This window comes from Sarcophilus harrisii, chromosome 5 (assembly GCF_902635505.1).
Source record: "Sarcophilus harrisii chromosome 5, mSarHar1.11, whole genome shotgun sequence".
Classification (NCBI taxonomy): Eukaryota; Metazoa; Chordata; class Mammalia; order Dasyuromorphia; family Dasyuridae; genus Sarcophilus; species Sarcophilus harrisii.
In genome coordinates, this window is record NC_045430.1 from 91,728,818 (window position 1) to 91,800,906 (window position 72,089).

A 72,089-nucleotide genomic window follows, 5' to 3' on the forward strand; every position below is an offset into this window, starting at 1 on the left:
CATCATTTCTTAAATAACAATAATATTCCATTGCCTTCATATCCTATAACTTATTCAGCAATTGCTGAACTGATGGGCATCTGTTCAATTTCCAGTTCCTTGTCACTACAAAAAAGACTGCTACAAACATTTTTGCACATGTAAGTCTTTCCCCCTTTTTTATAATCTCTTTTTTCCCTAGATTATATTTCCTTCATTTGTAACTTATTGATTTATTTATTTTTATTAAATCTTTTAATTTTAAAAATATATGCATGGATAATTTTCAATATTCACTCTTGCAAAACCTTGTGTTCCAAATTTTTTCCCTCCCTTCCTCCTCCCTCTCCCCATATGGCAAATAATACAATATATATTAAACATCTGTGATTCTTCCATATATATTTCCATAAATATCATTCACAATCCCTCAGAATTGTCTTAATTTGCATTTCTCTGATTAATAGTAATTTAGAGCACTTTTTCATATGCCCTTTGGGCATAGTCAAATTGCTCTGCAGAATGGTTGGATCAGTTAGTTCACAACTCTACCAACAATGCATTAATGTTCTAGTTTTCCCATATTCTTTCTAATATTTATCATTATTTTTTCCTGTCATGTAAGTCAATCTGAGAAATGCTATTTTCTGTTTTAAAAACGTGCTTACCATGTTTAACTTTTATCGAATTGCTTACTATCTTGGTGGGAGGTGGGGAGGAAGGGAGAAAAATCTGGAACACAAAGTTTTGCAAAGATGAATGTTGAAATGAGATGATTCAAACCAATTCCAATTGTTCAGTAATGAAGAGAACCAGCTACACCCAGAGAGAGAATTATGGGAAATGAGTGTGGACCACAACATAGCATTTCCACTCTTTCTGTTATTGTTTGCCCGCATTTTTGTTTTCCTTCTCAAGTTTTTTTACTTTCTTTCTAGATCCAATTTTTCTTATGCAGCAAGATAACTATATAAATATATATACATATATTGTATTTAACATATACTTTAACATATTTAACATTTATTGGACTATGTGGTTCAGACAGCATTTAATAAAAAAAAAAAAAAAAAAGCTGGAGAGATATCTAGAAGCAAAGCAAAGTTTATTATATGTTCTTCTGAGAATCAGGCATCCCACCCATGGAGCAGACAATCGAAGGGAGCAGGCACCCTAGGGGGCAAGGTCAACACTTTTTTTCCCTAACACAAATACCCCTTCCCACCACTGACCCTCATCCTTATTGGCTGAGGATCTTACATTCTAAATGCAGGAACTACCTAAGAAATTGAACTTGACCAATAAATACATAGCCCATATTGGAATAGGGAGGATAACAAGAAGAGGACTTAAGTATGCCCTTAGGAGGATAGCAGGGAGGGGACTTAAGTATGCCCTTAGGAAGATAGCAGGGAGGGGGCTTAAGTATGCCCTCAAGAGGATAGCAGGGACTGGGCTTAAGTATGCCCTAGACTTAATGCTATAAGACCTTCAGGTCTACTCAAACTTTGAAACAGATGAAGCCTTACTAGATTTTCACAACTGTCTTGAAAGATCTCACCTCATCTCCTTCAGGATTACCTGCCATCTAGGGGAAGGGAAGAGGGGAAGGAGGGGAAAGTTGGAACAGAAGGTTTTGCAAGGGTCAATGTTGAAAAATTACCCATGCATATGTTTTGTAAATAAAAAGCTATAATAATAATAATAATAAAAGTTGAATGTTGAAAACTATCTTTGCATGTTTTTGGAAAAATAAAATACTGTAAAAAAAAAAAGAAAACAAGCAGTTTGATAGCTTTATATATATGAAGACATACAATATATATTTTCATAATATCGATATTGACAAAGAAAATACAGATTAAAATCAAATAAGAAAAAATAAAGTAAATGCTTCAATTGGCATTCAGAATTTTAAAAAAAGTATTAGCAGCATAACTTACAAGGAAATGTAACTTACAAGGTTATACTACACATGTATAACCAGTGTTAAATTGCTTTCTCAATGAACTAGAATGGGAAGGGAGAGAATTAGGAATTCAAAATTTGAAAATTTGTTATTAAAAGTAAGTGGGAGGAAAATAACATTTAATTTTTAAAAGTACTTATTATAAGAGATGCCTCTCTAGTTGGGTAGAAGAGGGGATATTTTGGGTAGAAAAGAAAGATGACATAGACCCAAAGCTATCTGTATCAAAATTGTGTTATGTTGTTTTGTTTTGAAAACAATTTTTTTGGGGGCGGGGAAGAAAAGAGTAAAGGAAAAACACTGTCAAAATTGTTCACTTTATTATTTACTCTTATTAACTGAGTTAACATTTTGTTTCTCTACTTATTAAATATCTTCTTATCTAAAGCTTCTTCTACCTTTCGCTGTTCAGGAAGAATTCCTGAGTTGGATAGAAAGTTGGATAGAAACAGGAAACTATGAGTCTGCTCTCATCTGAAACACATACCAGATTTGTGACCCTGGGCAGGGCATTCATCACTTTGTTCTCAGAATAATTCTCCGAGACTATAAATTGAAGATTAGATATTACTTTCTTATCTAAAGTTCCTCACAGAGGTGGAATTCCCCAACAGATTGAGATCTGACTATTGAACCAGGAAGGTGTGGTTTTGGTTAAAATCTCTGATAATCACTGCGTCAGTAATTTAATCTCTTAATGCTCTGAACAATTTAAGATAAAGGTGTTTGGGAGCTGGACATGTGCCACCTGTATTGTCCACATCACTTCTTCCTAATGTTGTCATGATCCTCTTCAAGAAGGAAAATCAAACAATAATAATAATTAAGGAACTACATAAGTTATTTAAGATGGGCCCAATACAACAAGTTAAGAAGTTTTTTTTTTAATTTAATGAATAAAAATATTGAATTTAACAAACATGAAATAAAACAAGCATTTTTATACACAAAGTATAAATGAAAAATAGGATTGCACATGAAACTATTTATTAAATGTTACTTGATTTCTTTTAAAATATGTAATAAATTCAATTATATAATTTTTAAAATCTTTTTTTCACTTTTATTTTTTTTATTTAAACTTTTTTATTTTGAAAACATATGCACGGATAATTTTTCAACATTGATCCTTACAAAACCTTGTATTCCAAATTTCCCCTCCTCCCCACTCTCTCCCCTAGATGGCAAGAAATCCAATATGTGTTAAACATGTTAAAATACATGTTAAATCCAATATATGTGCATACATATTTACAGGATTATCTTGCTACACAAGAAAAATCAGATCAAAAAGGAAAAAAATGAAAAAGAATAAAATGCAAGTAAACAACAACAAAAAGAGTGAAAATATTATGTTGTGATCCACAATTAATTCCCACAGTCCTCTCTCTGGGTGCAGATGGCTCTCTTCATCATAAGATCAATGGAACTGGGCTCAGTCATCTCAACATATAACTTTTTTTCCTTTTCTTTTTTAATTAAAGCTTTTTTATTTACAAAACATATGCATGGATAATTTTTCAACATTGACCCTTGCAAAACCTTCTGTTCTAAATTTTCCCCCCACCCTCTCCCCTAGATGGAAGGTAGTCCAATATATTAAATATGTTAAAATATATCCACATATAACTTTCAAAGATGCCCTCCTTTTCTTTCTGGTCTTCTAGCCATTCTCTTCTGTACATTTAAAAAAATGTTTTAATCTTTCCTTACCATATTCTTCTATTTCAAACCCTTCCCCCCAAAAAAAGAAGAAATTTTTTTTGAAAAAATAAGAAAAAGAAGAAAGCAAATTCCACATTAGTTATATCTGAAAATATGCTTTATTCTACATCTTATCACCTCTAGGGCAGGGACCATTCCTCAATTTCCTCCCACCCTTTTTTTTAATATATCCCCAAAGCTTAACCCAGTGCCTTTTCCATAATAGGGGCTTAATAAATGCTCACTGACTGACTGTTTGGGAACTGAACATCTGGCTTCATCATTGGTGCTCTGGAATTATGTTTGGTCATTAAATGGATGAGCCTTTCAAAGTATTTTTTTTTTTTTTTTAATTTAATAGCCTTTTATTTACAGGATATATACATGGGTAACTTTACAGCATTAACAATTGCCAAACCTCTTGTTCCAATTTTTCACCTCTTACCCCCCCCCCTCCCCTAGATGGCAGGATGACCAGTAGATGTTAAATATATTAAAATATAACTTAGATACACAATAAGTATACATGACCAAAACATTATTTTGCTGTACAAAAAGAATCAGACTCTGAATTATTGTACAATTAGCTTGTGAAGGAAATCAAAAATGCAGGTGGGCATAAATATAGGGATTGGGAATTTAATGTAATGGTTTTTAGTCATCTCCCAGAGTTATTTTTCTGGGCATAGCTAGTTCAGTTCATTCCTGCTCCATTAGAAATGATTTGGTTGATCTCGTTGCTGAGGATGGCCTGATCCATCAGAACTGGTCATCATCTAGTACTGTTGTTGAAGTATATAATGATCTCCTGGTCCTGCTCATTTCACTCAGCATCAGTTCGTGTAAGTCTCTCCAGGCCTCAAAGTATTTTTCTAAAAATAATTGTTATTATTGTATACATTGTCCAAAATATTTGGAGCAACCTATAGTGACGCCTTGCCAGAGGGTGATTCTTTTCCCTGTAGATTTTTTTTAGCAATGCTCATTTTCCCTTGTGAACGAGATGAGGTGAGATCTTTCAAGACAGTTGTGAAAATTGAGTAAGGCTTCATCTATTTCAGAGTTGGAGTAGGCCTGAAGGACTTTAGGCATCAAGTCAAGGGCATACTTAAGTCCCCTTGTTATCCTCCTATGATATCTGTGTCTTTCTGTTTAGGTCAAATATGGGCAACTATGTACTTAGGGTCAAGTTCAATTTCTTGGGTAGTTTAGAATGTAAGATCCTCAGCCAATAAGGATGAGGGTCAATGGTGGGAGGGGGTATTTGCTTTAGGGATAAAAAGTGTTGACTCTGCCCCCTTCGGCTCTTCCTCCCTTCGATTGTCTGCTCGATGGGTGGGACACCCCGTTCTCGAGAACGTATAATAAACTTTGCTTTGCTTCTAGATATCTCTCCAGCTTTTTTTTTTTATTAAATGCTGTCTGAACCACACACTTGTTATCTTCTCTAATCTGATGTGTAATAAGGTAGAACTTCAGAATTGTTATTTTGAATTCCTTAAATATTATGATTTGGATCATGCTGCTATATGCATCTTTAGAAGGATGGGACATATCCCTATACCAAGATAAGGTCAAAATGGATTTCTTGATTTGGACATAAATATTTGGACATAAATTTGTAGGCAAATTAGAAGAACAAAGGATAGTTTACCTCTCAGATGTATGGAGAAAGAAGGAATTTGTAGCCAAAAAATAACATTATATCAATATAAAGTACATTATTGAATACATAATGGATAATTTTGATTATATAAAGTTGAAAAGTTTTTGTATAAACAAAACCGATGCAGATAGATTTAGAAGAGAAGCTATAAACTGGGGGAAAAATTTTATATTCAAGGGTTCTGATAAAGGCCTTATTTCTAAAATATATAGAGAATTGACTGAAATTTATAAGAATTCAAGCTGTTCTCCAATTGATAAATTGTCAAAGGATATGAATAATTTTCAGATGAAGAAATTAAAACTATTTCTAGTCACATGAAAAGGTGCTCTAGATCACTATTGATCAGAGAAATACAAATTAAGACAACTCTGAGATACCACTATAGACCTCTCACATTGGCTAAGATAATAGGAAAAGATCCTGGTGAATATTGGAGGTGATGTAGGGAAACCAGGACACTAATACATTGTTGGTGGAGTTATAAACTATTCCCACCATTCTGGAGAGCAATAGGGAACTGTGCCCAAAGGGCTATCAAACTGTGCAAACCCTTTCATCCAGCAGTGTCTCTACTGGGGTTTATATCCCAAGGAGATCATAAAAAAGGGAAATGGAATAACATGTGTAAAAATGTTTGTGGCAGGCCTTTTTGTAGTAGCAAGGAGCTGGAAACTGAGTGAATGCCCATCATTTGAAGAATGGCTGAACAAGTTATGGTTTATGAATGTTATGAAATATTCTTCTTCTATAAGAAATAATCAGCAGAATGATTTCAGGGAGGCCTGGAGAGACTTACATGAACTGATGCTGAGTGAAGTGAGCAGAACCATTGTCCATGACAATAATGTTATACAATGATCAGTTCTAAAGGACATGGCTCTTTTCAACAATGAGATGAGTCAGGCTAGTTCCAATAGTTTTGTGAGGAAGAGAACCATCTGCAGCCAGAGAGAAGACTGTGGGAACAACATAGTATTTTCATTCTTGTTGTTGTTGTTTCTTTGCATTTTGTACTAGAGCACCTCTTCTGCTAGGGTTTATAATCTCAGTGAAATAAGATAATTACAGAAAGCAATTTAAAATCAATAAATGAAGGATATACACAAATGCATATAAATTTAATCCATGTTTACATGTCTATATGTGCTGATGGGAACACAGAATAAAGGAATAAAGTAGAATTATTAGGGAAGATCATTTTGAAATTGGATTAAATGGCAAAGCTGTATATTTATGTTTTTAAGCTAAGGGAGGATTTTACTGAATGAAGATCTCTCCCCACTGAAAAGAAGGGGATGCACTAAGTAAGGTGGAAGCCAAATCATCCTTATGCAACTTCAGATGCTTCCCTTGCTTAGACAGTACCCAGGACTAATTCTGCACACATGACATTTCCTTGCAGGGAATTTGAGATATAGTGACTTCAAACCTATCACTTCAAAGACCTCCAGACCATGATGATCCCACATCTGTGAAGCAGGAAATCCTGATGGCATTATCTGCCCAGCAGATGGCTCTCTCAAGCTTATCCTTGTGACTCTAACCAGCCCTTACCTTCACTTGGCCTGGGACTGTTCCATTCCTATAATCCCAAACCATTGACTGGTCCCAAGCACTGATTGCTGGTCAACTAGTGCTGGTAAAACTAGTATTTTAGCCCTGGTTCTCAGGGGTATCCTTATAATTAGGCTGCTTGGGGGGCACTTTTTAAACTATGCATTTTTTTTCCTGAGGCAATTGCGGTTGTGACTTGTCCAGCGATACACAGCTGGGAAGTGTTAAGTGTCTAAGATCAAGATTTGAACTCAGGTCCTCCTGATTTCAGATTGGAGCTAAACTCTGCATTTTTAACTTGTATTTTTTAATTTAAAATTTTTTTTCTTTTCCCCAATTACATGTGTGAAGGGAATTATGATTTTAATATTAATAAATATTAGTAGTTAATGTACTAATTTAGATTTTTTAGAGCTACCATTTTTGGTAGATTCTGACTTGGGAGTCAGTCATACAACGAAGTTTGAAAGGATCAATCAATTCTTGACAATATTCTCCTGTGTTTGTTAAGTGAAGTAAATCAAAGATTATTGTTCCAGTCACAGAACTATGGGTCTGTCCCCCACCAAGTATGAAGTTGGGTTTTGAGACAATCACTTAAGAACAATTACCAAAGGACTACTGTTCAGTTGTGGGCTTATTGTGGGAAACCACTCAGGCCCTGAAAATGAGTATATTATATTCCATCTTTTCTCTCCCATCCCCTTATGATTTGTGTATAGAATCTCTACGTTTACTGCCACAGGTAAGATCTCCTTTCCAGGAAACCTTCCAGTTTGCAAATTGAATTCCTCACACTCTAAAAGGGATTAATTAAACACCTATTTGATGTCTAAAAACCTATTTCTCTAAGTCTGTTTTGTGTGGCTCAAGCCATTCACAGTTTAGAGACCAAGATAGTAAAATTCTGGCAACATGCGTAAAAACATAAATCATGTATTATTATAAGACAGTTGGAAGGCATTCCAGACAGAAGAAATATAAGTATACTAATGAATGAACAAAAGCTCTCAGAGCTCTGAATTATCTATCATTGAAGAACTTGCTTTATGACCTGGCCCAAATCTTTTATTTAATAGATGATATAATTGTATAGCCTATGGCAGTTACACAATATTGATGAGATCATATTCAATGTTAGGTGTAGTTAGCTGAGGAATTGATTAAAAAAAAATTAATCCTTTAGGCAAGCAGGTAGAAGCCTCAGATAATGGAGATCAATTTAGTACCTTGGTCCCACCCTCTAAAGATAATCCCATCAGAAATCCAAGTTATGTCAAGACCCTAAGGCTAAATTTTCCTTATAGAAAAACTTCTGGTCCATGGTTTTGTTGCTACCTCCTTGTGGGTCAGCCATTTTATTTGCAATTTAAAGTCTTAGGGAGTTGTTTAAAGCACTGAGAAGTTAAGAGACTTGACTTTTATGGTCAAAAATGCAATTTGAACTCAGGTCTTCGTTGCTAACTCGTGAAAAACAGATCCTAGAAATAAAGCAGAGGGAATGAAATGTGATCCAGTTGTCAAGAGAAAGTCATTATTAGACTTTTAATTGGGGGTGAAAGTAAAAAGAAGGTAATGTGATTTAATTGGCATTTAAGAAAGATTATCTCTAATCTGGCAACCATTTATACTTCAGCTTAAATGAGGAGAGAGTGAAAACCTATTCTTATTATAGTAATAGAAATTCTTGCTGCTGTACTAATTGCCTTCCTCAAATGACATTTACTTTCTCAAATAATAATTCAGGCATTAGATCCTGATCTAAAATATTGGCAATGGAAATGATGAGGAAGGGTAAGCCTGAGATGTTTTATGAAATAATTGCCAGAAACAGGCAATGAATTAAACAATCCATAGTTTTATCTTGAGCATCCTACTCACTACCCATTTCCTGGCCAATCTGGAGAAAGTTCCACCCTGGGGCATTGATGTCCAGATAACTGCCCTCCCGCCCTGCCCCCCTTTTAGGAATGTCCTAACTCATAGTTTACCTCTCAGACCTGTGGAAGGGGAAGGTTTTTATGACCAAAGCAGAACTAGAGATCATTACTGATCACAAAATAGAAAATTTCGATTATACCAAACTGAAAAGTTTTTGTACAAACAAAACTAATGCAGACAAGATTAGAAGGGAAGCAATAAACTGGGAAAATATTTTTACAGTCAAAGGTTCTGATAAAGGCCTCATTTCCAAAATATATAGAGAATTAACTCTAATTTATAAAAAATCAAGCCATTCTCCAATTGAAAAATGGTCAAAGGATATGAACAGACAATTCTCAGATGAAGAAATTGAAACTATTTCTAGTCATATGAAAAGATGCTCCAAGTCATTATTAATCAGAGAAATGCAAATTAAGACAACTCTAAGATACCACTACACACCTGTCAGATTGGCTAAGATGACAGGAAAAAATAATGATGATTGTTGGAGGGGATGTGGGAAAACTGGGACATTGATGCATTGTTGGTGGAGTTGTGAACGAATCCAACCATTTTGGAGAGTAGTTTGGAACTATGCTCAAAAAGTTATCAAACTGTGCATACCCTTTGATCCAGCAGTGTTACTACTGGGATTATATCCCAAAGAGATTATAAAGAAGGGAAAGGGACCTGTATGTGCACGAATGTTTGTGGCAGCCCTTTTTGTAGTGGCTAGAAACTGGAAACTGAATGGATGTCCATCAGTTGGAGAATGGCTGAATAAATTATGGTATATGAAAATTATGGAATATTACTGTTCTGTAAGAAATGACCAGCAGGATGATTTCAGAAAGGCCTGGAAAGACTTACACGAACTGATGCTAAGTGAAATGAGCAGGACCAGGAGATCATTATATACTTCAACAACAATACTAGATGATGACCAGTCCTGATAGATCAGGCCATCCTCAGCAACGAGATCAACCAAATCATTTCTAATGGAGCAGTAATGAACTGAACTAGCTATACCCAGAAAAAGAACTCTGGGAGATGACTAAAAACCATTACATTGAATTCCCAGTCCCTATATTTATGCACACCTGCATCTTTGATTTCCTTCACAAGCTAATTGTACAATAATTCAGAGTCTGATTCTTTTTGTACAGCAAAATAATGTTTTGGTCATGTATACTTATTGTGTATCTAAGTTATATTTTAATATATTTAACATCTACTGGTCATCCTGCCATTTAGGGGAGGGGGTGGGGGTAAGAGGTGAAAAATTGGAACAAGAGGTTTGGCAATTGTTAATGCTGTAAAGTTACCCATGTATATATCCTGTAAATTAAAGGCTATTAAATAAAAAAAAAAAAAAAAAGGAATGTCCTAGCTCCATTTTATCTGGCCTTCTTCTCTTCACGTTTTACCTTGCTGCCTCGGGAAAACCTAGCCTATCCTCCACTCCTCCAAGTTATGGAACTATGAATCATAAATCAACTCTGTCATTGTTCGTGGATTGGGAGCGTCTTCATAACTTTCTCAGCAAGGAGCTCTCCATAGTATTTGACATCTTTGACCACACATTATCCTGGATATCCTTTCTTCTCTCCTTTTTGTGACTCTACTCTTTTGACTCTGGGTTCTCTCAATCTCATTTACTGAATTTTCACCTGTACTCAAGGCTCTCTTCTCAGCCCATTCTTCTTTTCTCTTTATATTCTTTCACTTGGTAATTTCATCACTATGAATTCAATTATCACCTCAATAGGGATGATTTCCTGATCTATATATCGAACTCCAGTGTCTCTCCAGAGATCCATTTCCATATGAAAAATTGTCCATTGAACATTTAATTTAAAAAATAGCTAGCATTACATAGTGTCTTCCACATGCCAGGCAATGTACCAAGCACTTTGTAAATATTGTCTTATTTGATCCTCATAACATACCTGTGAGATAGTATGCTATAATCCCCATTTTAACAGTGAGTAAACTATAGTGAAGTACTTGCCCGATTCACACAGCTAGTAAATGGATGGGACAGGATTTGAACTGAGGTCTTCTTGACTCTAAACCCAACACTCCCTTACACCACTTAGCTCCCTCATAAAATAAGATGCTCACAATGGAAATAACTGCTGTTCCCCCAAAACATCCATCAGTCTCGAACTTCTTCATTAACTGCACCATGCTATCACAGAACACAAAAGAAACAAATGCTATAATATATAGAACAAGTGGTTGTCCAGCCACTGCTTTAAGACTTTCACAGAAGAAAAACCCACAACATTGGGAAGCAGGCTGTTCTGCTTTTAGAGGACTCTACTAATTTTGTGATTTTCACCAGAAATGCTTAGTTCTGTCTTTTGGGCTCATCTCCTCCACATGAAATCCCTTCAAATACTTGAAGACAGCTCTCATGTCCTCTAGGTCTTTTCTTTTCTAGGCATTTTTCCTTCAGCCAATCCTAATATGTCAAGGAACTCTCTCCAGCTTACTGATATCTTTCCTAAACTCTAGTACCCCAATATAAACATAATACACTAAGTGAAGTCTGAATATAGGGCAGAGAAAAATAGAATTATCATTCCTCTATTTCTAGAATCTGCACTCTTCTTAATGGCACCCAAGATCACATTTGCTTTTTTTTTCCCCCTGAGACAATTGGGGTTAAATGACTTGTCCAGGGTCACACAGTTAGGAAGTGTTAAGTGTCTGAGACCAAATTTTAACTCAGATCCTCCTGACTTTAGGGCAGGTGCTCTATCCACTGCGCTACCAGTTCTCTCCAAATTTATGAGATTAGGTCTAAATTACATGATTCCTATTTCCAGGGGTCTCCAGAGCCAGAAGATCAGGTCTTGGGCCCAGGTTGCAGGAAGTCACGTGGTCTAGAAGTCTCTAAAGGCCTGACACTAGGTCAGTGCCAGGAAGTGACTTGACCCACAGGAAGCAGACAACTTTAGTGATCATTGATCAATGATGGTTACTTTCTTTTATTCATCCAGTGAAAAGACTTGGTTCTTTTGATATTTAACTAGCTTTTCTGTTTCCTGCTGCTCAGGTCTTCCTGTACATGTTGGGAGTTGAGATGTCTCCCAGATGTGCTTGGGCCTCTCCCTGCAGAGATTAAATAAATGCTCTCTCTTTGTACCTGAAGATGTCTCTGATAAGTTAATTTGGGAAATGAGGTCTAGCACCCGTCCCACACACTTTGTTGGCTTCCATTTCCCACTACTAACTCATTGAACTTAGAGGCAATTAGGTCATGCAGTGGCTAGAGTACTGGGCCTGGAGTCAAATACTAAATCCTGCCTCAAATGCTAAATAGCTATATGATCCTGGACAAGTTATTTAAACTTTTACTCAGTTTACTCAACTGTGAAATGAGGATAATATAACACCTACCTTCCAAGGTTGTTGTGAGAATCACATGAGGTAATATTTGTAAAGTGCTTAGCTCAGTACACATAGTAGATGTGGAAATAAATGTTAGCTATTATTACTTTAGTCCACTCAAAGCTCCAGATCTTTATAACTGCTGTTTATTCATGCCTCTTCCACCTGATACTTGCAAAGTTGATGTTTTTTGTTCCCAAGAGTTGGCATTTATCTTTATTGAGTTTCATCTTATTATTTTCCTCCTAGTGATCTAGCCTGTCAAGATCCAATCTGCCATTTAGAGTTACAATTATTTTTCCCAGTTCTGTGTTATCTGAAGATCTGATGAGCACCATTATATATATCTTTATCTAAAATCACACCTAAAAATGTTAAATTGTACAGAGCTAAACACATCTCTATGAAATAGCTTTATTGCAAGCCTGTAGTTACATTGAAATTGAACCATTAACAATGACTCATTGAATCTAATCATCCAATTAATCCATATGGTTATATATTAACATCTAAATCACATTGTCATCTTCTCCATAAGAGTAATACAATATATTTCATCAACATTTTTGATGAAATCTGAGTAAACTATATCCATGGCATTTCCAACTTATACTAGTTTAATAATCTTATTTTTAAAAATAGGGTTTGTTTGATATGTCTTCTTGAGAAAGCTATGTTGGCTCCTTTTATTGACTTTCTCTTTCTAAATACATTCCAACCATCACTTTGATAATTCTTGCTAAAATTTTTTCAGGAATTAAAGTCAAACTTACTGGCCTCTGTTTGCAGTCTCTATCCGCTTTCTGTTTTGAACACTTTTTCTTCTCCAATATTATGGGATATCTCCCTTTTTCTTTTTTACTTTTAAAAATTTATTTTAAAAGAAAAAAGAATTGCCATATGCAGAGCAGAACATGAGAGGATTCAAAATGAGAATAAATTTCCATCTTAAGAAAGCTTTTATAATAAATACTACACATGTTCAATTGTTCCTTTTTCTTTACTTCTGTGTGGTTTTTGGTTTTTTGTTTTTGGCTGTGCACAGTTTACTTTATTCTTCTTTTCCCCTCATATTCCTTCCCACTGGCCCAGGAAGGTGACAATCAGGCATCAAAGTATTTATAAATATGTACATACCTACACACACACACACATACAAACATGCACTCGGATTCATAGACACACATGCACACATATATATTTATACATATCCATAGATATACGACATACATAGATATCTATAACTATGCATATATATACACTACATACATTCATGTATATCTAGATAGTGTGTTTGTCCTCAATTTCTCTGGAGGTGGATTACATCTTTCATAAGTCACTGATAGGTCTTGTGTGATTCTAATGACTATGCATATAGTATACATTATATCATATTGTTAAGGGTAAGTAGAAAATTTGTAATTCAAAATTTGATAAAGAATGTTAAAATCGTTTTTATAAATAATCAGGGGAATTTAAATATTAGATTGTTAAAATATTTGATAATCTGCTCTTCCTGATATCTGGGTGGGGAAGTTGGGGAAGGGGGGGGAGGGGACTGTATTGGACAGGGGAATAGCAGCCTTCTATCTATATCTTTTTTCTGCACTCTTGGCCCCAAAGAAAGTTTACAAATGGACTACACTGAATTCCTGTAGGTCCTTCAGATACAGAGGCAGGCTATACCTCATAATTTTATCAGTTTTTCTCGCATTTAATGGAAAAATGCAAGTGGATTACCTGAGGTTAATTGTTCTCAACGAACCTTCTAGGGTAACAGAGATGTATTAGAAACCCCTGACACCAATGACAGATCAATCACTCTTTAGTGAACTTAATGGGAGACTTGTTTCTAATCCATTGCTGTGATGATGGTGTGATTCAGAAAGAAAGCAGCCCTTAACTCCTGTCCCACTCCCCACCACGCACTAGTGAACACGTCCCATTTCAACTCAGACCAAACAGTACAGAAAATGCCTTAAGAATAAAGATTTCTCTAATTAATAATTCAGATACATGATACGTATCTACTATTTTCTATAACAGGTCAAAGATGAAATTTGATTGTCCTTGGGAGCCAAGGAGGGCGTAGGTCAAGCTTTTGAATTCAAATCTTAGACTTTTCTGCCGAGGGCTAGAATTTGACCTTATCAAAGAAGTCGGCTCAGGTCTTATATAGAGGGAGGAACACTCTCAGGAGAGAGCAAACCAGTTTTGCACCATGGGGAAGAAGCGGGCTGACACAGAGGCTGCTCCCAGCTGTGAGCTAAGTAAGTAGTTACAGAGCAGCCAAGCAGCAAAGACCTCCCTAGAGAAGCCGAAAGGATACTCCTTACTTGAACAGGCAGCAGTGGAGGGGGAGAAATATTCAACCTTTTTTCCTGTTATCTCTTTGGGTTTTCCTTACTACCTCCATCAGACTTTTCTGAAGAAAAGTTTCCTATCTTGAGAAAAGTTGGGGGCAAGCTTCCTGAATTTCAGATGTCTGCAAAAGATTCACCTAACTTTCTTTCTGATTTCTGTGTTTTTCTCTTCTCTAGGAGTAAACTATTTTGGAGGCTTACCTAGCCTTAAAGATAAATTGCTTTTCTGTGTAAGCTTCTAGTCTGTTCCCCACCCTACCGCCATTCCCCGTCCCTCCCCGCGGCTTTCTTGTTCGCGTCCGTCCACCCCAAACTTTGGCGATTAAATCTTTCTCTCCTAGCAGTTGTGTAAGGCATACCAAGTAGCAATGAGTAGGCAAAGGAGCAATTAGGTTTTCCTGGATTAGATATGCTTTCAAGTTTAATTTTTCTTTTAAATTACTCCCATTCCCAACAAATGTTTTAAAAAAATTTTTTTTTAAAGAGATCCTATATGTATTTTATTTAAAATTTTAAAAATTTGTATTTTATTCTTTATTTGCTCTTACTAAAAGATGACCCAGAAACCAGCTGATCCCTGCTTTTTGCGCAGTGCTTTTGGGGTCACTTCTCCGGCAAAGAATTGGTCATCGACGGGGTGTAACCGAGTATGGGAAAGTCACAAGAAAAGGAGAAACTGTAGGGGCGAGGTGAGCTCTACGAAGCGGAGGGAGCCCTGGCTCAGGGGCCCGGTGCGGTAGCAGTTGGTGGCTCGTGTTCCTCTCCGGGATGGAGAAGGATGCTACGAAGTGACAGCACAGGGGACCAGGGGAAGCCGGGAGTTGTGTTTCCTCCCTTGGATGGAGCGTCAAGATGTGACGCCCGGAAGACATCCCTGTCCCCAAACGGCACCGAAGTGAGGGGGCAGCGAGAGCTCGCTCCTGCGGGAGGCTGCCGGTCTCCGGAGCGGATGCTCACCCGGGACACTCCGCGCACCTGCGACGCTCCGGAGCCGGCAGTGGACAGCTACCCCCTTCCCCGCAGCTCCCTGCTCCGGGGAACCGCGCGTTCCCCCTTGGCTCTGCCACGCTGCACAGCTGGGCAATCCGGCCAATGAGCGTGCGCGGCCGCAGCACCGCCGGCCAATCGCATTGGTCCCGCTCGGCAGGAGGGGGGGAGGGTGGTGAGGCGAGGGGAGGAGGCGTGTCCAGGCTCCTAGCGCGCGGGGCGAAATGGAGATGCCCGGAGCGAGAAATTCTATTTGGAAAGGGCATCCCCGTTGGGGCGCTCTGGTGCCCCAAGGCCTCAGCGAGGAGAGACGGCGGGGCTGGTCGCTCTGGGCCTTTGTATGTCGCTTTCCACCAGGCCCGGAGCCTGCGTGGGAGTAGTTTCCTTACAGCCTTACGGGTCGGGGGTGGGGTGGAGGTAAATGAGGGGTCCTCGCCTTTCCCCGTTTCCTCCTCCCTTTCCCCACCCCGCGCACGCCGGGGCCCGCAGCCTAGCGAAGCCGCCGTGGATCTCGGCCCAGGGCAAAGTCTCCCCGCCCCAGAAGCCCCCTGACCCGGCGGGATGCGCCGACCAGAGAAGCCGGCTCTCCTCGAGGTGCGCCGGCGCATTCGGGATTTGTGGAGGCGCGCGGGGCTGGGACTGGGGAGCAAAAACCTCCCCGCGGCCTCGTCAAGTGCCCTAAATAATAATAGTCACGGCAGCCTTCATCTATGTAACGTTTTGGAGACTGCCAAGCAATTTGCAAAAAAACTTTATCCTGGAAGGAGGTGTGGAAGGCAGGGACTATTAATAGCCTCATTTTACAGAGGAGGAAACTGAGGCAGACGGCCGTGCGGAGGCCGCCTTTGGACTAGGGTCCTCCGCGGCGCCACCTGCTCTTGTGAGCTGGGATTCGCACTAGGCACAAAATCCAGGGGGTGGGTTTCTTGGTCATTGACAATAAGTAAACCGAGGCCCGTCTGCAAAATGGGAAGTTGGAGGACGAGAGTTTGTTTTAAAGAAATCTACAAAAGTTACCTGACTTGTAGTAGGGCTATGAAAGGATTTGGTGGGAGAGAAGTTGAACATTTATGGGAGGGACTTCCTGGAAGAGAGGGTTCTTGCTAAAGGGATTTGCAATAGAGACCCTTCAAGGTCATTAGATGCCTTAGGAGAGCGTCGGGTTACTTACTGACCATTGCTGCATCCAGTTAGACCTGCTAGTTTAGGAATTCTGCCCTTTCCTTTAAATCTAGTAAGTTTCTGAGCGAGACCTCGGGTGTGTGATTTTCTGTAGATTTCTGTGGTCACCCACTGGCTGTTTGTGATTTTCTGTAGATTTCTGTGGTCACCCATATTCTCCCCCAGGTTTCTTTCTCCTGGATCTGTTTTGGATAAAGCATTTCTTGCTTCTTTACATTTTTTGCTTCTGGCCTAAAGCATTTCTTAGGCTGTTTGTTTCTTTACCAGATAACTGAGGTAATTTTGAATGTAGGAAGAAGAAATACTGGGATTTTGCAGGCTATTGTCTCCTATGTTTCTAGAACTACTACTGGGGTTTGAGGAGGGGACTTTCTGGAGCAGTCAGACAACATTTCTTTGATTCTGTAGGAGGGGAGACCTTGCATTGCAGCCTTTGATATTGTGCATGCTGATAGGTAGGTCCCAAATGGATCAAAAGTCATAGTAGCTCAGTGGATGGCATCCACATAGTGGAAATACTCCTTTCCAGTTTAAAGAGCTCCTTGCCTCATTATCTGCTTGATTTTCACAGCAACCTATAGGGCAAATAGTATCATTTCTGTTTTCAATAATCAAAGTGACTTGCTCAGGTTCACACGTCTAATAAGATTAATAATCTGAGACTAGATTTTAAATCTGGTCCTCTTGACTTCAGGGCCTGTGTTTCCACTTCTCTACTCCTTAAAATAGTGGAACCTTTCTTTTTATTTTTTACTTCCATGAGGTCTGGGATCTCTTGGTCAGAGAGAGCTTGGTCATTTCAAGTCACTTAGCACAATTCCATTTTGCATTCTAGAAAGTTTGGCTCAACTCAAAGCTCCCATCAAGAGTATGTTGGTGTGCCCAATCATTGATTATTTTTACCTTATATCTTTGCTAATTTGCTGGGTATGAGGATAAAAGCCCAGTGGATTTAATCTGTATTTCTTGTTAGTAGTTTGCAGTAATTTTTTATATGATTTGTTCATATTTTACTGTTCTTTTGGGACTGTTTATTCATATCAGTTGGGAGAATTTTTTTTTTTTTCCTGAGGCAGTTGGGGTGAAGTGACTTGCCCAGGATCACACAGCTAGGTAGTGTTAAATGTCTGAGATCAAATTTGAACTGGGATCCTCCTGACTTCAGGACTGGTACTCTATCCACTGCACCACTTAGCTGCCCGGGAGAACATGTTTTTAAAGGGAATTCAGTGTTTGGGTTTTTGCTTTGTTTTGTTTTTGGAGAGGCAGTTGGGGTTAAATAACTGTTTTGTGGTTGTTACATTTTTGTTTTCCTTTTACATTGTTGTATATATCATTTTCACTTTGCTTTAGATCATGAACATCTTTTCATGCTAATATGTATTTATCATATTCATTATGTCTTAGGATATTCATGTGCCAAAATTTGTTTAATTATTCTCAGTTGGTGGAAATCCATTTTGTTTCCAATTCTTTTTCAGCTTTGTATTAAATGACAGATTTTTGGTTACATTTTAGACTTACTAAATCATTGATTACAAAACTGCCTTTTTGGGAAGTAAAAATTACATAGAATATCACAAACAAGAAACGGTGGAATTTTTCTTAATCTATTCTCAATTTTGCTTAGAATGTTCACAGGCTGTGTGAGGTGCATTAAATGACAAAAGCATCTATGTCCTGAGACTCCTGGGTATGTCCAAGTATGCATGTCTTCTCCACTATAGATAAAGAGAAATGGGTTTCATTCACACCCATGGTCATGCTGTGCAACCATGGATTAGGAGGCCATCAAAGTTCTTGGAATTCAGTCCAAAAGACATCAAAAGACATCTCTATCCCTCTTGGCTTTCTTGGTCTCTTTCTAACTTTTTTTTTTTTAATTCATTTCTGAATATATCCCACTTTCTAATGCCCCTTTCCTACCCAAGGCCTTTAATTGGAATAATCATTTAAAAAGAAAAGAGAGAGGTCAGGGGAAAATGATTCCATGAAGTGATAGGCAGAGCTGACCTGGAAGTCCAAAAACATGGGCTCAGATCCTTCCCAGGCAAGCTGCTTTACCTCCCTGGGCCTCCTCAGTGTCCTCTACAAAATTAGATTTGTGCTAAACACCTTCTGAAGACCTTGCCAGCTCCAAATTTAGGTGTCTTAGCAGCTGGATCTGAATGTGTGTGGTTTGTGCCATAATCTATACAAGACTTAAAATCTCAGCAATGGGGGTTAATTTTACCAGTTTTTCTTTGGGGATAAGCTTGGTCGTTATAATCACACATACCACTTCTGGCAGTCTTTTTAAAAAAATATTCCTTCTAGCTGAAGTTGTTAAAGATACTTCCATTTTTTAAAATAAAATTTTACATTTTTTTCAGTTATCAAAAACTGGCTTCTCTCCCTCCTACCCTTTCCTAGTCCTCATTGAGTAAGAAAGAAAAACAAAATCCACCTTACTTTTAGTCAAGTGAAGAGGAAGAAGGAGAGTCAGTGTTAGTACTGAATCAATCTTTCACCTTTGTCAGAAGGTAGTAGCAGTGTTCCATCAGTAGTTTTCAGGAATCATGATACATCATTATGCCAATCAAAAATTCCCAAGTCTTTCAAAAGTTAATCTGTGGAGTCTATTTTGCTTAAACTTAATTCTTCCCTTAATCCTCAGATTCCTTCTTTCTTTTTCCCTTCCAATCCTACCACAGTTGAATCTGAAGGTCAAGTGTCCTCCCCCTTTCTACTCTTTCTTCCATAGTTGGATAGATGTCTACTTATCTTCACCATTTCCATTCATTTAAGGTCATTATGGTATAATAGAATCATTCCCAGTCCTTCTAATTAGACTTTTCTCTAATTAGACTTTTCTTTATTTTTTTTCTCCTTGATCTATTTTCCAAGCCATTTATTTTTGCTGAGACACTTTACTTTTTTTTTCATTCTTTTTGATTTTTTAAAAAAATATTTTGTCTCATGCAGTCATTATCTTCCATTTGGTTCATGCTATTTTCACTTTTGTACCTTTCATAGCTCTCCTTTTCAGTTTTTTCCCTATCATTTTTCATTTATCAAAACATTTTTTAAAATTCTTCCTGCATCTCTTCCTGGAATTCTAGTCAAATTGTCTTTTTCTCTAAAGCTTTACTTATAGATTCTTACTTCTGGGTTTGTGTCTGGAGCATTTGTACCTCCAAAATGGTGGGATTATTTTTGGGGCAAGTGTGGGGAGGCAATGGAAGGGGAATAAACTTTACGAAGCACCTACTATGTGACGAGCAGTATGCTTTACAAATGATATGTCAATTGATTCTTGACAACTCTGAGGTAGGTGCTATTATTTCCATTTTACAGTTAAAAAAGCTGGCTACAGAAGAGGTCCCACAGCTAATAAATGTGTGAGATCATATTGGGACTTGGGTCCTTCTGACTTCAGGCCCATATACTAGCTACTGCATTACTTATGCCTTTAGGAGGAACTCCTTTTCTTGATCACTTTTCCTGACTCTAGACTTAAGAGAATGGCTTGGCTACCAGGTGTTGATATCCTGGGATTTTGAGTGTTGTGCTATTTCAGGATCTCAGGGATCGCTCGATTTGGGGATCTGCAAGCTTTCAGGACTTGCAGAGTGAGCTGATCCAGGGCAAGTCTGGTGGTCTGAGTCCAACCTGGTCTGATTTCTGCAAATGCCTGATTGGGCTTTGGGTTTGAGCAACAATCCTGTGGGCTTGCCTTTGGAATTTCAGCAGACTGCTGCTGGAGCTAGGAAAGCTCTGCAGAGGTTGGAGTAATAAAGCCATAGGTTTCTCTTTGCTGTGGGACTCTTCTGCAGGCTTCAGGCTGGACTGAGGTCATTTCTGGGAACAAAGCCACACTGCTGCTGCTTTGCTTCTGAATTTGTTTGCTCAGTCTGCTTAAATTCTTGGTTCTGTGAACACTTCCTCCAGGTGCAAGTACAACCATTGCACTCTAGACTCTCAATCTCTGAGCATTAGAATGCCCCACATATTGGACTCCTCGCCCCAGTGGCCACAAACCTGTCTCTTTGTGCCCAGGCAGGACTATTTTCTTGGATTTCCTCATCAAGATTTAGGCTGATGTATTTTCAAAGTCTGGGATTTGGGATGGTGGATAGAAAAGGTAGCTTCTGTAACTTGTTCCTGCTCCTCCTAGCAATTATCTTGCACTTCTATCTGTTTTGCTCCATCTTTCTTTTTTTAGTTATGTGACCTTTTATATTTTAGTTGCGTTAAACTTATGGTAAAAAATGGTATAAGTACTGGTTTAAACCTATTTTTTTTCCCCCAAATTCCTTTCCAATATTCCTAGATGTTTTTTGTTTTGTTTTGTACTCATTCTTCAAGTAATTTTATGTCCTTGGGTTTATTAAACAATAGGCTATTGACTTCATTTTCAAGGAACTTTATTAAGCATATGTAAAAACACTATAAAATTGGAGGAAATGGAATTTCCATAATCCTAACTTCAGATTATTTATTTCCCTTTTGTTTATTGTTTTGGGGCACTCAGAGACTATTTGAGTTAAGCTTAAACAGATGTCTTCTAGTTAGACAGTTTAAGAGCTTTATTTACATAGAGTGTTAAAACAAGAAAACTTTTTGCAATCTTGGGAATAAAGTTTAATGATCCTTCTTTTCCCTACTTTTTCATTTAAAATGAACAAACCAACTTTTAACTTTTGTACACATAAAGGATAAACTAGTCACATTAAACCTAACTTTAAAATCCTGTCTTAAGGCTACAGTTGCCGGGTAATATTTTCTTTTAGGGGTGGGGATTAAAATGGGTAATGAATCCAAAGATCGAAGTTTTAAACGGCAAGAACTCATTATTTGACAAAAATTGTTGGGAAAAATAGAAAGTAGTTTGACAGAAACTAGATATACACTAACATCTTATACTGTTTGTCAAGATAAAAGTCAAAATGAGTGTATGATTTAGATAGACATAAAGGGTAATATAACCAAATTACATGGAGTATATAATTATATGGCGGAATATGGAATATTGTACATGTCAAATTTATGGGTAATGGGAGAAATTATGAGAATTTGGGGAAGAAAAATGGCTAATTTTTATTAAAATTATTACATATTAAATTAAGTCATAAATAATAAATTAATATTACATACTAAAATGTTTTCTACAAACAAAACTAATATGGGCAATATTTGAAGGAAAACAAGAACCAGAGGTAAGTTACTGATACAGGCCTTCCAACTTAATATGTAAGGATGTTGTTGTTCAGTCCTTTCAATTATGTTTGACTCTTCAGGACTCCATTTGGGATTTTCTTTGGCAATGTACTGGGAGTCCTTTGCTATTTCCTTGTCTTGCTCATTTTATAGATAAGGAAATTGAGAAAAAGAGGGTAAAGTGATTTGCTTACAATCACACAGCTAGTAAGAGTTAATAAGCATCTGAGGCCAAATTTGAATTCAGGAAGATGTCTTCCTGACTCCAGGCCTGGCACTCTATCCATTGCACCATTATTTATAAAAGTAAGAGACATTTTCCAATAATCCAATGATTATCTTATCAAGTTTATAAAGAGGTAGTATCCTTGCCAAGAAAACTTTATATGGGTTTGGGAAGAATTGCATGACTTAATCTGACTCAAACAATATATTCATATATATGTCAGTTTTCAGAAAAAGCTGTTTATGGTGATGTGAAAAATGGCCAAATTCACTAAACACTTCCTAGCTGTGTGATCCTAGGCAAGTCACTTGAATTGCCTCAGCAAAATATCTGTCTATCTATCTATCTATTTGATATATCAGTTAGAGAAATGCAAATTGAAAAGTTTTTTGCAAACTTTTAATAATTTCACATTGTTTGCCTTCTCAATGGATAAGGGAAGGAGAGAATTTGGGTGCCAGTTTCTGGCTGTTTAGATATGTTTAGATGCGTATTCACTAATGCAAGATGTGGATCTTGAGTTAACTAAGTCTGTCTTATTGAACAAAAACTATGCAACACTGAATTATTTCCTTGTAACCAAATTTGAAGATTTAGGTAGCATTCCTAACCTGGTACTTTTTTCAGAGCCAAAGGAAATTGTATCCAGTAAAAAGTCTGTAGAAGACATAGTTAGGGGATTAATGATTTTGGTTATATAAATTGTGCTTCAATTTATTTTCTCTTTCTTTATCTCTTTTTGAATATAGGTGCAATCTCAAGGCTGAAGAGGCCAGTCTCTTTGTACTCTCTTTTATTCTGGTTATAGTGTTTTCTCCTTGCTATAGATTTTTAAAGTTGCTATTTGCAAAGCTAATGTTTTTCCAGATACTGTTTTTGCTCTCCAGATTACAGAGAAACAGGAACCTTTGCTCTCTAGAAACTACCTTATTTTTGTTATTCCAGAAAGACAAGTTTTCCAGATAGCATATAAAATGTTAAAAATTGGTTTTGGAGACCTTTCATAAAGATAAATATATTCTGACTGAGGGCCTGAAGTTCCTTCTGAATAGAGTACATGAGCTTTCTGACCTATCTCTTCTGACTGATCGGAAATTTTTTTTTTTAAACTTCTTTCCTGTTCCTTAAACACATATCCTAGTTGGAATATGTGAGATTTCCACATAGTTGAATATAGATAGGTGAACTGTTAACTTCAACAGACCTGAGGTGGACTGGATATTGTTGTTCTTTACAGCTTTTTAGAGTTCAGGTCAACTGACTGAGGAGTGCTATTATTCGATGACTACGCATGGAACAGGAGATGCTTCTTAGGATGTCATTATTTGTAGTTGGTGACATTGGAATGATAGCCCCATGCTGAGTTGACTAGGTCGCAGAAAATTTAAATACTATAAAAAATCTTTTTCTTGTGGCAAATTCAAGAACTCGCCTATCTTCTGGTAATTAGAAAACTGTCCTTTAAAGAGCTACAGAGTATCAAGGGTTGAAGAACAGAAACAGACAGGTCAAAGTAATTTATTTAATTTGAAAAAAGGACCAAAATAGGTTGAGAAAACTTAGCATTTCCTCATAGCCCCATAGGGCTGAAGAGAAGGCAGGAAAGTTGTAATGAGAACAGATGTGAAGACCTTGATTTACATGCTGGAGGAGGCAGCCAAATGGGATGTGTATTTTTTCTCTGGAGAACAGAAGAGGCTGCTGTATAGATATCTTTAGAGGGTTTGGGTTTAGAGAAAAATGGCAGGTATAACTGCTTTGGTATTTAAACTGTTGATGAACTTTTTTAGATCTGTATTTCATATATGATACATACATTCCTAGTTTAATGGTTCTTTTTTGTAGCATTGCAATTGGATGATTCTGATAGGATATACTTGGCCCTTTATATTTACTCTTTACTTCCTCAGATTATGAAGTCTTGATAGCAGATATATTTCTTACACACTGAAACTCATCTCATTTGATTAGATATTGGTTTGATCAGACTCCAAAAAGGTTTTTTTCAAGCTACCTCACGATTGTTCATGATATTTTTCAGAAGTGGACATAGGGGTCACATAGACTTACAAAGCTGGAATGTTAACAAGTGTTGATCCCGTGCTTGTTGATTTATTCTTATGCATTTTCTCTCCCCTTTCTAGAATCCTATACTAAATCCTTGGATGTACCGGCGTCCACCATGACGTTAAGTTCTAAAGAGAAGATGCCTGCTGGTAATTTGAAGCTTTGTGTTATTTATTGATGAAGTTCAAAATAGTTTTGTAAATCATGTCTTTTATCCCCTCCCAGCAATTTTTCTTCTAGATATAATAATGATGTCCACAAGTTTGTTCTTCTAAAAGGAGACAGTAAGTTTTAGACAGTAAGTTAAAATGGATTGCCATCCTGCAGTCCTCTGAAGTAAGAGATGGGGCAAAATGAGGTTACAGGCTTGCCAGGGAGCTGTAATAAATGCTCTGTTTGGGGTTATATCAGATTTTCTTTTCTAGACATGGCCCCCAAGGCACCAGAGTGTAATTGAAAGCCTTGTCTGCTCTCTGGCTAGAACTGTTGCATTCCTTATTGTTCTGGTTGCAAACAGTGAGGAGCCTTTAGGGGTTCTAAGAGATGTTTATGAATATGTAAAGAATGTCTCTTGCTTAGTACCCTCCTTCTAGCTGCTTGAGCTATGCTGAGCTGTAAAAGTTTCAACTCTGAATTCCTAGAGAATAGAATTCTATTCTCTTTTTCTAGATCATCCTAAATATACTGTTTTGAGGCCATCCTCTAAGCTTTTTATAGTCATTCAAAGATGATGATGATGATGATGATGATACCTAATACTTACATAGCAGTCTTAAGATCTGAAAAGTGCTTTTTGTTATTTCACCTTTAAGGTAGGTGTTGAGGAAACTGAGTGAGAAGTGAAATGACTTTCCCATAGCTAGTAATTCCTGAGGAAGCATTCAGACTCAGGTCTCCCTGACTCATGTACTCAGTACTTTGTCCATTCTGCCATGCAGGTTCTCCTGTAAAATGAGAGTTTCTCCTGTCTCCCTTTCCCCCTTCTCCCCCTCAAACAAACAAGCAGAGAAACTTGAGTAGAGGGTCACATGTTTGATCTATCTACTCTAAGCAAACATATGGGCATAGTGGTGACTTTGGAAGCCTGGTTTTCATGAATGTGGAGTGAGCTGGTCTCCTCATCCCCCTAACTCTTCTTCTAGCCTCTGCTCCCTCCCTCTAAGATAATTGCTGAATGCGGAAGGAATACCTAAATAGTAGTTTGCTTTGAATCACTCTATCTTGAGGCCCTGATCAACATGTGAGTGGCCATTGCTGACTGAGGCAGGAATAAAGGGACACAGAACACATGAGAAAGTTCTGTACTCGTTGACTTTCTGTGTGTCAAGAGTTCTTTGGAAGTTTTATTTTCTGGGAAGCACCTGGAACCTGAGACATAATGGTCACGGAGTATCTCCAGCATGAGTCCTGCCACTTTCCTGCTTTGATATTTCTTTTACTGTTGGGACTTTTCTGCTGAATTTGAGAGGAAAACTGCAAATACAGTTTTTCTTCTTTTTGGTTCTGGAGGAGGGCATAAGAAAGTTCTATGAGAACTGTTTTCATTGGTCTGGATGAGTTATGTAGCTTGTCTGCTGCTTTGTCTTTTTATCTTGTATCTCTTTACATATAGAATCTTTGTACTGATAATAGTGATATGTCAGAGTATTAAGGGTTTTATGGTGGGGGGGGGGGGGTAAGATCCTTTGAATTTCTCCCTAAAGTGTTTCCATTTTTCATATGAATTTAGAAGATGGTTCTGGGAACCATGGGAACACTGCCAGCAATCAGACCTTTTCGGAATCTCCCTACACCTATTTTAATGAGAAGATCTTCATTCCTGAGGAAGAGGTTGGTAGACTTCTCTGTCACAGAGAGATGAAGAGAGCTTAGGTGTCCTTGGATTTCTTGTAGTTTCATCTCATTTTCACTCCTGCAAAGTTCTGAACTTTGACAAACAAAAGATTGCACTTTGGCTGTTAGATAGGACCCAGTATGGGGGAGGAGGGAGTGAGGTTGCTACTTTCTATGAGCCTCAAAAAAAAAAAAAAAAAAAGCTCTTTCTTTCCCGTTTCTGGTGGCTTTTGGGCTGTCTGACTTGTACTTGGGGATTGTTGGTCTTATAGGAGTGTTCAGGGTCTTCTGCCTGTTGTGTGACCTCCCCACTCCAAGGGAGCTGCTGCTGCAGTGGAAGGGCCACTTAGGGCCCTTCACCTCTGACACAGTTAAGAAGGTCATTAGTCCTCTTCTGTTATAATAATGGTTGTGTTTTCCATTGGGAGCAAAGCTGAATTTGTCCTCATGTCTTGTTTCTTGTATAGCATTCTTGTTTTAGCTTCCGCAAACTCTGGGCCTTTACAGGGCCGGGCTTCCTCATGAGCATCGCTTATCTGGATCCAGGGAATATAGAATCCGATTTGCAGTCTGGGGCCGTGGGCCAGTTTAAGGTGAGTCTCCAGCCTCTCCCCTTTCTCTGGGGCTCATGGCTTCTCAGGTTTGAAGACCCTTGGCAGTCTTTGACCAGCACTGTGAGGTGCAAGTCTTAGAGAATGGGTCTCCACCACAGGAAGGCCTGGCTTCAGGTACTGATTGACACATGCTGGCTAGCTGGCGGTGACCCTCTGGGCGGTCATCTCTCTAACAGCAGAAGTTTCAGGGAAGGTGTGCCTGTGTGGAAGGGGTAATGTCCTCATCTTGGAGTTCCCTGTGCCAGTGAAATCTCGAGTCAGGCCCTAGTCCTAAGCCTAGCCTGGTCTTTCAGTATTTCAGAGCCTAGCATTTTGGGGGATCCTCAAAAAAACCCTGTACTTTCTTTTTTTAACTTAATAGCCTTTTATTTACAGTTTATATGTATGAGGTAACTTTACAGCATTAACAATTGCCAAACCTCTTGTTCCAATTTTTCACCTCTTATCCCCCACCCCCTCCCCCAGATGGAAGGATAAGCAGTAGATGTTCACTATATTAAAATATAAATTAGATACACAATAAGTATACATGACCAAACCGTTATTTTGCTGTACAAAAAGAATCAGACTCTGAAATATTGTACAATTAGCTTGTGAAGGAAATCAAAAATACAGGTGGGCATAAATATAGGGATTGGGAATTCAATTTAATGGTTTTTAGTCATCTCCCAGAGTTCTTTCCCTGGATGTAGCTGGTTTAGTTCATTATTGCTCCATTGGAGATGATTTGGTTGATCTCATTGCTGAGGATGGCCAGGTCCATCAGAACTGGTCATCATATAGTATTGTTGTTGAAGTATATAATGATCTCCTGGTCCTGCTCATTTCACTCAGCATCAGTTCGTGTAAGTCTCTCCAGGCCTTTCTGAAATCATCCTATTGGTCATTTCTTACAGAACAATAATATTCCATAATATTCATATACCACAATTTATTCAGCCATTCTCCAACTGATGGGCATCCACTCAGTTTCCAAAAACCCTGTACTTTCAAAAGCAAAACACTTCTCATCAAGTCTGTCATTTTAGCTTTGTTCCTGTAAAAAAAAGAAGGGATTGTATTAAAATCGGGGAAATGGAGCTGCATAATATGACAGGGATTTTCTCAGGCCAGGGGTGGGCCAAGGCCAGCTGGAGCCAAGGTCTCCCACTTGTCCAAGTATGAGGATATCAGGTCCTACAATTGGCTAATGAGTGGGGAATTGATTCTTCCTAGTTGCTCTGGGTTCTCCTCCTGGCCACCCTCGTGGGGCTCCTGCTGCAGCGCCTGGCAGCCAGGCTGGGCGTGGTCACGGGCCTGCACCTTGCTGAAGTGTGTCACCGGCAGTATCCCAAGGTCAGTGCCAAGCCACCTTCCTCCCTCCCCTCCTCTAGAATCCTGCAGTGAGCTGCAGGAACATCTCTCAGCCCAACTGCTTTCTGGCAGTCCTTCCTCCCTTTGTCCTTTTCACCTTTGCTGTCTGTTCTTTCATGTGAACAGCTACAAGTTCCTTCCACATTTTCCCTTAAATGGTCCTATAATCTCATTGATCCAGGAGTTGTTTTGGGGGTTTTTTAAAATTTGCTTTTTAAGTTATGGAATGTAAGCATTTCCATAACATAATACAATTTTAAAAAGATGATTGGATGTGAAACTGTAAATCTACTCTGCACAACTTGATGTTCTTTGAAATAGATAACAAAATTATCATGTAAATTTTTTTTTCCTTCCCCCCCCCCCCCCATGGCTACGATTACCTACAAATAGTCTATGTATACACATATATCTATATAGATATATCACATACATAAAAGACATATGAAAAAAGAAAGAACTGATAAGTAGGCATATACTTATCAATTCTTTCTTTTTTCATATGTCTTTTAGAGTTTCTATTATATAGTTCATATTTTTTGGTCTTTATTTTTGAGGTGCCAGTGACTTGTCCCAGGTCACACAGCTTGTAAGTGTTAAGGGACTGAGACCAGGTTTGAATTCAGATCGTCCCTACTCCAGGCCTGGTGCTCTATTCCACTGTACCATCTAGCTGCCCCATTAATTTAGCTTTTTATAATAGTCAAAAGTTGTTCTGAAAAAGAGTTCTCTTGATGAATCTTAATAACTTAACATTTATGTAGCACCTTATAGAATTTACAGAACCACCATATAAAGATTAAGTCATTTGTCATGGTAATCACTTCTATCCCTGTGCTTTGGGGAGTGCAAATACTGTTATTTTCATTTGATAGAGAAGGCAGCAGGCCTTCTGAGGTAGGTCTGGGTTTTGACCCAGAGCTGGGACAGCAGACCCAGGCCTTGTGCTTGGGTCCCATGGCCCAGCTGCCTGCCATCCCACTGAGGGTTGGAGAGCAATTCCTGGGTTTCTTTTTAATTTCTCTGCTCCAATGCTCCAATACAGACATGGCCCTGGGTCTTTGCTTCACATCTAATGATGATGGATGATCTCCCCTCTTGTCCAGCTTCCCCGGCCCCTGCCCCTATTCCTTTGTGGGCCCTGCCTTCCTGAGCTCTCGCACTTGCCCACCTACCTTCAGATGGCTCCTTTCCTCTTGTTGTATTTCTAGGATGTGGAAGAAGAAAGCCCTTTTTCTGTCCTTTGAGGCTGGCGGGGCCATAAATATCTCCTCCTTCATTCTAGCTCCCATTACCCATTCTTCCCTGTGCCAGTTAGAATGGATTCCTCTTTATCTGCTGCTCTTCCCCTTCTGCCTCTGTGAGCCCTTTTCCCTGTGCCCAGAATGTTCTCCTCCTTTGCCTGTTTAATGCCATCTACCCTTTAAATCTCAGATCAGATGCTGCCTCCTCCAGATGTTTTCCTGAGAGACCCTCTGCATCTTCCTTCGGAGGCAGCTGGACTCAGGAGGCCCTTAAGTGTCGGGAGGAGGGGATGGTATTTTTGAGTAGCTGGCTTCTGTCTGGGCTGTGAGCCCATTGAGCTGGCCTGTCTTGGTCCTCCTGATTGTTCCTCCCTGGGGCCCTAGTATGCCTGTAGGCTTATTTGCTTGCCTGTAGACTTCTGTTACATTGTCCTTGGTGTTTTCCACCTTCTTTACTTAAAGGAGACCCCCTTTTTTTTCTGCTGTAATTCTTTCATTTGCTGTCCTTCTTCCCCCTTTGAAATGGGGCTCTGCACTTAACAAGTACTTAATATATTTTCATCCCTTAAATATAAATCCCTCAGCCCCTCAGGATATTTTCATCTGGGCAGGATGGTAAGGGGTCCTAAGGAGTGCCACGGAATGAATAAAAATAGCAGCTTCCTTGTCCTTGTCTCTCTTCCTACAATCCCCTGATGCCCCAATGAAGGAAGCACAATTGCCTCTCTGTAGCTGAGTCTGTTTAAAGAGAGGTGTGAGGAGGGGACAGATGGAGTCAGAGATGTGGTGTTTGGCTTCATGTAGCTGGGTAACTTGTCATTTTGCACATGGGCCTGTGCTAAGGTATAGGGTATCCCTCAAGCCCTAGTGCAGGTGTTCAGCTGTGAAAGCTTTAAGAAGTTCAAATTGCACTAAGGTTTTAGGGACAAACTGTATATATGTGCAAAAATCCAAGGCCCTTCAAGGAAATATTCTCTGAAATATCAACACAACTTGATCTCTCCACTGTTTGTATTAAGGTCCCCCGAATTATTCTGTGGTTGATGGTGGAGGCGGCCATTATAGGCTCTGATATGCAAGAAGTCATAGGGTCAGCTATTGCGATCAGTCTCCTGTCTGCTGGGAGGTGAGTTTTTTCCCCTAGAAGTTTGAGTCACCCTCAATATTGCAAGCCTTTTACTGAGCCCCCCAGTGAAGAAAGCTTGTGGGACAAATTGAGCCTCATGGGGAAATGTAAGTGAAATCGTTGTGAACAGGGCCGGGCCAGTCTGTGAGTCCCGGGAGAGGGGCCCTTGAGCCTCTCCCTGCAGTGGCTTCTGCTGTGTAAAGGGAGGGGAGGCCGTTGGCTTTTCTTGTCAGTGGGCGTTGTCCTATTCCCACTGGAGGAGGCCCAGCTACGGCCACTGGGTACCTCCAGAATTTGGCCCCCCGTGATTTGCAAGGGCAGGCTCTCCCACTCTCTGTCCCCTCTTCCCTTCATCTTCATTTCTGATCTCTGGCCTAGAGTTCCTCTGTGGACTGGAGTTCTCATCACCATTGCAGATACCTTTGTATTTCTCTTTCTGGACAAATATGGTAAGGAGCAGTTGTGGGGTCAGGGAGGAAGCAGTACTGGAGGAAAGTTCAAATTTTGCCGTAGAAGCAGTCTCTTTAAGGAAATCTTTCCATGTTTTTTTCCATAGGTTTGCGAAAACTGGAAGCATTCTTTGGCTTACTCATCACCATCATGGCCATTACATTTGGATATGAAGTAGGTTTCACAGATTGTGTCTTAGCTCCTGAAACCAGTTAGTTTTTAGAAATGGGAAATGAGCTCTGGATGACTCAGTACCGCACATGGAAAGCAAAAACCATCCTTATACGTGGCTTCCCAGATCCATCAGGAGGAGTGCAGACTTCTGAGGATGTTCCAGATCCCTTAGAATTTGCTTGGAGTCTGTCCTGCAAAACTTGGACTGCTCTGACCCTGGATCAGGCCTTGGGCAAGGGAAGTCAATGGATAGGGTTTGACCTGGACAGCAGCCTGGCAGATTTCCTTAGCTTCCTGAGTGATTCTTGTCATTTCCTCACAAAATGGATCCCAAATCAATGCTATATCAGGAGGTGGGAGAGGCTTCCTTGTATTTGTGCCAGAAAACAGATTCATGGAGCTTTCAAACATTCATTCATGGAGCCCATGGCTGGGCAGGGCAGGCATGGATATGTAGGAAAGAACAAAACGGCCTCTTCCTTCTGAATCCTTCTTATAGATTGATTTTGCCTAGTTGGCCGGGGAGAACTGAGCTTTTGAGCTGTCTGTAGCTCTAAGTGCATGTAAACTAAATCTCAGGTTCTGAGGTAGATTTAAATTATTTTTTTAGATTAGATTTTAACCCTGTGAGGCTATGAGGTGCTGGGCGCCCTCCTGTCTCCCATCCTGTGCTCCTCCTCCTTCGGGATGGTACCCAGGGCCCAGGCTCGAAGGCCTGCTAGCCCTACTGTCCTGGAGAGCAGAGCTTCATTCATGTCAGAGTAGCCAGGAATAATGGGTACTGTAAGTTCCTCTGTAGTCCGGGGCTGGAGCACCTGTTGGGTGATGGTACCTGACCTTGTCCAGGATGGGGGGATGCTAACCACTCTGGTATTGATGTTCAGTATGTTACAGTGAAGCCCAACCAGGTTGAAGTGCTGAAGGGCATGTTCATTCCTTCTTGTTCGGGCTGTGGCACCCGGCAGATTGAGCAGGCCGTGGGCATTGTGGGAGCTGTCATTATGCCCCACAACATGTACCTGCACTCCGCACTAGTCAAGGTAAGTGAGGTCAGACCCTGAGGGTTCTGTAACTCACTTGGAGTTCTTTCCCTCCAATAACAAGGGAAGCAGATTTAAGTAAATTATCTGTTTCCTCTTAAAAGATCAGCTTTGGAGGTTTTGAAAAGAGCCAGGGTCTCTCTTCCTGGGCTGGAGGTTTTTTTTGACATGATTGAGCCGTGTTCCATGAGACTGCCCAGTGGCACTAGAGGTTTCCAAACTGAGGTTTAAGGGCATTGTAGAAAGGCCGAGTGCCTCCTGAAGCAGTTTTCTTGTCCTCTCTGAGATCTCGGGGTGGGGGGTGGGAGAGTTGGGGTACCAGAAGCCATCAGGGCCTATCATATGTCCTTCATATGCTCTTCATGCCCTAAGCACTTAGCCAAGAACAGGGTCCCCAACTGGGGTTTCCTGGTATCTTTTGCCTCCATACCCTTTAGCAGAGTCAGGTGAAGGTGCTAGTAACCTTGTCAACCGGCCAGGGGAGGCAACCTTCAATGACCCACCAGCGTGAGGGGGCCTGGTGATGGGGCAGGCGATCCAACAGCTTCCTCCTCCTGTTGGGGGTGAAGATGGGCTTGGTGCAGAGGGGAGGAGGGATGGGCAAGATTATAAAGGAGAAGCCAGAAGTCAATTTGTGGTGGAAAAGAAAGTGAGAGGGCTGCCTCGTGGCCACTCCTGAGAGCCAGGCACAGACAGCCACTTGGCTGCAGACAAGGGCTCTGATTAGGATCTCCATAGAGCTGGAAAGGAGAGAGAATGATTGTACCCTAGCAAGTCATAGAGCAGAGAAGGAGAAGAGAATGTCCTCTTGCTGGTCCACATAATTCTATTAAAATTTTTCCCTTAAGAATGCATTTATTTCAGTTCTTTAGTGCTGCGGAACAGTAGACAGAGTTGAGTTCCAGCACCGGATAGCCATTGTCCCCAGTCACTTAGCCTCTTACACTTTCCTTACTATAAAATCGGGATAGTAACTGCACCTTTGAATTTATAGAGCACAGGGTGATTTCTCTCCTTCCTGCCTTATGGCCTTGTCTTTTGTCAGAGGAGAGACCTTCTGGTTGGTTGATTGAAATCAGAAATGTCAAAGTCACATAGGAAATGCTGAATATCAGCTGAGTGGACCCGGATTCGAATTTGGCCACAGTTTGTCTGCTGTGGGCCATGTGACCCTGGGCAATTATTTGTTTCCATTTTACAGATGAGGAGATGTCTTAGTTTCCTCATCTGTAAAATGAGAGCAAATAATTGCACCTACCTCACTGGATTCTTGGGGTAAAGTGAGCATTTTGCAAACCTTAAAGCCATATGTAAGTGACAGCTATAGTACTGTTGTATTGAAATACAATTATCAAAATGAATATTTAAAAAAATTATTTTTTAACTCCAAGTTAAGCCTTCTTTTGGTGACGTCTGCACTGATAATTACCTTTTATTTCTGTATTTTATCTGCACTCTATTGGATACCTGTTTTTCTTCCTGATGACATAGAAGCAGATTTTACACAGGAACTGTTTGTTCGCGTTTGTCTCTGTCCTTCTAGTCTAGCACATGAGAGGTGCTTGTTAATTGTTAGATCACCTGCCCATCAACCAGGTTTCCCCCTCAGGTTGGTGGGTTACTGAATGAAAGCTGCCTCCCCTGGACTGAGCTCACCACTGCCTCTCTCTGCCTTTCCAGTCCAGGCAGGTGAACAGGGCCAACAAACGGGAGATCCGGGAAGCCAACAAGTACTTCTTCATTGAGTCCTGCATTGCCCTCTTTGTCTCCTTTATCATCAACGTCTTTGTCGTCTCGGTCTTTGCCGAGGCCTTTTTTAATCAAACCAACATGCAAGTGGTGAGTGAGTGTGAGACACAGAGGCCGAGGGCTGAGGGAGACCTCACCTGGGGAGCGAGGGGGCCAGCCTCCCCAGAGAGACGGGAGGGAGCAGGCCAGCACCCTGCTTCTGGGGGTGGGGGCTCCTGAGGCAGACTCCGGTCCAGCCTTTGTCCAAGCAGGTCCTTTGATTAGCTGTCTTATCTGCAACAGCTTTGCTGGAGCCTGCTGTAGGGGTCTGCCTTTTAGCTGTGTCTCTTTTCTTCTGAAATGAAAGCATGCTCTTTTATTTATTGAATTCCAGCGTGAAATCTGCCTCAATAGCAGCAGTCCTCACAGTGACCTGTTTCCTGAAAGTAATACCACGCTGTCTGTGGACATCTACAAAGGGGTGAGTGTCTTCACATAAGGTTGTGGGCCACAGGAGCAGGTCTTTATTTTTAAAATTTATTTTTTAGGAAACATTGCTTTATCAGTTGTTTTGGGAGAGAAAAATCATAGCAATGGGATAAAACCGTGGGAAAGATGTGTTGATTTACGTTCATTCTCCTTAGTTCTTTTCCTAGGTGTAGATGGCATTTTCGGTCCAAAGTGCATTCCCATATTCCCAAAGTACAGGTGTCAGGCTGATCAGACAGCTATAGGCACTTGTAAAAAGTAAGATCAAAATTAGGTCAAAAAAGGGCCGGAAGAGTCTAGAGTTGGGTGGGAAGGCTTAAGGATAGGAAGGTAAGTTTCCCATCAAAAACTTCTTTAAATTTCTAAGTCCCCAGCCTCTTGCTTTGTGTGGGTGGGGTCCTTTATGATGACCATGCAGAGAAGAAGAAACCAGGAAAGGCGTTTTTCAGTTGGAGAAGTGGGATTTGGACTCCACCTCACATTTACCTTTTCCCTCCTTCTCTTTCTCCAGGGTGTGGTTCTAGGATGTTACTTTGGGACTGCAGCACTCTACATCTGGGCAGTGGGCATCTTGGCTGCAGGCCAGAGCTCTACCATGACCGGGACCTATTCTGGCCAGTTTGTCATGGAGGTACATGCTGTTCCTACTGGATTAGGCAGGAGAGTGGAGGAGGGAGGAGGGAGGTGAGATAGGTAAAAGAGGCTTACAGCTTTCTTTTTTGGGGGGAAGGGAGGGTACCAGGCAATTGGGATTAAGTGAGTAGCCTGAAGTTACACATCTAGGAAGTATCAAGGATATGGATTTGAACTCCAATCCTCCTGACTCTAGGGCCAGTTCTCTATCCACCACACTACCCAGTTCTCCTTTTTTTCCCCTTAATTAAAAAAAAATTTATTTAGAACAAATTACAAAAGAAGAAAAAATGAAATAGAAAAAGGGGAAAAAATGTTTTCATGGGCTTAGCAGAACATCAGGGAGGATTCACATTATGTAACAGTCTCAAAATTTACTTCCTTCTAATTTATTCTTCTGTTCTGCTGGTTTTTTTTTACTTTATTCTATTTTTACTCCTTCCACCCCATCTCTCCCAAGCAGACTTCAGTTAAGCACGGATTTATTTATGTCTACATACACATACACAGATCCATATACACAGATACACATACTTACAAGCATATATTCCCACATATTGCCCCATATGTATGCTCATATACATAAACATGCTTCTAAACCTATATTAAACTGACTGACATTAAAGGTGGATTTCGCACTTGACTAAATCTTAAGTTTGGCTTTGTCTGATATCAATAATTATTAACTCAATTATTTTTTTCTAATAAATTTTACTCCCGATTATTTTTATAGTGTTTGTGTTTAACTCGTATTTCCTATCCCTCCTAACTCTTCTACTTGAATTCTTTCCCTTCACTTGTCTTGCTGCTGCTCATCCTCACCCCAGTCATGAATCCTAAACTTTTCCTTCCCTCTTTAGGGATTCTTGTTAATCAACACACCTTATCCTGCTCCCCTTACTATGCACTTCTATGTCCCCACATTGTCCTCTTATTTTCATCTTATAGATTTTGGAAGTTGTTATACCCTTAATGAGCTATTTTTCCCCTATTACCCTCTATTCCTGATATGAGTAGGTTTTCAGAACTACCAGCTCTCCTCCCGGCTCTGGTGCCTCTATATTTTCTAGCTTACCACTTACATTTGTTCTCACTTCCTCTAGATTTCCATCTATTCTTGATTCAGCTGGGATGGGAGGTGTTTAGCTCTATGTGTTGTTCCTTTCCCCAGGGATTCCTGAACCTGAAATGGTCACGGTTTGCTAGAGTGATCTTGACACGTTCTATTGCCATCATTCCCACGCTATTGGTTGCAGTCTTCCTTGACGTGGGGCATCTGACTGGAATGAATGACTTCCTGAATGTACTGCAGAGCTTACAGGTAAAGAGGCAGCCCCAGGGGGTTTTGGGTTGTGCTTAGCATCCCCAGGGGCATCCCTGGGGACCCAGCACTCAAGAGAGAGTTGCTCCACATCTTGGGCGTTTCCTAAGTATGGCTCTGTCTGGGATGTCAGGAGCAGGGGAAGCTGAATGAAATTCAGCAGATCAGCTCCCTTCCTTGGCAGTGGGGAAAGTCTGAATGCCCTGCCTTGGCTCCCTGTCAGACACCACCTCCTTGGCTGTAGCCTTTCAGTGGTTGCCCATCTTTGATCATGGTTCAGCTCTCTGGCTGAAATGATAATACTTACGATGCCTCAGAAAGTTCTTTGAACTTTGAAAAATGTTCTGAAAAATGTTTCTTATATTCTCCATCTTTTCCAAAAGCCATCCCTTGTAACATAAAATATTAATCACTTTAGCTGATTAATTTAAAATCAAATCAGTATGACCATATTTTACACTCTTACTTCTATGGGATTTTTCATCATGAAGTAACAGATGACCATATTAACCAATATTTATTGAGCATTTCCTGTATGCTTAATGGGGAGTGACATAATTTATTAATATCAGTAAGGGTTCTGGGGCTCCAAATAGCTGCTGACTTGCAGAGATACCCATCTAAAGAAAGGCAGGCCATACTTTGTGGGAGACTTAGTCTCTGCTTTGCTCCATTGCTTTTCTTTGTATTTTGCTCCAGGGGCTCCCCCTTCCCTTGGATCAGTACAGAGTCTCCAGGTGGGTTTTTAAGGCTAGTCTCTCACCCTCTATCTCCAGCCTTATTGCCCCTCTCTGTCCCTACATATTATGAATCCCAACTATGCTGGTACCTAGCCTTCTTTTTCTGGTCCCCTAAATTCCCTAAGTGCTTACTACAGGAGACTTAAGCTGCTCCTTCCACTTACTCACAACCCTCTGGAAAGAGTAATTTTTTATTTATGTTGTAGCCTAAACGTATACTCCTTGAAGGAACACTTTTTAAAAAATTTTCAGTTTATGCTGTTTGGCACATAGTTGGCAATTATTACATTTGGTCCTTGAATTGAATGAATGCTCATTCTGCAGAGATAGGAAGGACTGTGTTGTAAAGATAAGGTTGAGTAAAACATTTCTTTACAAGATCAGTGCTAAGTGGCAGTGCTGGCTGTTCTGGGGAGTAGAGCCAGGGTATATGTCAGACCGATAGGAGTGATTATGTGTAACTGGCATGGTAATTGGGTAGGGTTTTGGGAAGTGGGAAAGAGGCTAGAGATAGAGATGGTCTGAGTATGTTTTCTCTTGCTTTTGACTCCACGGTGCCTGTCACTTGTAGAGTGATTCAGATACTTGGGCTCCTCTCTTTTTTTTATTTAATAGCCTTTTATTTACAAGTTATATGTATGGGTAACTTTATAGCAATGACAATTGCCAAACCTCTTGTTCCAGTTTTTCCCCTCTTTCCCCCACCTCCTCCCCCAGATGGCAAGATGACCAGTAGATGTTAAATATATTAAAATATAAATTAGATACACAATAAGTATATATGACCAAACCGTTATTTTGCTGTACAAAAAGATTCAGACTCTGAAATATTGTACAATTAGCCTGTGAAGGAAATCAAAAATGCAGGTGGACATATGGGGATTGGGAATTCAATGTAATGGTTTTTAGTCATCTCCCAGAGTTCTTTCGCTGGGTGTAGCTGGTTCAATTCATTACTGCTCCATTGGAAATGATTTGGTTAATCTCCTTGCTGAGGATGGCCAAGTCCATCAGAATTGGTCATCATATAGTATCGTTGTTGAAGTATATGATGATCTCTTGGCCCTGCTTTTTTCACTCAGCATCAGTTTGTGTAAGTCTCTCCAGGCCTTTCTGAAATCTTCCTGTTGGTCATTTATTACAGAACAATAATATTCCATAATATTCATATACCACAATTCATTCAGCCATTCTCCAACTGATGGGCATCCACTCATTTTCCAGTTTGTAGCCACTACAAAGAGACCTGCCACAAATATTCATGCACATACAGGTCCCTTTCCCTTCTTTATGATGTCTTTGGGGATATAAGCCCAGTAGTAACACTGCTGGATCAAAGGGTATGCATAGTTTGAAAACTTTTTGAGCATAGTTCCAAATTGCTCTCCAGAATGGCTGGATGTATTCACAATTCCACCAACAATGTATTAGTTTTCCCACATCCCCTCCAACATTCTGCATTATCTTTCCCTATCATTCTAGCCAATCTGACAGGTGTGTAGCGGTATCTCAGAGTTGTCTTAATTTGCATTTCTCTGATTAATAATGACTTGGAGAATCTTTTCATATGACTAGAAATAGTTTCAATTTTTTCATCTGAGAATTGTCTGTTCATATCCTTTGACCATTTAGCAATTGGAGAATGGCTTGATTTTTTTATAAATTAAAGTCAGTTGTCTATATATTTTGGAAATGAGGCCTTCATCAGAACCTTTGACTGTAAAAATATTTTCCCAGTTTATTGCTTGTAGGGCTCCTCTCTCATGAGAGTTCTCTCTTTTTCAGCTTCCCTTTGCTCTCATCCCCGTCCTCACGTTTACCAGTTTGCGCCCAGTGATGAATGACTTTGCCAATGGACTGTGAGTATGCCATAGATACTGTTCTCCAACTCCCCATCAGAGGTGCCAGTGTTCTTGAGGAAGTAGAATCTTAGTGACCCTAACAATGGATCATTCTGGGAACCAAAGACCTTTTGGAGGGACTATTTAAAATGTGGAGAGTATTTTTTCCTCTGGGATCTATTGTAGTGGCGTTGTGTCATTATAGTAGTGTGATGTGGGAGAAATTTTATTTAAGGACCTATTGTGTGCAGGACAGAACACTTTGCTGGGTGGAAAAGATAGAAATAATTGAGACTTTGTTCTAAAGGACTCTACAATTTTTACTATGCATAATATAAGTAATACAATTAACACAAGGAGAAAATGTCCTACAACCAAGTGAGATAGCCAGACATAGGACTATTTGAGGAAAATTATTTTCAGTTGGGAAATCCAAGGGAACTTTCATGCAGGAAGAGGGATTTGATTTGCACTTTGAGGGAAAGGTGATTACAACATGCAGTACTGGGGCCAGGATCACCTATTCCTAGCATGAGAAATGACTTGAATTGAGATGAAGAGGCTCAAAGAGATAAGGCAACAAGGGTAGAGTATTCCCTGGAATAGAAAGTATGTGAAATAATAAAGTGTGGATGGAGAAGATAAAACAGAACCCTGTTCAAGTAAGTCTGTGACCCTAGTGTTAGGTCTTTTTGACTTGTTTCAATTGTAGTGGGAACCACTGAAGTCCTTTTTTTCTTTTTTTTAATAGTAAAAGAGTTATGTGATTAGTGCTGTATCTCAGGGGGGTCTTGTAAAAAATGGATCTAAAAGTAATAAATTAAAGGCAAGAGAGGAATGATTCTGTTCAGACAATTTTGTGAAAAAGAGATAGGGGAGTTTTGAGATGGAAAGATGGAAAGGAAAGAATCCCAGCAGATATTTATAAAGATAGAATTGAGAGCTTGTTAATTGATGAGGTGATGGGGTGTAAAAATTCAGGATTCTGAGGGTGACTAGGAGGGGCAAGTTTGGGGAGAGTGGGATGAGTTGATTTTTAGACATGTTGAGTTTGAAGAACTTGTGAGCTATCCCCAAATGTGGTCAGTAATTGAAAATTTGGGGCTGGAGCTCTGATGATTGAACACAGAGACATAAAATTGGAAGTCACCTTCAAAGAGGTAAAGAGTGGATAAGATTTCTCAAAGGAGACTGGAACAAGAAGAGAACAAGAACTTGGGAATATTCCTCTTTAAGGAGAGGAGATCATGGAGTCAACAAAAGAGCCTGAGGTCAGAAAGAAACCCCGGGAATTCCCTTCTGTGGAAGCCAAAAGGGATCAGACTTAGGGAGGTGTGCCCAAGGCTGAGACAAGAAGATGAGGTCATTATTAGATTTACTGAGTGGTGATGGTGGAAAAGTTGACCTGAGTGGCTGAGGTCCTAACAAAAGAATCTCTGCAGGCTCTGCCCAGGAAATTCACTTATCCTCTCTGCCTTCCCCAGCAGAATTCTTTCTTGGTCTAAAGGGCTTCCTCCTTACTTCATGATGCCAGCTGAGCATCCTCTGACTGACTTCTATATTCAGAGGTTGTAGGGATAGGTGGAAAGTTGCTTCTTTTAGTCCTGTTGACTTTAAGACACTTAAATCTCAAGGTGTCTCATTGGCTTCTCCATGGAAAGCCTGTGTGAGAGTTTAATGCAGAGCTTTGCTACATTTTCACACCAAAAGAACACAATCACAGCATTGTAGCTTCAGAAAGGACTTCAGGCCAGTCTAGTCTAACACATCTGTAAAAGGAGCCCTCTCTCCCATTAGCCTCTGGACAAGAGAAGGGATTGTCTGGCTTCTGCCTACAGACGCCATCCCTTCCCTACCCATTTTTGGGCAGCTTGAGTTCTTAGGAAGTGTTTCCTGACATCATCAAGCCAAATTGTACCTTCCATACTTTTTTCCTGGTTCTATTTCAAATTCTTAAACTGCCGTCATGTGCCATGTCTTTTCTGCATGCCCATTTCCTTCAGTATTGCTTTTGCTTCCCCTGAACTTAAACTCTGTGACAGTTTTCCCCACAGCAGGCTGCTTTCTCATTTATAAGGGCAAACTCACAGTGTTGGAGCTGGGACAATTCATCAGATTCAGGTCCTTGTACTTATAGAAGGGAAACTGTCCATTGAAGGGGCAGAGACAGCCAGCCTTGGCGACTAGATTTCTGACTCCCAAGTCCAGGGTTCTTTCTCCCATAGCTGCCCAGGCATCAAGTGCTCGGTTTGGCCTTTTTCTGGTTTCCACAAGTCGTTTCTCTCCTAGCCCCAGTAGCCTCTGCATCCACCTTGGCCAGTGGAAAAAGTCTTGAAAAAACTGCTGAACCCCTCTTTTTGATTTTTATGTCTGCTGCACTCTAGGGAGGCACAGTGTCAAAGGGGGAAACTACATAGATGATGGGAGTTTCTCAGGACTCCTAGTTCTCCATGTATATTCACTGCAAATTAAGCTTTATTCTTTAATTGGCCAACAGTTCCATGTGGTCAAAGATGCTAGTTTTTTTTTTTTTTTTTCATTATTTGATTTTTTTTTTTTTTTAATAATTATAACAGAACACATTCCTGGGTAATTTTTTACAACATTATCCCTTGCACTCACTTCTGTTCCGACTTTTCCACTCCCTTCATCCCCTCCCCCAAATGGCAAGCAGTCCTATACATGTTAAACATGTCACAGTATATCCTAGGTACGATATATGTATGCAGGACCGAATAGTTCTCTTGTTGCACAGGAAGAATTGGATTCAGAAGGTAAAAATAACCCGGGAAGAAAAAGAAAAATGCAAACAGTATATTTACACTCATTTCCCAGTGTTCTTTTCTTTGAGTGTAGCTGCTTCTATCTATCATTGATCAATTGAAACTTGAGATCTTCTCTTTGTCAAAGAAATCCACTTCAAAAAGATGCTAGATCTAATGGTTCTGTGATGGACTAAGTTTGGCAAAAGTTTGTCTCAATGCTACAGGCTGTTCCTCATACTTATACTTAAGGTAATTTCTAACTTTCTGCCTCTATTTTGATTCATGCTTGCCCATGGGTACCAAAAGACCTCTCAGGCCAGAAGTGAAATGAGCTCTCTGAGGTCCCTTAGAGTGGCTATGTCTAAGAGAGAGACTTAGGCTTTCAGAGGAGCCTGGAGAGAAGTCGACCGGGATCTCATGTGAAAGGCATTAGCTGAGCACTTTGGCCTTTTTCTGAAGGCTAATACTGGATGATTTGAAGGAACAGAGAGTGGGTTTGGTCTGAAGAAGAACCCAGATTAAAGTATGATTTCATATGGCTATCAAGTACAAGGAATCTTGGTTGCTTAGGACAAAACTGAGCTCTCAGTTTTGTCCATGAGGAGAATGGATAACTGAACCTCAGCAGTGATAGCCTGAATTCCTCAAATTTAGCCATCTAGATTAGTGTCTATTAACTATGGGGCTTACTGTGGGTCAGGTATCATTCTTAGTGAGTGCCAGGGACATAAATGCAAAAGCAAATCAATTTTTGCCCTAAAGAATCTTATTGGGATATATAGAAAGGAGATACAAGGTAATGGGTAGACAAAGACCTCGAGCAGATTGTGGAACTGAGCTAAGTCTGGGAGGAGACCACAGAGTTCTCAAGAGGCAGAGGGAAGGCTCTTTGGAACTGGCATGTGATGTAAGTGAAAAGGTGAATAGGGGACATATTTTTCTGGTTTTGTGATGTGAGATCTTCTAAGCCCTGTAATTTGGGCTTAGAACTGATTGAGTTAACATTTCCTAATTGTGCTGTGGATGCAGTGGGTAATACGGTGATACATTTGTTCTGGGTCATTCTGGCAGTGAAAGACCCACGCTAAATAGTAAAGGTAATTTTTACCCATATAATTTGGATATGTAATTTAGATATAATTTAGAGTTTAGTTAGGTACTGGAGGATATTTCTGTATTTTGAAATATCTAAACCCTGGATAATTTAGGACACATTAAGAATTGCCTTTGTTTTGAGCTTTATTGACCATAAGATACTGTATAATTTTGGTCTGTAATTAAAATTTCTTGCCAATTTTGGAATCATTGACTAGGGTGGGACAACCATTTCTTCAGTGACTAACCAACTCTTTTTTTTGCAGGGGCTGGAAGATCGCAGGTGGCATCCTTGTTCTTATTATCTGTGCCATCAACATGTATTTTGTGGTTGTCTATGTTGAAGACCTGGGGAACATGACAGTGTATGTGGTGGCTGCTGTACTCTCTGTGGCCTATCTCTGCTTTGTGTGTTATCTGGTAAGTGATTCCCAAGGAGTATTTGGGGAAGGAACCACAAACAGCTCCCACTGTATTGGTAGATGGAGTTAACATTCAGAAATGGAGAGAATGACACAGTGTTGCATATATTCCCCAAATTCCCAGGCCCTTAGCAAGATTTACAGGAAACTGTCTGAAGATAATTGTTTCCCTAAAATTCTGTTATAATTTTGGTTCTTAGTTCCTAAACCTGCCCTTTCTAAGCCCTTTCTTTGTGGTCCCTGATCAAAAGCTAAAAGCCACTAAGAAGCAAAACTCCCAGAGACTTCCATAGAAATTCATCTTCTGGATCAAAAAGAGAACCACAGACAGGGCTTTCTGTCCATTTTTCCTTCAGAATCGGACCTTGTAGTCCATTATTTTCTTCTGATTTGCCTAGAGAGCACAGTCTGTCCCATAATGAATCCTCCAAGGCAAGGGTGTTTTTTTTCTTGCAATTGAAATTTAACATTTTGTTCAATCATGAATATAAGCAGTACACAATTATTCTGGGATGGGTTGAATAAGTGTCAGCAGACATGAGGCTCTATGGTCCCAGAAGGTACCACTCTGGCCAGCATGAATCTTCACTATTCCATCCTTCAGTGTACCCTCAGGGCCATTCCTTCTGTCACCACTGCCACATGGCATCAAGTGCTCCCCTGGCCTGGCTGGGCTTGAGTTCTTACTGCAGCCTGACATAAGCTCAGCCCCTGCACATTCAGTGGGCCTGGAAACAGTTCAATGTCACCTCTCCAACTCTAGCAGTGTGCCCTCACAAACTGGACCTTTGCCTGTGGGAGTCTGGAGACCCCTAAGTCTCTGAGCCCTCTTTGGGCCCTTTGCTGGAATTCTCTTCCCCGCACACTTCCCTTGTCTCCTGACTCCATCTCTCCCAAAGTTCCCAGCCATTCTGGGGCAAGCTTTTGTGCTTTAATTTTTTTATGTTTATTGAACACCTGCCATCTGCTCAGGGCCTTGTGAAGCACTGAAGTAGCATGCTTCAGAGTAAATAAGTAAGCATTGTCCTGATGCTTCCTGGGAAGGAGAATGGTCTCCTTGAATAGCAGAGTTCTTTGGTAAATAAGGAGGTACCCATGTACTTCTACATGAAATAGACCCCATGTGGAAGAAGAATGTGGACCAGTCATCTAGGTTCAAGCTGGGCGGTTCTGCTGCCGAGATCAGCCTTTCCTTCCTTCAGTGTGAGTGACAATTTTGTCTTCTCTTTCAGAGTTGGCAGTGTTTGATTGCTTTGGGTTTGTCCTTTATGGACTGTGGAAAGAGGTTAAGCATCTCTAAAACCCTGCTGACTGAAGAAGCCGCTGCTGGGTACATTCGCTAAGCACTGGGTTAGCCTGTTTGGCTTTCGCAGGTAGCCATCAGAGCCAGTGCGTTTCTATGGTTTACTGTGTGAACTTAGCCACATGTATGTGCCATTGCACAAACTCTTATAAAAGCTTAAGATGTTCAATGGGTGGAACACTCAACTTTTCAATTAAGGAGAAAAACTCATTCCCAGACTATAAATAGTTAAGTTAAATTTTCCAGAACTAGGATATAAATTACATGTTAAGTCATGTGCATTTAGGGATGAACAATTGTAATTCATGTAGTTGAACCATGCGTATAAGCTTTTTGAAGAGCAAAACTGTTTGATTTTGGTCTTTGTGCCGCCAACACCTTATAAGGTAGTAAATTTAAGTACATACTTAAATACTTTTGTGTTTGATGTTGCTCCTCTAGCTCTGGGATCTGTGATGAGGGTGACTGCCTGAGGTGCCCCTGTGATTTGTAGGATTTCTTGTGAGTTCTTGAGGGGGGGGGGGTCCCTGGCATTCAGGAGTTTTTCTTTGTGAAACTTGGGTTTTATTGACCATGAAATGTGATGTAAATTTGATTTGTAATTAAATTTTTTTTTTTCCAATTTGGTTTCTTGGATGTGTTTTTTCTTCCATCATGATTTTGTTTTTGTTTTTTTAGTTTTTAAATTTTTTATTAAAGCCTTTTTTATTCAAAACATGTACAGATAATTTTTCAACATTGGCCTTGTGGTCCAAATTTTCCCCTCCTTCTCCAATCCCCTCCTCTATATCACAGCTAATCCAATATGTTATACATGTTATAATGTTAATTCTAATATATGTATACTTATTCATACAATTATCTTGCTGCACAGGAAAAATCAAATCAAAAAGGAAAGAAAATGAATAAGAAAACAAAATACAAGCAAATGGCAGCAAAGAGTGAGGGTTATGTTGTGATCTATATTCAGTTCCCACAGTTTGGGTGTAAATGGCTCTCAGCATCACAAGATCATTGGCACGGGCTTGAATGGTCTCATTGTCGGAAAGAGTCACATCCATCAATCCATCAGAATTGATCATTGTGTAACATTGTTGCCATGTACAATGCCCCTCATTTCACTCAGTTTGTCAGTCTCTCCAGGCTTCTGTGAAATCATACTGTTAGTCATTTCTTAGAGAACAATAATTTCATAACATTCATATTTATTCAGCCATTATCTCAATTAATGGGCATCTATTTGGTTTCCAATTGCTATATTTGTGTTGAATATATATTGGAAATATATTGGAAATTGAATACATTGAATATAATTCCCAATATAGTTGGAAATTGAATATATTGGGAATATAGTTGTGTTGAATATATTGGGAAATTTATGTTTCCTGATTTATTGCTTCCCTTCTGCATTTTATAGAAAAATTTAATATAATCAAAGCTTAATATAATCAAAATTTGGTGTTCAGTTTATGAGTTTTCGTTGTTCTTTGGTCACAAATTCCTTCTCTATAGATTTGAGAGCTAAACTATCCCATGTTCTTCTGATTTTCTTATAATATCTCTATGTCTACATCATGAATCCACTTTGACCTTATCTTGGTATATGGTTTTAGGTATGAGTCAATGCTTAGTTTCTGCCAGCAGTTTTTCTCAAGTAGTGAGTTCTTATGCCTAAAACTGGGGTCTTTGTCAAACACAAAATTACTATAGTTAATGACTATTTTGTCCTGTGAACTTAACCTATTTTATTGATACATTGCTCTTAGCCAGCACCAAGTAGTTTTGGTGACTGCTGGTTTATACTATAGTAATAGGTCTCACACAGCTGGGCCATATTCATTGGTGTTTTTTTTTCATAATTTATTAGGAGGCCTTAGTGACTGTACATCAGTCAACATGCTATTTATTAACCTTAAAGCTATCACCTTTATTTAAAAAGTGGCTCATAAAGTCCAGAGAATGGGCTGCTTGCAGTCACAACCTGGCCAGCAGAGTCGGACTTGCAGTCAGCTAGTTGTGTTAAAATACTTTGCAGTTACGAATGTTTGTGGCAGCCCTCTTTGTAGTGGCCAGAAAGTGGAAACTGAGCGGATGCCCATCAATTGTTGAATGGCTGAATAAATTGTGGTATATGAATATTATAAGAAATGACCAGCAGGATAATTTCAGAAAGGCCTAGAGACACATGAACTTTTCCTGAGTGAAATGAGCAGGACCAAGAGATCATTATATACTTCAACAACAATACTATTTGAGGATCAATTCTGATGGACGTGGCCCTCTTCCACTATGAGATGAACCAAATCTGTTCCAATAGAGCGAAAGAACTCTGGGAGATGACTAAGAACCATTATATAGAATTCCCAATCCCTATATTTTTGTCTGCCTGCATTTTTGATTTCCTTCACAGGTTAATAGTACACTATTTCAAAGTCTGATTCTTTTCTGTACAGCAAAATAACTGTTAAGATGTATACTTACATCGTATTTAATTTATACTTTAACATATTTAACATGTATTGGTCAACCTGCCATCAGGGGGAGGAAATGGGGGGAATGAGGGGAAAAAGTGGAACAAAAGATTTGGCAATTGTCAATGCTGTAAAATTACCCATGCATATATCTTGTAAATAGAAAGGTATTTAAAAAAAAATACTTTGCAGTGTTACACAAAGGTTTTTCTTGTCACACACAGCCTTTTGTGCATCAATGTGAAATCATTAGCGTTTTGAATTTTTTTGATTTTTGAATGTTTTGAAATGGACCATATAAAAATGGCGAAGAATTTTTAAATGTATTTCAAAAGTCTGATTTCTTAAATGTGAACTCTTAAAAGAAACCTGACACAAAAAGAATTTCCACTTAGAAGTCAGTGTGAAGGCAGAGATTTTGGAATCTGGGCAGGAGAATTCAGATCCCAGCCCTGATTATTATTTGTGTGATATGGACACATTTATTTTACCTGCACCTTGTGGGGGCTTCCCTTTCTTTCTTCCCCTTCCCCACAGTGAAGGAGCATAAGATCTGAAGTCACAAGGTGGCCTACCTATGTAACCTTGGACACTGTGGGCCTCAGTTCTTCCATTGTAGAATAAGGGAAATGCCCTGCTCACTTCCGTGCCAATTCTAATTCTGTGATCATTACCATCAGTAAAACTTCCTGGGGTCCATTTTCCCCTTTGGAGTATTCTTTACAGAGTCCCACTTGTTCAGACAATGTTCTGATTGTTTGCACATGGCACCAGGTACAGACTACATGGGTTGTGATAGGAAAGCCCAGTTCAGACTGATATATCCTGCTTTAAAAAAAAAAATCTGGGTGTTAAGAGTGACCCCACCAGAGAAACCCTCGGTAAAATGCATTCCTTTCTCTCCACCTGATTGACTTGTGGTTTAAATGAGTCTCCTAAGAAAAAACTCATACTAATAGGAAAGATTAAGTCATAAAAACTCAAATTAACAAATATTTCCCTTACTCCCCAGCTGCTGGAAAGGTTAGAGAAAAAGATTAGTGAGTATTTCTGTCATCACCTGTGAATGTTGCAATAGTAAGAAAGTTCTGGCTCATGCATTGATACATTCAGCTATTCAAAGGTATAAACTGACTTGGAATTTTTGTGAAAGCTAATTCCATTTTTTACAGTACTTTTCAAAGCACTTTGAGATAGGAAGTACATATGATATTCCCATTTTATAGATGAGGAATTTGAGGCTCAGAAGTAAGATCATAGAGTTACACAGTTCTGCTGAACTGGCATTTGATACTGGTTTTCAATCCTAATCAGAATTTATTTCATTATTCCACCCTGTGTCCTAATTATTGGACCAGTTGATTTGTACCATGGCTAATGGGAAACAGCTGGCGATAGACTGAGAGCTGATTGCAGTGTCAGGAAGACCACAGTTTAAATATTACCTCAAAAACAACTCTTAAGCACTTATTCTCTGAATTGTCCATTGCTCATTGATAAAGTTGGGGAATGACAGCATCTACCTCATAAGTGAGAGAGTTTAAATGGAGATGTGTGTGGAATGCTTTGCAAACTTGAAGGCATGAAAAAGAATTAAGTTTTGCCCTGATGTCAGGGGTGCTCACTTTCCAATAATGAGCTAAAAGGACTTTATGGACCAAATGTCTCCCTTTGCTATTAAAAATAAAAAATTCTGTCAGTATACTTAAGCACATCAGTGCCTGATGGAATTGCCTACCCACTTCACTCATTGAACCATCCCTTCCATATTTCTATGAAAAAGACTTCATTTAAGACCTGGAGAGACTTACATGAACTGATGCTGAGTGAAATGAGCAGGACCAGGAGATCATTATGTACTTCAACAATACTATATGATGACCAATTCTGATGGACCTGGCTATCCTCAGCAATGAGATGAACCAAATCATTTCCAATGGAGCAGTAATAAATTGAACCAGCTACGCCCAGAGAAAGAACTCTGGGAGATGACTAAAAACCATTACATTGAATTCCCAATACCTATGTTTTTGACCACCTGCATTTTGGATTTCCTTCACAGGCTAATTGTACAATATTTCAGAGTCTGATTCTTTTTGTACAGCAAAATAACAGTTTGGTCATGTATACTTATTGTGTATCTAATTTATATTTTAATATATTTAACATCTACTGGTCATCCTGCCATCTGGGGGCTGGGGTGGGGGGTAAGAGGGGAAAAAGTGGAACAAGAGGTTTGGCAATTGTTAATGCTGTAAAGTTACCTATACATATGTCCTAACAGTTATTTTGCTGTACAAAAATAATCGGACTTTGAAATAGTATACTATTAGCCTATGAAGGAAATAAAAAATGCAGGTGGGCAAAAATATAGGGATTGATAATCGTCCATAGTCATCTCCCAGAGTTCTTTCGCTGGGTGTAGCTGGCTCAATTCATTACTGCTCTATTGGAACTGATTTGGTTCATCTCATTGTTGAAGAAAGTCACATCCATCAGAATTGATCATCATATACTATTGTTGCCATGTATAATGATCTCCAGGTTCTGCTCATTTCACTCAACATCATTTCATGTAAGTCTCTCCAAGCCTCTCTGTATTCATCTTGTTGGTCATTTCTTACCGAACAATAATATTCCATAACATTCATATACCACAATTTATTCAGCCATTCTCCAATTGATCGGCATCCACTCAGTTTCCAGTTTCTGGCCACTACAAAGAGGGCTGCCACAAACATTTGTGCATATACAGAAGACTTCATTTTCTATGAAATCTTTTTAAAAATATTCTTGTGAAGAAAAGATCATTCCATATACAACATGAAATTCATATTGAACTCACAACCTGTTTCAACCACAGTATTTTGACCTGGTCAGGCTGGTATTGGACTCACTAACATTCAGATATCCTAGGATAACAACCAACTTTTTAATATCCCTGGCTATATCTGTAGTACCATCAACTATCAACAAGGACAGAAACAAAGAAAAAGAGGAGGAGGTGAAAGGGGAAAAAATTGTTAGGAGGTTACCTTTCTGGATGACCAATAGCTCTCTCCTGCTTGACCTCCCCAGCCTAAAAAGAAAGATGGATGAGATCAGCAATAGACACACTTCAAGATTTGTCTTTGCAGGATCAGACATTGATTCTGCCAATTTCTAACCCAGCAGTCTCACTTTTGTGAGGAATGGGATGTTGCTCCCATGGAGGGCTGGACTCTGGAAGAATCTCTATCTTGCTGTATATTAGTTGTATGACCCCAAGCAGATCTCAGCCTGGAGTGGAGAGACAAAGTATCTTAGTGGAACAATCTGTGAGACTGCTGTCACTAAATCAAAGAGTAAATATTGGAGTACTCCAGCTGAATTAACAGAATTGAATTAGCTCAGAACAAACATGAGATCTGCAAAGTTTAGAGAAGTCACCACAAACATTCGTAGAGACTATTTGCCTCTGATCGGTGGTGGAGCATCCTAATCTTGTAATGGTCTGAATCTGTCACAGTTGGACACACTCTTAAGAAGTGTTAAGTTTGAGGAGGGGGCTAAATTATCAATGTCTTTAAATGCCAAAGAGAACATTTTTTATTTGTTCTTGGAGGCTATAGGAAGCCACTGGAAGATTTTATTGAGTAGGGAGTGATATTGTTGAAGTTCGAAAGGAGACCCCAAAATTTTGAGGTCACAGACTGGTGTCCTTTGTTATCTCAAAAGAATTTGCAGGCTTGAACCCATCTCCAAGTCAAGGGGGAAAGTTTATTGTAATTGTAACACCAATTGAAGTAGGCTAAATTCCAAAAGAATTTAGCAGAGACCCAGGAACAGAAGGATAAATTTATAGAAAAAGGACAGAGATCTGGTACTTCATGTTCTTGATATCCTTTTTAATTCCCCATAATTTTGAATTTTATGGTTAGAGATGGAAATGGAAGAGTACCCCACCTTTTCTTAGGAACCTTGCTCTATTGTGGAAGCATGCTGAATCTCTAAGACTGCCAAGAATGGATTCAACCTAATTTATCACAGTGACAGAGGGAGAGAGGAAGAGAGAATTCAGAAAAGCATTCTATTTAGATACAAGGATAGCCCCATTCCTGTCTTCTATGAGGAAGAAGGATTAGGGGCAGCTGGATGGTGCAGTGGATAAGCCTAGAATCAGAAAGACTGAGTCAAAATATAACTTCAGGTCCTTATTAGTTGTGTAATCGGGCAAGTCACTTTGATTTCTGGAAGGAATGATCTGAATTATCCTAGGGGAAAGGAAACTTTCTAGTTAAGGGGAACCTCCTGGAGAAAGAAATGACAAAACACTCCTAGTACCATTTCTAAGAAAACCCCAAATGGGGTCCCAAAGAATTGGACAAAACTGAAAGGATTCATCAATACAGATATAGTGTTTAAAAAAAAAAAAAACCTGTGAATTTTCTGAATTTTTTAAGATTTAATCTCCTGTGCCTTGCCTCTCATCAATGTCACATCAACATAACAATGATATTAATGCCTGCAGGAGGCAGGGCTTTTTTTTTTTTTTTCTAAATTCTTTTTTCTCTCCTCCCTTTTCTTCATCTTTACCTGGGCTCCTCCCCAGTAACAACCAAACTGTTACCACAAAGGCCTTGCAGCTTAACTAGGACTCTCTTTGTAGGGTCCTTCCTGATCCTCTCCTCCTACAACTACTATAATGATGTTGGAAAAGACCACCAGCAAAAGGATGGGCCAGTCCCTGATGTCCTTTGTCCTTTGGACCAAGCAGAGCCAAGATGAAGGTGAAATGTGGGCTCAGCAGTACCACAAAGGCTTTCTGTTGCAATGTCTTTGATGGCAACCTCATGGGAGAGCAATTACAGTTATATATTATTGATGCTTGTAAGTTACTTTCCCTGGGTTATAGGGTGGAGTCCTATAGAGAGTTAGAGATTCAAGCAAAAAGGGAGCTAACCTCACTCAAACTAACGGCTGGCAAGAAGTTAAGGAATTAAATATTTTAAAGTGCCTCTTATGTGCTGTACTTGGACCTGGGAAAACAAAGACAAAAAGTAAACAATCTGCTTCCAGGAAGCTTACATCATGGATATTGGGAATGGAGAAAGGAGTTGGGGGCTACATATAATACAAAATAGTATTATGGAATAATAGATCTACAGTGGAATGGATCTCAGAAAGCATATAGTATGGCTACTTCATTACATGTATGCAAGTGTGCAAATTCAATACATACAAAATAAATTTAAGAAGGAAAAAAGTACTTATAACTGAATGGGTGTGAGAAGAAGGGTACCTGATGTGTACCTTGACAGAAGCTCTGAGTTTTCTAAGGGGGAGGTCAGGAAGGAGTAGATTTCAAACTGGGAGGATCATTTGTGCCAAAGAAGGGATGAAAAAAAGGAATGTCACATGGGAAAAAAAGCAAGCCAGTTTGACAGAATCAAGAGAGCAGGAAAGGAGATGAAATGAGTAGGAAAACTGGGTGAGAAAGTGTAAAGAACTTTATCTGCTAGACTTAGTTGGTATGTGTTGCTGTTTTTATGAGGAGGAAGATGGGAGGCAGAGAATAATGGAATGTGGAAAGTTATATTAAATGCATTTGCCATGGTGCTACCAAGAACGCAAAGAAGAAAATACACAGACTTGTTTCCAGTAGGGAGGTAGCTAGTGCCTTGTCCTGTAGCATTGTATTCTCTTCTTCAATTCTTACTTAGCCTAAATCACTGAATGGGTGTTACCTCAAATTGAGACCTGTTTATGATCTTAACTTAAAAAGATATGGTCTACTACTGCATCCAGGCCATTTCCAGTTTTTGCTGCTGGAATCAGATAGTTCTAGGGGAGAAAGTGAGTCTAGTGGCTTTGCACAGCACTCCCTCACTTCAGTCCAATTCACTTGCATGGCATACCATCACCTCTCTGATGTCAGGGTTTTCTTCAAGAACAAAGGACAAACAATAACAGTCATGAAAAGACTTTGATGACCTTGTGGCAAAAGCACATCAAGAAATGAGTTGTATCTGAGGACTAGAGTGAAAAGCAAAAATTTGGTCAGAGCCCAACAACCAGGTTACTCTCAATGGCTTATCTATATCATCAATGGGATTTTTACAATTTCTGTTTTAATTTTCTATTCTTATTTTTATTCTTAACTCCCAAAATGTGTATTTCTATACACATAACAAAAAGATTGTATTTGAAACTATGAAATCTCTTTTATATCTCTTTATTTAAAAAAAATTATTCCTCATATTACATTCAAAACTGTTTCAATATCTGTGCTTTCTTTTGAACATCCTTTTCTTCCATGCATTTTTGTAGAGGGCCAGCTGTAAAGTAACAGCCTACAGCTTTGCAAGGATTAATTACTCTGTAATCTCTGGCTTATTAGAAAATGCAAGCTCACCACTCCTCTATAACCAAAGTTGAGAACAAGTTGTATTGACCCACTACTAACTTTAGTGGGATTAAAGAAGTGCTGCTAACACAATGATGTAATAAATTTGGAAGTCACCTATATGAACATGTAAGCATCAGGAAAACACGTATGATATAAATTTAAGATAACCTTGGCATGTAACAGGAACGAGGTATCACAAACTAGACAATTTATAACTATGTCACAATAAACAGATTATTACTGCTGGTTATTGTTTAACGTTAACTAGAATGTAACCATGGAATGTACACTAAGTACCTTACAGATATCTGGTATAATTGCAACACTAGTTTAAAGAGTATATAAATGTTCAATGAATGGACTTCTTTGCTGAAGCACAGCTTGTCAGTGAAGCCTTGAGCTGATCTTATTTTTTTTTTTTTTTTTTAGGCAATTGGTGTTAAGTGAATTGCTCAGGGTCATAGAGCTAATAAGTGTCTAAGGCCAGATTTGAATTTAGAACCTTTAGACCAGTGCTCTGTCCACTATGTCACCTACCTGTCCCTTGTGCATTTTAAAGTAATACTCCAATGATTCCATTTTTTTATTATAACTTTTTATTGACAGTACATATGCATGGGTAATTTTTTATAACATTATCCCTTGCACTCACTTCTGTTTTGACTTTTCCCTTCCTTCCCTCCATCCAGGCAGGCAGTCTTATAGTATATCTTAGATACAATATATGTGTGCAGAACTGAACAGTTCTCTTGTTGCACAGGAAGAATTGGATTCAGAAGGTAAAAATAACATAGGAAGAAAAACAAAAATGCAAACAGTTCACACTCATTTCCCAGTGTTCCTTCTCTGAGTGCAGCTCATTCTGTCCATCATTGATCAATTGGAACTGAATTAGATCTTCTCTTTGTCGAAGAAATCCACTTCCATCAAAATACATCCTCATATAGTATTGTTGTTGATGTATATAAAGATCTCCTGGTTCTGCTCATTTCACTTAGCATCAGTTCATTTAAGTCTCTTCAAGCCTCTTTGTATTCATCCTGCTGGTCATTTCTTACAGAACAATAATATTCCATAACATTCATATGCCACAATTTGCCCAGCCATTCTCCAATTGATGGGCATCCATTCATTTTCCAATTTCTAGTGACTACAAAAAGGGCTACAACAAACATTTTGGTACATGCAGGTCCTTTCCCTTCTTTAGTATCACTTTGGGATATAAGCCCAGAAGTAGCACTGCTGGGTCAAAGGGTATGCACAGATTGATAATTTTTGGGGCATTATTCCAGATTGCTCTCCAGAATGATTGGATTCATTCACAACTCCACCAACAATGCATCAGTGTCCCAGTTTTCCTGAATCCCCTTTAACATTCATCATTATTTTTTCCTGTCCTCTTAGCCAATCTGACAGGTGTGTAGTGGTATCTCAGAGTTGTCTTAATTTGCATTTCTCTGATCAATAGTGATCTGGAACACTCTTTCATATGAGTGGAAATAGTTTCAATTTCATCATCTGAAAATTGTCTGTTCATATCCTTTGACCATTTATCAACTGGAGAATGGCTTGATTTCTTATAGAGTCAATTTTCTCTATATTTTGGAAATGAGGCCTTTATCAGAATCTTTAACTGTAAAAATATTTTCCCAGTTTATTGCTTCCCTTCTAATTTTGTTTGCATTAGTTTGTTTGTACAAAGGCTTTTTAATTTGATGTAATCAAAATTTTCTATTTTGTGATCAGTAATGATCTCTAGTTCTTCTTTGGTCACAAATGCCTTCCTCCTCCACAAGTCTGAGCGGTAAACTATCCTATGTTCCTTTAATTTATTTATAATCTTGTTCTTTATGCCTAAATCATGGACCCATTTTGATCTTATCTTGGTGTATGGTGTTAAGTGTGGGTCCATGCCTAATTTCTACCATCCTAATTTCCAGTCTTCTAAGCAGTTTTTGTCAAATAATGAATTCTTATCCCAAAAGTTGGGATCTTTGGGTTTGTCAAACACTAGATTGCTATAGTTATTGACTATTTTGTCCTGTGAACATAATCTATTCCATTGATCAACTAATCTATTTCTTAGCCAATACCAAATGGTTTTGGTGACCCCTGCTTTATAATATAGTTTTAGCTCCGGTACAGCTAGGCCACCTTCATCCAATGACCCCTTTTTTTTAAAAAAAAAGCATCACTAATTGCTAAATTCTCTTCTCCCTTCACTAAAGCTCTTCCACCACAATTAAAAATTGAAAGAAAAAAAAAGAAAAACAATTTTAACAAATTAGAATCAATTCACATACTAACTATGCCCCCAAATTTTAAATGTATGTCTCTTGTGTCTGTCAGGATACTTCTCATCTTAGGTACTCTGGAGACATGAGAGAAAAGAAACAAGTATATATTAAGTGCCAACTATGTGTGTGCTACATATGTGCACATTTCAAATATTGATCCTCACAAACCATCCTTGGAGGAAGGTGGAATTGTTGTCCCTATTCTACACTTGAAGAAAATCAGACAGACAGAGAATCCCGGGGTCCCACAGCTGGTCTCTGAAGCCTAATTTAAACTCAGTTCTCCCTAACTCAAAGCCTACCATTCTGTCCATTGTACCACCACTTCCTGGCCAATTCCTGCTTTGATCAAAGTTCTTAAGTCTTTGAAAGTTGTTTTTTCTTTATCATATTATTATTACATAACGTTCTCCTAGTTTGTATCAGTCACATAACACTATTTGTTCAGCCATTATGGGCACTCCCAAAGATTCAATTTCTTTCTTTTTTCTTTTTCCTTTTCAAGATCAGGAAGTTTGTTTTGCTTGTGACTATTCTTTCCTTCTTAATTAATTCCTATCTCTTATTTCCCTGTTGAGTTTGATGTTATATCTATAACAGTGTGGGTGTATGTGTGTGTGTGTGTGAGAGAGAGAGAGAGAGAGAGAGAAACAAATAGAGAGAGAAAGAGATACAGAGGAGAGAGACAGAGAATAAGAGAGAGACAGAAAGAGGGAGAGAAAGAGATAGAAGGAGGGACAGAGAAATAGAAAGAGACAGAGTAGGGAGAGGAAGTAAAATGACAGAGAAAGACACTAAGACAGTATGTGATACACATTGTTAAGAGGATATCATCTACATACTACAAAGTGACAGACTTCGCTAGATCTGTAAAAAGAGAATTTTTTATCTTGATGCAATAATCCTTGTCTATGTAAATATGACTTTGGAAGTCTGGTGCAGATCAGGTCAAGTCAAGTCAATAAGCATGTACCAAACATCTACTATGTACCAGGCACCGTGCTAAACACTGGGATACAAAGAAGGATAGAAACAGATCCTTCAGTCCCCCTGGAGAAGGGAGATCTGCTAGCCCAGCAGAATGAGTGCTGGGCCTGAACTCAGGAAAATCTGAGATCAAATCTGCTCTCAGACACTTAACATTTCCTAGTTGTGTGACCCTGGGCAAATCACTTAACCTCAATTGCCTCAGAGAAAAAAAAAAGATTAAAAAAAAGAAAACAGCTACCTACAGAGCTGTTATGACCATCAAATGAGATAATTATTTCTCAAGGAACTCATAATCTGAACAATTATGTTCAAAAAAGATACATTCAGGACAAACTGGAGATAATCACTATTAATGTTGTTGAATTATTTCAATGATATCTTAACTCTTCATGAGTTTGGGGTTTTCTTAGCAAAGATACTGGAGTGGATTGTCATTTTCTTCTCCAGATCATTTTACAGAGGAGTTAACTGAAGCAGACTGTGACTTTTCCAGATCACAGAGTTAAGTAAGCATCTAAGGTCAGATATGAATTCAGGAAGATCAGTCTTCCTGATTCCAAGCCAGTGCTCTATCCATTGTAGCATCTAGCTATTCCAGAAGATGGAATTTTAGGTGAGATTCAAGACAGAGGTGGAGATAAAGAGGACATCAGACAAGAAAGCAAATAGGAAGGAGGTATCTGGGCTGAACAGAGACGGGGGATGAGGTGGAACAGAGAGGGGGATGGGGGATAGAGATAAAATATATAAAACATATTAATGTATAAAAATATTTTACATATGAATATGTAAAATATAAAAGATCTGCAGGAATAGTAGAGTAAATAGAACCTAAATTGGGCCCAGCAGAATGACCAGAAACAACCCCCAAAAGATATACTTAATGAAATTTCATAAATTCAGGACATCAGTAACTTGTTTTCCCCAATTTTACTACTACCAAGTTGGAGTGTTATTTGGTTCCAGGAGGCTTTGGGCTCTAATGTTATTTATAACTAGTTTGATGCTTCCCACTACTTATAAAAGAGATCACTGGGCCGGAAGAGATAATGGGGACATCCCTAGTTTTTACCTTGAGAGAAATAGAGTTTGCAGGGTTTTGATCAGGAAAAACTTCAGGATCTAAATCATCCTTATTACTAGAAGAATTTCTTAGGAATTCAGCTGCTAAAAGTGCTCCTATCCTGTTAAAATAAAACCAGCATTAATTCAGGACAGCTAGCCTCCAGACTGTGGGGGGAATAAGCCACTTCATCTCTCAGCTCTGGGCATTTTCTGTAACTGTCCTACATTCCTGAAATACTCTTTTCCTCTGTAACTACTGACCTTGATGGAATCTTTTAAATCCCAACTAAAACCCCAACTTCTTCAGAAAGTCTTATCTAGAAAAAATAACAAAATCTGGAAGAACAAAAGGTCAAGAATTTCAAGGGAATTAATGGAAAAAAAAAAAAAAAGCAAATGAAGGTGACCTAGATGTGCCAGATCTAAAACTATATTATCATCAAAATGGCATAAGAACTCGATATTTGACAAAAACTGCTGGGAAAATTGGAATCTAGTATGGCAGAAACTAGGCATTGACCCACATTTAACACCATATGCCAAGATAAAGTCAAATTTGGTTCGTGATTTAGACATAAAGAGTGATATTATAAGCAAATTAGAAGAACAAAAGATAGTTTACTTCTCAGCTCTATGGAGAAGGAAAGAATTTGTGGCCAAAGAAGAACTGGAAATCATTATTGAACAAAAAATAGTTAATTTTGAATATATTAAGTTAAAAAGTTTTTATATAAACTGAGTAATGCAGACAAGATTAGAAGGGAAGCAGTAAACTGGGAAAACATTTTTACATTCAAAGATTCTGATATAGACCTCATTTCTAAAATATATAGAAAATTGACTCAAATTAGAAAATTATGAAGTTTCTCCTGGGAATTAAAATTTCACTAGTTTGGGTAAAGAGTTCAGGTCAAAATAGCTAGGATATGGAATAGAAAAGTAAGTTTGGCATGGATTATAGATAACTTAAATTCAGATATGATCTCAGTCAATTACTAGCTCTGCAATCCTGTATAAATTGCTTAACCTTTATTTACTTCTGTTTCCTCAGCTATAAAATGGGCATAATAATAACATCTATTTCCCAGGATTGTGGTGAATATCTAATGAGATATTTGTAAAGTTCTTAGCACAGTGCTTGACATATAGAAGGCACTTAATAAATATTTGTTTTCTTTCCTCTTGATACCCACAGACTTTATTAATATGATTTTAAACTCTTACTCCCTGTTTCACGTGGGATTTCACAAATAAGACTTGTATAAATATTTCATCATTCTCAAATAATTGAGATAAAGTATTTCTGGCCTTATGAATTCTTTTAGGTTAACTTGGTATCTTTTTTTTTTTTTGACCAGTAGATGTTAAATATATTAAAATATAAATTAGATACACAATAAGTATACATGACCAAAACGTTATTTTGCTGTACAAAAAGAATTAGACTCTGAAATATTGTACAATTAGCCTGTGAAGGAAATCAAAAATGCAGGTGGGCATAAATATAGGGATTGGGAATTCAATGTAATGGTTTTTAGTTATCACCCAGAGTTCTTTCTCTGGGCGTAGCTGGTTCAGTTCATTACTGCTTCATTGGAAATGATTCGGTTGATCTCATTGCTGAGGATGGCCAGGTCCATCAGAACTGGCCATCATATAGTATTGTTGTTGAAGTATATAATGATCTCCTGGTCCTGCTCATTTCACTGAGCATCAGTTCGTGTAAGTCTCTCCAGACCTTTCTGAAATCATCCTGTTGGTCATTTCTTACAGAACAGTAATATTCCATAATATTCATATACCACAATTTATTCAGCCATTCTCCAACTGATGGGCATCCACTCAGTTTCCAGTTTCTGGCCACTACAAAGAGACCTGCCACAAACATTCGTGCATATACAGGTCCCTTTCCCTTCTTTATGATCTCTTTGGGATATAAGCCCAGTTAACTTGTGTATCTTTAAAAAAAATAATTTTGGAGCTTGGTTTGTATGCTCTCTTAACCTCAATCACTAAAATGGATTTAATTAATATCTCAGGAATACAATATGTTCTCTTCTCCAACTCTACTACATTTCAAAATTTTATTCAGAGAATAAAAGACTCAATGGCCTCTCACTCACAGCCTTCCAATAATTCTTGTCTGAAATATTTGCATACTCATAAATACATAACTAAAATATGCAAATTGTAATTACTTACATTTATATTTCCAGCACATAGAGATTTTCAAAGTTTTACAAAGTAAATAACATAGTTGGGATTCAATGTCAGAACTTTTGTTCCTGTCACTGTACCATCATGATTTGCCCTTTAGAATGTACATATACAACAGGTTATATAGACAAGAGAATGTGGAGAAACTGAGGAAATGAGAGTGATTGACCCACACATTATAGAAGTATAATTACTGGAGGGGATGCGGGAAAACTGGGACATTGATGCATTGTTGATGGAGTTGTGAACGAATCCAACCATTTTGGAGAGTAGTTTGGAACTATGCTCAAAAAGTTATCAAACTGTGCATAGCCTTTGATCCAGCAGTGTTACTACTGGGATTATATCCCAAAGAGATTATCAAGAAGGGAAAGGGACCTGTATGTGCACGAATGTTTGTGGCAGCCCTTTTTGTAGTGGCTAAAAACTGGAAACTGAATGGATGTCCATCAGTTGGAGAATGGCTGAATAAATTGTGGTATATGAATATTATGGAATATTACTGTTCTGTAAGAAATGACCAACAGGATGATTTCAGAAAGGCCTGGAGAGACTTACACGAACTGATGCTGAGTGAAATGAGCAGGACCAGGAGATCATTATATACTTCAACAACAATACTAGATGATGACCAGTTCTGATGGATCAGGCCATCCTCAGCAACGAGATCAACCAAATCATTTCTAATGGAGCAGTAATGAACTGAACTAGCTATGCCCAGAAAAAGAACTCTGGGAGATGACTAAAAACCATTACATTGAATTCCCAATCCCTATATTTATGCACACCTGCATTTTTGATTTCCTTCACAAGCTAATTGTACAATATTTCAGAGTCTGATTCTTTTTGTACAGCAAAATAATGTTTTGGTCATGTATACTTATTGTGTATCTAAGTTATATTTTAATATATTTAACATCTACTGGTCATCCTGCCATTTAGGGGAGGGGGGGGGGGGGGTAAGAGGTGAAAAATTGGAACAAGAGGTTTGGCAATTGTTAATGCTGTAAAATTACCCATGCATATATCCTGTAAATAAAAGGCTATTAAATAAAAAAAAAAAAAACACTAAAAAAAAAAAAAGAAGTATAATTACTGTGTCTATTCTTTACATTTACATTTTAGCCATTGTATATATATTTTCTTGGCTCTTTATTCTACTCTCTTATTCAAGCCACTCTCCAATTAATAAATGGTCAAGTCATATGAATAGCAATTTTCAGATGAAGAAAAAAACATTTCTAGTCATATGAAAAGGTGCTCTAAATCATTTTTGATCAATGAAATGCAAATTAAGACAATTCTGAGGTACCACTACCCACCTCTCAGATTGGCTAAGATAACAGGAAAACACAATGAAGAATGTTGGAGGGGATGTGAGAAAACCGGGACACTAATATGTTGTTGGTGGAGCTGTGAAGTCATCCAACCATTCTGGAGAACAATTTGGAACTATTGCCCAAAGGGCTATCAAACTGTGCATATTCTTTGATCCAGCAGTGTTTCTACTGGGTTTATATGCGAAAGAGATCTTAAAGAAAGGAAAGGGACCCACATGTGCAAAAATGTTTGTGGTAGCCCTTTTTGTAGTGGCAAGAAACTGGAAACTGAGTGGATGCCCATCAGTTGGAGAAAGGCTAAATAAGTTATGGTATATGAATGTTATGGAATATTATTTTTTTAAAGAAATGATCAGCAGGATGACTTTATTTTTTATTTTATTTATTTATTTTTTATTTTATTTAATAGCCTTTTATTTACAGGTTATATGTATGGGTAACTTTACAGCATTAATAATTGCCAAACCTCTTGTTCTAATTTTTCACCTCTTACCCCCCCTGACCAGTAGATGTTAAATATATTTAAATATAAATTAGATACACAATAAGTATACATGACCAAACCGTTATTTTGCTGTACAAAAAGAATCAGACTCTGAAATATTGTACAATTAGCTTGTGAAGGAAATCAAAAATGCAGGTGGGCATAAATATGGGGATTGGGAATTCAATGTAATGGTTTTTAGTCATCTCCCAGAGTTCTTTTTCTGGGCATAGTTGGTTCAGTTCATTACTGCTCCATTGGAAATGATTTGGTTCATCTCATTGCTGAGGATGGCCAGGTCCATCAGAACTGGTCATCATATAGTATTGTTGTTGAAGTATATAATGATCTCCTGGTCCAGCAGGATGACTTTAGAGAGATCTAGAGAGACTTACATGAACTGATGCTAAGTGAAATGAGCAGAACCAAAAAATCATTGTGCATGGCAACAACAAGATTATACGATGATCAATTCTGATGGACATGACTCTTCTTAACAGTGAGATGATTCAAACTAGTTCCAATGATCTTGTGATGATGAGAGCCATCTACACCCAGAGAGAGGACTGTGGGAACTGAAAGGGGATCACAATATAGCATTTTTACTTCCTTTGTTGTTGTTTGCTTATATTTTATTTTCTTTCTAATTTTTTTTTCCTTTTTGATCTAATTCTTCTTGTGCAGCAAGATAATGGTATAAATACATATATCTATATTGTATTGGATTTACATATATTTTTATCATGTTTAACATATATTGGATTACTATCTAGGGGAGGGGGTGGAAGGAAGGAGGAGGAAATTTGAAACACAAGGTTTTTCAAGGGTCAGTGTTGAAAAATTATCCATGTATATGTTTTGAAAATAAAAAGCTTTAATTAAAAAAATAAGAAAAAAAGAAAAAAAAAAGAGAAAGTCTTCCCCAAGCCCTTTTAATTCTGATTCCTTCCCTTTCTTAATTATCTCTTATTTATTCCATAGAAAAGCTCGATTTGTATGTATTTGTTTGCATATTGTCTGTCCCTTAGTGTAGTGTCTGGACTAGCTCTCTGGAAGTTCTGGGAACCAGCCTTGATCTTAGTGGAGGAGTGAAGGAGGCAGGAGAGTCACCAGGATGGGGGTCAAAGATGAAGTGCTCATTTTTAGTCCTCTCAGACCTTAAATACCTCAATATGATTACATCATTACAGCACTCTAAGTATGTGGAAATTAGAGGACCATTATCTCATCAATCACACTGAGCATGTGCTAACTATACTCTTGCTGTAAGTATCCCTGGCCTCAAGTAGAACACAGGTGGTCACATCCTCCCTGACTTTTCAGGGAGGTGAGAACATCAAAGGGAAATGGAGAGCCCAACCAGATATTGTCATTGGGTTTTCTCTGAGCTGAAGGATCTTCTACCTTACCCAAAGTTCACCCATTATCTGTGGCCCTCTACATCTTCAGCTTTCTTTTGTTTTAGTTGAAACACATATACTTTAATCCATGAGTATGGGATACTGATAGTAATAAGTAGAAATAATAATAATAAATAGTAATAAGTAACACATAGTAATATAATACAGGCTAGTAGTGATGTAACAAACAATATGAATCAACATGAGATTATAAAAAATTTCCATAAATCCCAGAAGGAGGATATGTAAATAACAGTCACACATACATTTCCTTCAGCAGCCAAGAGGTAGTCTGGATAGATTGGTAAAAAACCAATCTATTATCCATCACTTCATGGAAGTCCATGGAATCCAATGATTCCTGCAGATTTTGAAGTCCTGCAGTAGTCTTATTACACCTTGAAGGCGCAGGTTTTTGCTAAAGGAGATTAAACCCATTTAAGATTATTACCTCCACTCTGCTTGTCAACCTCTCTAACCAATGCTTAACATCTTTTTAAACATTATGGTTCTTGCACCCTAGGCCATCTGATGCTACTTTCACTGGGTCTAATACCACTTCATCAGACATTGCCCCCACACCTTCAAGAAGACAAAAGGGGGGATTTGGGGGAAAATATTCCTTGATATTTATCCTAGGAAAAGCTGTGTGGAGGAAAGGCATTCATAATAACCTCCTCCCCCCTATCCTCCCAGCCTTCTGTGTGGGGTTCCTGGCTATTGTCCCTACTAATTCCACTTTTAATTATCCTTTTTGCTTATATTTGGCACCTGTATTTTTTTTTTTTTTTTTTTTTATTTAATAGCCTTTAATTTACAGGATATATACATGGGTAACTTTACAGCATTAACAATTGCCAAACCTCTTGTTCCAATTTTTCACCTCTTACCCCCCCACCCCCTCCCCTAGATGGCAGGATGACCAGTAGATGTTAAATATATTAAAATATAAATTAGATACACAATAAGTATACATGACCAAAACGTTATTTTGCTGTACAAAAAGAATCAGACTCTGAAATATTGTACAATTAGCTTGTGAAGGAAATCAAAAATGCAGGTGTGCATAAATATAGGGATTGGGAATTCAATGTAATGGTTTTTAGTCATCTCCCAGAGTTCTTTTTCTGGGTATAGCTAGTTCAGTTCATTACTGCTCCATTAGAAATGATTTGGTTGATCTCGTTGCTGAGGATGGCCAGGTCCATCAGAACTGGTCATCATATAGTATTGTTGTTGAAGTATATAATGATCTCCTGGTCCTGCTCATTTCACTCAGCATCAGTTCGTGTAAGTCTCTCCAGGCCTTTCTGAAATCATCCTGTTGGTCATTTCTTACAGAACAGTAATATTCCATAATTTTCATATACCACAATTTATTCAGCCATTCTCCAACTGATGGACATCCATTCAGTTTCCAGTTTCTAGCCACTACAAAAAGGGCTGCCACAAACATTCGTGGCACCTGTATTTTTAATCTACTTGTGAGATTTGTTTCCTCCAGGCACCAAGCTCTAAATTTTCAAGTATTTGTTCACCCTGAATGCCATTGGCTAATAATTCTGACATGCAGCTCTCCTCTGAATGCTGCTATCACCATCTTGCCACCCTTCTTTAGTCTGGACCCCAATTGGGCCCCTGTCCTTACAGCTCTCCACTCCTGGTCAGCTGAAGTAACTTTAGAAGATGAGACCTTCATCCCTTTGTCCCAAATTAATTTGGGGACAACTGCTTGAGGGGTAATGATATAATGTGATTTTGGGGTCCCTGACCTTGGGGCTTCTGTTCTAATGAGTCCTTGGTCTTCTGGCTTTGAAATCTGCCTCTGGAAACTGAGCATACCCAATCTATTTGAAGACCACCCTTAATTCATCTGGAGATTACTTCCTAGCCCTATCCTTTAATTATATAATTAATATATCTATGATTGAAAGCTGTATAAGTGTATCTCCTTGGTGCAATCTCTTCACTGAATTTGCTTAGAATTCAGTCTGCTCAGTAATATTGTCACATTGCTTTTAATAAACTTTGCCCCTTGACTAGGAGATGGGTTTAAGCCTGCAGAGACACCTAGAGACACCAGTCTGGGACTTTTGAGTTCCTCCCTTCTCAATTTCAAATTCTTGAGATGTATGCTTCTCTTCACTCTTTGTAAAGTCTTCCCACAAACCCCAATTGTGTGAAATAATAAATTCTCCTTATTCTTTCTCCCCATCCTAGTTTATTCCTTTTGTCCCCTACCCTTTTATTTCATTTTTTTAAACCATCACCAACAATAAAAAAATCAATCAAATTGATAATGAGCCTGTTTGTATTTTTCTTAACTTTCTTATTGTCTCAGGAAGAGAGCAAACTTCTAAAGGAATACTAGTTTCTTCTCTACCTATTACAAATATAAAACCTTCATCATCATTTAGTCCTTTCCAATTACTCAAAGGTACTATATTTACCTTTCTCATTAGTTTTTTTTTTTTTCTTTACTTATGTTTGTATCAAACTTTATTCCAGTTTTGGTCTTTTAATTAGGAATGCTTGAATGTCCTGTATTCTCTGAATTATAAGCTGTTTCCCCTAAATTATACAAAGCTTTGGAAGGTAAATTATTCTTGGCTGCTAAGTTTTTATCTTTTTGCCTTTGGGAATATCTCATTCTAAGATTTAATCTTTTTTATCATAGTTTGAGCATAGTTTGTGAGTCTGTTTGTGGTTCTTTGATATTTAAATTATTTCTTTCAGAGTACTTAGAGTACTTTTTTATTTGATGTGGTTGCTTTGAATTTATGTTAAGACATTCCTGGGTATTTTTATTATTTTTTTTTCTTTTTTTATTTAATAGCCTTTTATTTACAGGTTATAAGCATGGATAACTTTATAGCGTTAACAATTGCCAAACCTCTTGTTCCAGGGTATTTTTATTTTCATTAAGTTTGTTTCCCCATGTAACCAATGTTTTGCTATTTTTACGTTTCCCTTTGAAGCTAATAGATTTGGCTGGTTTTCTATTAAGATTTAATTAAGTATAAGGTTTCTGTTTGATCATGGTTTTCAGGAAGTTCAATTTTTCTTAAATTATCTTTCTTACATGTTTTAAAGCTCAGTTATTTTTGATAGTATATATGTTACATATTCTCATTTTTATTGATTTATTCTAACATTTCCTAATGTTAGAAGAAAGTTCTACATAGCTAAATAAGTTTTAATTAGTTCTAATATTCCTTGTTCTGATACTTTGTTCTACTATTTTTTGTCTCATGCAATCTTGGAATTGTGATTGTTCCATTATATTTTTTAGAGTTCACTACTTCAGTAAGGTTTTCTTCCTCTTCTAAGCTATTTATTCCCTTTTCATTTTTCTTTTGCTCCAGTTGACTTATTTAAATTCTAATTTCTTCCTTTTTTAAAAATACTTACTTCATTTCTTCCAGCAACTCTAGAATCTCTGACCAAGCCTTTCTTTTCTTTTTTTCTTAATAACTTTTTATTTTTACTAAATACATGTTTTCAGTATTCACCCTTGCAAAATATTGTGTTCCAACTTTTTCTTCCTTTCTTCACCCTATCTCCTCCCATAGATAGCAAATAATCCAACATAGGTTAAAAATGTGCAATTCTTCTAAACAGTTTTATATTTGTCATGCTGCACAAGAATAATCAGATCAAAAGGTAAAAGAAAAAAATATGAGGGGAAAAAAGCACCACCAACAATAAAAATAAGGTGAAAAAACTATGCTTTCATTCATATTTGGTCTCCATAGTTCTCTCTCTGGATATGGATGGCCTTTTCTATCCCAAGTCTTTTGGAATTGTATTGAACCACAATATTGTTGAGTCTGTCACAGATGATCATCACATAATCTTGTTGTTGCTTGGTTCTGCTCATTTCACTTAGTATCAGTTCATGTAAATCTTTCTAGGCTTTGGAAAAATTTATATGAACTGATGCTGAGTGAAATAAGCAGAATCAGGAATACATTGTATGTAATAATAGCAAGAATGTACAATGTTGTTCAGTGAATGTGGTTCAGTGATCCAAAGCAATCCCAATGGACTTTATATAGAAAATGCCATCTGCGTTCAGACGCACATTATATTCTGTTTTTTTCCCCATGGTTTTTCCCTTTTGTTCTGATTTTTCTCTCACAACATGATTCATAAAACAATGTGTATTAAAACAAAAAAAGAAAAATAAATAAAAGGTCTTTCCAATCTTTTCTGAAATTAGTCTGCTAGTCATTTCTTTTCTTTTTTTTTTTTTTTTATTTAATAGCCTTTAATTTACAGGATATATACATGGGTAACTTTACAGCATTAACAATTGCCAAACCTCTTGTTCCAATTTTTCACCTCTTACCCCCCCCCACTCCCTCCCCTAAATGGCAGGATGACCAGTAGATGTTAAATATATTAAAATATAACTTAGATACACAATAAGTATACATGACCAAAACATTATTTTGCTGTACAAAAAGAATCAGACTCTGAAATATTGTACAATTAGCTTGTGAAGGAAATCAAAAATGCAGGTGTGCATAAATATAGGGATTGGGAATTCAATGTAATGGTTTTTAGTCATCTCCCAGAGTTCTTTTTCTGGGCATAGCTGGTTCAGTTCATTACTGCTCCATTGGAAATGATTTGGTTGATCTCGTTGCTGAGGATGGCCTGGTCCATCAGAACTGGTCATCATATAGTATTGTTGTTGAAGTATATAATGATCTCCTGGTCCTGCTCATTTCACTCAGCATCAGTTCGTGTAAGTCTCTCCAGGCCTTTCTGAAATCATCCTGTTGGTCATTTCTTACAGAACAGTAATATTCCATAATATTCATATACCACAATTTATTCAGCCATTCTCCAACTGATGGACATCCATTCAGTTTCCAGTTTCTAGCCACTACAAAAAGGGCTGCCACAAACATTCGTGCACATACAGGTCCCTTTCCCTTCTTTATAATCTCTTTGGGATATAATCCCAGTAGTAACACTGCTGGATCAAAGGGTATGCACAGTTTGATAACTTTTTGAGCATAGTTCCAAACTACTCTCCAAAATGGTTGGATTCGTTCACAACTCCAACCAACAATGAATCAATGTCCCAGTTTTCCCACATCCCCTCCAACAATCATCATTATTTTTTCCTGTCATCTTAGCCAATCTGACAGGTGTGTAGTGGTATCTTAGAGTTGTCTGTCTGCTAGTCATTTCTTAAATAACAGTAATATTTCATTATCTTCATCTATCATAACTTATTTAGCCATTTCTCAACTTTTGGGCATCTACTCATTTCCAGTTCCTTGCCACTACAAAAAGGGCTGCTACAAACATTTTTGCACATGTGGGTCTTTTCCCCTTTTTTAATGATCTCTTTGAGATTACTTACCCAGTATAGATACTGATGCAGTGCTAGTCTGGTTGAGGCAGGTCCAATGCAAAAGAATTAGAAAACCAGAAAGTCTGAGGTAAAAGTGTTATGCCACAGTTAATGTTATGCCACAGTACCCTTTTAATGTCCTGACCCAGTTTCTCCATTGTCCTTTTTAGTTACTCTGCTTCAGGTTATGACCTTTCCCTCTTAATGTTGATGAGATAAAGGTTTTATATCTTTAGACTATAATCATTCCTTCTTAATATTTGACAATATTAATATTGTCATATTGTAATATTGTCAATAACAATGTTGATGAGATAAAGGTCTATCCATTTTAAACATCATTAGAATGTCAGTAACCTCTCCAGTACCTCCCTCCATTGTGTCATCCTAGGTGCCTCCCCACAATAGGTTACCCCCATACAGATACCTCCCCCATTATGTCATTGCTCTTGTTATCCTATAAAAAAGCTTGCTGTCTAATACTCAGGGCTGGATTCTTTGAGATGATAGTCTCATCCAGCCCTGGGACCAACCATGGATCCATTTGGTCCCACTATATCTCTCCATTTAATAAACTATTAAATTGGTCTCTAATCTCTGTCTTGCTCAGTTTCTCCGGCATTGCATTTTGGAGCTCCTCAGCAAGATATCGGGAACTGAGAACGGGACTAGGGGTTAGAGACATTTCAAGTCTCCACTTTGGGCCTGGAAGACAGTTGGGGATCTGGGTTTTCTCTTTCTTGGAAAAGCCTAGTCTTCTGGATTCCTCCAGAGGCTCCAAGAAGAGAGCAGTTCACCAGCTGGGACCACACCCAACAGTGGATACTTTCGATTCAGCTGGGAGAGAGTAAATCCAATTTGATTTGTTTTTGTTTGTCTGTGTTAGCACTTGGATTCTCAGAATATTAGAATGCTGAAGGAATAACGGGCATTGAATTCTGAGAAGGTTCTTATTCGGGACGCTGGATAATACCCTCTGGTTTTGTTTCTCCTAGACACCTGGTCTGATACTTGCTTGTGCTAACACCTGGGTTCTCAGAATAACAGGACACTGACAGGTGTTAAAATTCTGAGAAGTAGTGTCGAACTGGATGCAATTGGCACTACCTGAGTGTCTCCTAAGACACATCTGGTTCTGTGTGCCATTGGCACAACTCTGGGCATTCCAGAGTATAAATCTGGGTGTCTTTTTAAGATACCATTTGGTTTTGGTTCTTCATTAGCGTCAAACCAGACACGGTTGTCACTACCTGGGTGTCCTTTTAAGACACCATTTGACTCTGGTTCTTGATTAGTGTCAAATTACATTATAGATGAGTTTATAAGGTTTGACAAATAGTTTAAATTGATAAATCCACCAGATAGTTGTTTGGTAGGCAGAGCAAACTAAATAAGAAAAAAGTACAGAGTGTTTTCTTAGTTTCTTTCCTTATACTTTTGTTTGCCAAGCTTCCTTATGAAATAGAAATGGCTGCTCTGGGAGGGATTACATGTAATGATCTATCCCCACAAGTTGAATAGCAAGAGATAGTGTTGTATTGGTTACTGTGCTTTTGTAATCCTAGATTAAAGCTTTTTGAAAAAAAAATCAGCTCTGCATTGTCTAATACCCTATTTAGATGATTTAATGCAAGTGAAGACAGCATTTCTCAGGAGGCTGATCTCTGCCTACTGTTAAGTACATGAATGAGAAAGGGAAAAACCTCAGCTTTTTTGGTTTGTTGGTTTTCTTTGTAATCATAAAAAAGAGGCTTCCCAGTTGTGAAAGAATCTAACATAATTTTAAATCTGGATTTAGGATGGTAACAGAAGGAAAAAATCCTTTCTGGAAAACTGAAACTGAATGCCATGTTATTTTAATGATCAAACTTGGCCCCAAAAAAGGAATATGAGATTGCACCTCCCCTTACTTTCTTTGCTGAGGTGGATGCCACAGGTGTGGAATGCTGTTGGACTCCACGTCTATGTTGATTACATTACTTTTTTTTTTTCCCTTTAAAAAAGGTGTTGGCCATGTTTAACATATCAAATTGCTTGGTGTTTTTTGTTTTTTTGGGGTTTTTTTGGTGGGGGTGGGAAGGAAGGGAGAAAAATTTATAATACAAAGTTTTGCAAAGATGAATGTTGAAAACTATTTTTGCATGTATTTGGAAAAAATAAAATACTGTTAAAGAAAAAAAAGTTTGCTATCATTATATATGTGAAGACATGCAAGATATATTTTCATAAAATTGATATTGACAAAGAAAGTACAGATTATAAGAGATGCCTCTCTAGTTGGGAAGAAGAGGGGGGAAAAATGACATGGACACAAAAGATATCTATATAAAAATTGTATTGTGTTGTTTTGTTTTGTTTTTAAAACAATTTTTTTTTTTCTCATGGAGAGAAAAAGGTAAAGGAAGAATACATTCCCAGTCAAAATCATTCAATTTATTTATTATTTACTCTTATTAACTGAGTTAACATTTTATTTCTCTACTTATTAACTATCTTCTTATCTAAAGTTTCCTTCACCTTCCCCTATTGAGGAAGAATTCCCAAGTGAATAGAAAGCTAGTTTCAGAACAAGAAGATGTGAACCTGCTCTCACCTAGAACACATACTAGATTTATGACACTGGGCAGGCTTTCATCACTCTGTACTCAAAACAATTCTCTGAGTCTCTAAATTGTAGATTAGATGTGTTACCTTTTTATCTAAAGATTCCCTCAAAGAGGCAGAATTCCCCAGTAAATTGAGATTTGACTTCAAAACCAGGAAGGTATAGTTTGGGCTCCCATCTCTGACATCCACTGGGGCAATAATTTGATCTCTCAATACTCTGAGCATTATTCTAAAATAAAGGTGTTTTGGAGGTGGTCACATGCACAGTTCACATCCCTTCTTCCTAATGATGTCATGATATTTTTCAAGAAGGAAAATCAAACAACAATAATGATTAAGATACTGGATGAGTTATTTAAGATGTGCTCAATATAACAAGTTAAGAAGTGTTTTTAAAAATTTAATAAAATTACTGAATTAAATAAACAAAAATAAAAAATAAATTTAAAAAAAATTAAATAAACATAAAATAAAAAATATACACATATTTTTATATACAAAGTTTAAATGAAAAATAGGATTTTACAGGAAACTATTAAATATAACTTGATTCATTAAAATATATAATAAATTCAACATGTTATATGTTACTTTTCTTTATGACTTTCTTTGGATTTTATTTCTGAGGGTATTTCAACTTTTGGGGTTGAAAAGACAAAATTCAGTTGGTATGTTGTGTAAGTGGTTACATGCAGACAGGAATAAAAACTATTTGAATTCAGAATCAGTCATATAAAATGCCATTAGAAAAACATCATGGAGAACGTGGACTATCTAGTATCATCCAAATCATTTACTTACTTCATTGCACAATTCATAAAAAGATAATTGTGTCTCAAAACCAGACAACAGGTTCATAAAATACTTCTTTTTACACTCTTAAGTGATGCTTTCAGGAACAATGGCTTTTTATAAGGCGATTTAGTTGCCCATCACTTTACCAGTGAATTTTGGTGAACAATACTTTCTTTTTATCTTCTTTCTTTTTTTCTCCCACAAGATCTTTTTGCTTGCTTCTCTTCTCTTATTCACTGGATTCCAGGGACCACAGATATTAAAAGTATCTT

At 38.3% G+C, this 72,089-nt stretch overlaps 2 protein-coding genes and 1 pseudogene across 2 annotated transcripts; 2 read left to right on the forward strand and 1 right to left on the reverse strand.

Moving 5' to 3' along the window:
* Positions 1-15,763: 15,763 nt before the first annotated feature.
* Positions 15,764-28,407, forward strand: LOC116419209 (natural resistance-associated macrophage protein 2-like). The gene is made up of 5 exons (XM_031937887.1): positions 15,764-16,141; positions 24,299-24,370; positions 25,951-26,051; positions 26,522-26,647; positions 27,884-28,407. The coding sequence occupies exons 2-5, from the start codon at positions 24,337-24,339 to the stop codon at positions 28,052-28,054; spliced, it is 432 nt and encodes a 143-aa protein (XP_031793747.1). The 5' UTR covers positions 15,764-16,141; positions 24,299-24,336; the 3' UTR covers positions 28,055-28,407.
* Positions 28,408-30,256: 1,849 nt separating this feature from the next.
* On the forward strand, positions 30,257-44,971 carry LOC116419208 (natural resistance-associated macrophage protein 2-like). Its single transcript, XM_031937886.1, has 11 exons — positions 30,257-30,391; positions 30,770-30,840; positions 30,948-31,015; positions 31,900-32,055; positions 33,736-33,894; positions 34,178-34,264; positions 34,784-34,903; positions 36,077-36,226; positions 38,752-38,825; positions 42,934-43,087; positions 44,322-44,971. The coding sequence occupies exons 1-11, from the start codon at positions 30,309-30,311 to the stop codon at positions 44,430-44,432; spliced, it is 1,233 nt and encodes a 410-aa protein (XP_031793746.1). The 5' UTR covers positions 30,257-30,308; the 3' UTR covers positions 44,433-44,971.
* A 26,972-nt stretch (positions 44,972-71,943) lies between these two features.
* The window catches only part of LOC100926852, a 1,452-nt pseudogene continuing 1,306 nt past the window's right edge, over positions 71,944-72,089 (reverse strand).

Bases quoted from the DNA above. Each gene is read 5' to 3' on its own strand.
- LOC116419209 (XM_031937887.1), top strand. From the start codon at position 24,337: ATGACGTTAAGTTCTAAAGAGAAGATGCCTGCTG. The intron at 26,052-26,521 runs GTTGGTAGACTT...TTTCTTGTATAG, and splicing joins TCTTCATTCCTGAGGAAGAG to CATTCTTGTTTTAGCTTCCG. The intron at 26,648-27,883 runs GTGAGTCTCCAG...GATTCTTCCTAG, and splicing joins GGGCCGTGGGCCAGTTTAAG to TTGCTCTGGGTTCTCCTCCT.
- LOC116419208 (XM_031937886.1), top strand. From the start codon at position 30,309: ATGGTGGAGGCGGCCATTATAGGCTCTGATATGCAAGAAGTCATAGGG. The intron at 30,392-30,769 runs GTGAGTTTTTTC...TCTCTGGCCTAG, and splicing joins AGTCTCCTGTCTGCTGGGAG to AGTTCCTCTGTGGACTGGAG. The intron at 34,904-36,076 runs GTACATGCTGTT...TCCTTTCCCCAG, and splicing joins CTGGCCAGTTTGTCATGGAG to GGATTCCTGAACCTGAAATG.